We start from the raw sequence: 72,089 nt of genomic DNA on the forward strand, positions 1-72,089 counted from the left end.
TATGAATGACATACATTGACTAATACATATTGTATTAATATCGATAAATTACATGGTTTAGTTGATTATTATTATATATCAACATTTTAAAAAATTCTTCCTCCTCCCTGTATAGAAGTTATGCTGACATCAAAATTGACAAGTTCAAAGTGTAGAGCTGTGAGCAATTAAGCAAAAAATCAACTATTTTAAGTACGGGGAAATCAATTGCAGAATTCAATGCAAAGAAATAGCTGACATTCTTCAAGTGGATTAAACTGATGAAACAACATCCAAATAAGACAAAAAAAAAATTAAAATAACCCAAACTTTTTAGAATCTATTACCCAAACAATATTGAAGTCATAGTTCAGCTGATGAGTAATCAATGCATCCTCCTGAACTGTGCATGAATTTAATGAATACAATTAAGTATTTATTTTCATTTTTTGTATTTTCCTTATAAAAATAACTGAAGCCACATAACCTGTCTGGTCCATGAAGAAGACCAGATCTCAAGGTAGAAACAAGGATATAAAAAAAGTGAGGGAATCCCATCCCCTACCAGTTTAAGGGAGGATACTAGCAACACTATAGGATTACGTTTTCAATTTGCCACTACAAGTAGAAACAGTGGTTTCCTATTACCATGTACTGTTTGAAAAGCATGCAGTCATGATAACAAGTGCTGGGTAAGAACAGTTCAACATCACTTATGTGTACTGCTGTCTGTGTATTGCACCTAGATGTCTGGCAAATATTCCCAATGCCAATATGTTAAACTTACATGACAAACACTTTATTCAAATAACCAGTTATAGCACCACCTTGTGCTATAAGTTGTGGAAAGTTATTGTGTAAAGAAGTTAGTAGGAAGTTTTTACCTGTCCTCCCTTTTGATGGAGAGATGGCTGCTTGTCAAGCTCATCTAAATTGCAGATATATGAATTGAAGATTGGGAGAGCAACAGATTTGAGTGTTTTGAGGTGAAGAACTTTAATATTTTTCCAATTCTGCAATAATTAAGAAAAGTAAATATAAACAAAGAAACACTTAAATCAAGTCCACTTCACATTCTAATTTAATCAAGTGATAGTACCTTTGGCAGCTTATTGGAAATCACCTCAGCAGCAACAGAAACATTTTCTAATAACTCATCAGCTTTCATTCCAGTGTGACCTACACGTGCTGTACTGAAAGAACAGAGAGGTGTGCTGTTTATCCTACAGTAAAACAGACCTTCTGACTGAACCACTTGCTTTTAGGCATATCAAGAAATTGACTATGAGTACTGTCTATTCACAATGATCTTAATTTATTAATGATTATTAATTAATGATCTATTAATTTTAAAAAAAGAATGCTGGACTTCACAGGGAAATAAGATCTATTGTAACTATTTTATACTAGCCTTTTCAGTATTTGTTTTGCAAGATACTATTAAATCTTTAAAGAATACCTATATTTGTAACAGGAACTAATTGTTACTAAAGAAGTTATAGAAGTCTTTAAATATAAAATAAACAAAGGTGGGGAAATCTTAAGAAAAAGATACTTCAATTGGTAAAAACAAGGAGTTGTCTCTCAAAAGTCATAAGGGTAACGTTTTCAAAATTAAGTGACTTAGTTTCCTAAGACCTGTTGACTTTCAATGGGATCTATGTTCGAGAGACCATTAGGAGCTTTTGAAAATTTTATCCATAAATCTTCATGCTACCTATGTACATCATTAGAATAGCTAAGTGTTATTCCCATCATAAAATAAAGATTTAAAATACAGAAAAGAGGATTGTGTATTAATATGGCAGTTATCACTGATTTACAGAAACAAGACCTTCTCATACAATAGAGTGTCCCAGTAAACTGATTTGTTATTAATGGTAGTAAATAACCCTATGCAATCTATTAGGCCACATAAAAATTCAGCAGGATGGGAAATTAATACTAATGTTTAATGCATTGTGATGATTAGGGCTATGATGTCATCTCATTTTTTTTTTTTAAGTTACAGTCAAGAGGTCAAAAAGAAAACTCCTTGTCAAAGTTTCTATTAAAAAAAACAACAACCCCAGTCTCTCTGTACAAACCAAAGTCCACTGCAAGTACTGTGCATTTTGGTGAACCCTTACCTCATTTTATTCAAAGCCCTACTGGAGGGAAAGTAAATAAATTAATTTAGTATTGTATCCTGACCCTACTTATTAGGAGCACAATACTGTCCTTCAAGTGAATCACAAGCCAAAAATCGATACTTACTAACAACACCCCTTGTTGGTAACTGGAAGTATAGTTCCCTGAATATGTTTGTTTAGTTCCTTAGCTAGATTCTTGGCTTTCAGGTTCACAGATAAAGGTGCCCTAAAAACAAAAAAGGAAAAGAAAAACACAATTCACTAAGAACAGTTCAGCTTCCCAGGACAATATGGTATAAATATGTATTAGCTACAGACTTACTTTTTGCTTTGATAAAAGTGTTTCCCTATATGGGAGGGCAAAAGCCTTCTAATTCGGTCATCGGCCAGGAAGAGGTCAAATCTGTTCAGGAGACGACGCTTTGCTTCAAATGGTTTGTATTCTTTTTTGAGAGTTTTATAGGAGATGATCTGTAATGTGAAAGTAATGTTAGGATTAAACTCCCTTGCATGATTATATACAACTGAGTGGCATGACTGCCAATCCATTAAGATTTCCACATTAAAATGCATTCTGTTGTCTTCTCTACTTTATTTAAAACAGTGACACATTTTTTGTATAAATACCAGCTGAAGAATGCACAATGCTTTTTTAGTTTTTAAAAAACAGGTAATAGCCTTTAAAAAAAAAAAAATCAAAATACAGATATTAGATAGCAATAAAAAAATATATATATGTAACCATCAAATGGTAGCTGAACTACATATGGTCACACATAATCAATCCAAAACCACTCATTTCGAAAACAAATTTTGACTGCTTTTAATTCCTATTAGGACATAGGAGCCAACACAGCTGAGAATGGGAGAACTGTGAATTGTTTAAGCTTGTGTAAATAAACTCTGCTTAATAATTCACATGTCAAACACTATATAATTTTGTCCAGTAAATAAACATGTTAAGGAATATTCAATTTTCCATTTATGAAAGATTATCTGATTTAAGTCATATGACAGTTAATGTTGAAACCACACTGGCAGACACTGAAAAAAGGTTTCTAAAAATGCTTTAAAAACTATTTTCAAATTATTGTAAACTAATGGCATGTTAAAAATGAAGCAAAAGGAACTATTAATTAATAAGCGTGCTCTGATATATTTTGCTTGCATAATATTGAAAGCAATGACAATTTTACTCTTTTGGGTAAATTTTGAAGTTTTGAAAGTTTGATAAGCTAGAGTAATTTGATTAGAAGTCCTAAGTTTTGAACCATCTGAATTAAGTTAATAGTTTGCATTAGAAATCACACACCTGTTTTTCTTCTTTTGAAGTTTTAAGGAAAAAGATAAGACATTATTGTCCCATCTCATATTCCAATGTCTTCCTTACCTGGCTGATACTTGTGATCCCATTCTGGATCAACAGTTTCTTGTACAAGTTTTCGGTCTGTTCTCCAGATAATTCAGGTTCATCTTTTGTGAAGAGGCAAACTTCAGATGTTTCTGGTCGAATACCATGAGGAAGTGGGCTATAAAAAGAAGGTGAGACAGGTGGAAACATTCAGAGATGGAACACAAATCTCCCTTTCCAAAATTAGGCCTACAGAGAAGTTCAAAATCACTACAGTTATGAGTACTTCAGAAAGACCCTAGGCCCCAATCCTTCAGTGACTTAGGCCTGTTCTATACTACAATTTTAGATCAGTATAGCTACATATGCCTGAGAGATGTAGCTATACCAACCTAACCCCTAGTATAGACCGCACTAGGTTGATGTATGAATTCTTACGTTGACCTAGCTACTGCCTCTCAGGGAGGTGTATTACCTACAGTGATGGGAGAATTCCTCTCATTGGTGTAGATGGTGTCTACACTGAAGCACTGCAGCTGTAGCATTTTAAGTGTAAACATACCCTCACATGCTTAAGTACTGACTAATCCCACATACCTCATTAGGACTACTTAAAAAGTGTAAAGATAAGCATATGTTGAAGTCTTTGCTGGATTGGGGCCATTAGTAGATAGATCCATAACTTCTCATGCAGCATCACTGTGGCTCAAAATAAAATTTGGGTCTCACATCTTTTAGCGATTTTTAATAGCACTGAAAAAACATTTAGTGTTATTTCCTGAACTGAGAAGAATGCTTAAAAACAGATACCAACTACTCAGAAACCAAGAGGATTGGTGCACTAGATACAGAGATTATAGGCCTAAATCGTGTTTTATTTATGTAAAAAATCTAAATGACTTCAAGTGAGTAAGGTATGAAAGATCTGATCCTTTATATATCTGACTCATATATCAAGGAAACTCCCACACATGCTCACAGTCAGTGCTCCAAACTTTTGATGCTACTAACAATTCTTGAAACCAATATATATATATTTTTTTAAACATGGTGGTCTTATGGGGATACAAGCAATGAAGTTCAATCCACTGCATGCCACAGCAGGTGAAAAGTATTTATTATAGAATACAGAAAATCAGAGCCTTTGAGGAACACCAGACGTGTAAGAATTCTTACATTTTGATAACTTGTTCTTGTGGTGGGATTTTCCATACTGTCACCATTAAGTATACATTCTCGTTCTCATTCAAAAGCAGTTCATCTGTTTTATCTTTGGTCTTTGTGTATGCCAGCAAGGCCTGCACTGCCTTTTTAACCTGGAAGAGTAGAGAAACAGCAAGATAAATTAATGTTAAGGCCAGGCCTGAGTTTTCCTATTAGTGTGAATCAAAGTGAGTTATTGGCTGACACACACTCTATGGTAGTACTGCCTGGCAGACCAGTTTTTCTCTCTCCCTTCACCAGAAGGGAGATTCAGCTTTACAGTTAAAATGTGTTCGGTTTGCCAGCACTGATGTTCCCCCTAGATATAGCACAAGTCACTGCGGAATTGCTTCTACCCCAGGGACGTAGTTCCAAGCCCTGTCGCCTCCCCCATCCCATGCATCGACCCCTAACACAGCCGAAGCCGGGCGAGCGCGGAACCCCAACCTCCGGCTCGTCCCCAGTGCCCAAGCGGAGTGCCAGGTGAGGGCTCAGGCCTGAGGCAGAGGAGCTGCCCCGCCAGCAGCCGTACAGGATCACGGCACGAATCCGCTCTGCGGCAGTGAAGGATCTCCGCAGTGATTCAGGCCTCCGCGACACGCGAGTCAAGCCCTGCTTGGCCGAGCACCGGCCGGTACCTGTGAGCGATCCAGCTTCTGGCCCGGCGCCGCCATGCTCCCGAGTCCCCGCAGCAGACCGACACGTGTGTGTGTGGGCCACGGTCCCTGCGCACACGCACGCGCAGATGTCGCGTCGTGATGACGTAAACAGCGACCGCAAGTTCCGGGCGGTGTGTTGGTTGAGTTTTCTTGCAGCGCTTTCGCTTGGCGCTCCTCGGAGAAGGGGAGGGGAGGGGAGGGGAGGGGAGGGCGGTCTGAGGGAGGGAGCTGAGGGCCCGGGGGAGAGGGCGGAGGGGGGTGGGAGCTATGGTCACAGCGGGAGGTGTGAAGGTGCGGGGGAGGAGCTGAGGACATAGGGGGAGTGGGGAGTCCAAATGGGGAGGGAGCTGTGGGTACAGGGATGGTCTGCAGGGTTGGAGCTGCTGGCATAGGAAGTGGGGGGCAGGGGGTTCCAAATGGGGCTGGAGCTCCAGGCACAGGGAGAGTAGGGATCCAGGAAGGGATGGGCTGTGGGCATAGGGAGACTGGGGATGCAAGGAAGGGAAGCCAGCTGTGAAAACAAGGGGAATGGGGGTACAGCGGGGGCATCTGTCATAACCCTGTCTTCCTACCATAATATCATCAGGGCAGCTCTACCAGTAACTGTTTAGTGATGGGAAATTTCTAAATGAAAATCTAGTATGCTGCAAGGTTCAGGTGTTTTTACTTGCAGTTTTGACTAGGTTTGCATGACACAGTAGTAGAAATACCAGAGCCCTGTCTGCATAGGTAGACAAAGCCAGACTCACCAGAGTGTCAGCTTGCCCAAAACAAATACTCAGGAATAAAATCTAGCAGACCTGACACCTAGTTTCCTACTCCAAGCACTAGATTTAAACTTTGATGTGTGTATATTCAGGCATTCTATCATGGGGGAATTCTTTCTTAATTAGTTCCCCTATTTATTATTTAGGGCTGTTGATTAATCGCAGTTAACTCACGTGATTAACTCAAAAAAAATTAATCGTGATTAACCTCAGTTTTAATCGGATTGTTAAACAATAGAATACCAATTGAAATTTATGAAATATTTTGGATGTTTTTCTACATTTTCAAATATATTGATTTCAATTACAACATAGAATACAATGTGTACAGTGCTCACTTCATATTATTTTTTATTACAAATATTTGCACTGTAAAAATTATAAACAAAAAAACAGTATTTTTCAATTCACCTCATACAAGTACTGTAGTGCAGTCTGTAGTGTAGTGAGAACAGGCATTTGCATGGCACTTTTGTAGCAAGCATTGCAAGGTATCTATGTACCAGATATGCTAAACATTCGTATGCCCCTTCATGCTTTGGTCACCGTTCCAGAAGACATCCTTCCATGCTGATGACGCTTGTTAAAAAAAAATACATTATTTAAATTTGTGACTGAACTCCTTGGGGGAGAATTGTATGTCTCCAGCTCTATTTTACCGGCATTCTGCCATATATTTCATGTTCTAGTAGTCTTGGATGATGACTCAGCACATGTTGTTCATTTTAAGAACACTTTCACTGCAGATTTGACAAAACGCAAAGAAGGTACCAATGTGAGATTTCTAAAGATAGCTACAGCACTCGGACCAAGGTTTCAGAATCTGAAGTGCCTTCCAAAATTGGAGAGGGACGAGGAGTGGAGCATGCTTGCAGAAGTCTTAAAAGAGCAACACTCAGATGTGGAAACTACAGAACCTGAGCCACCAAAAAAGGAACTCAAACTTCCGCTTGTGGCATTTGACTCAGAGGATGAAAATGAACATGAGTTGATCCTCACTGCTTTGGATGGTTATCGAGCAGAATCCGTTATCAGCATGGATGCACTTTCTCTTGAAGGTGGTTGAAGCATGAAGGGAGATATGAATCTTTAGCGCATCTGTCATGTAAATATCTTGTGACGCTGGCTACAATAGTGTCATGTGAACATCTGTTCTCACTTTCAGGTGACGTGACCAAGAAGTGGGCAGCATTATCTCCTGCAAATGTAAACAAACTTGTTCATCTGAGCGATTCATTGAACAAGAAGTAGGACTGAGTGGACTTGTAGGCTTTAAAGTTTTACATTGTTATATTTTTGAATGCAGTTGTTTTTTGTACATAATTCTACATTTGTTTTTACAGTGCAAATATTTATAATAAAAAGAAATATAAAGTGAGTACTGTACACTTTGTATTTTGTGTTATAATTGAAATCAATATATTTGAAAATTTGGAAAATATCCAAAATATTTAAATAAATGGTATTCTATTGTTAAATAGGGCGATTAATGACGATTAATTATTTTTTTAATCATTTGTCAACCGTACTATTATTGTATACTTCTCCCCATCTGCAAAAGGATACAAGGAGGACTGTCCTAGTCTATTCTAGAGGCACATTGGTTGAAATACCTATGAATACAGTAACAGAAAATGGGAAACGTGAAGAAATACAGGGAAAATCAGGGGACTATACCCATGAGAAACAGAATACCTGGCCTAAGAATACAGTAAGAGGGTGACAGGGCTAGAGCTATATGGATTTTACCTTTGGAAACCAGGATGAGAACTGATGGAGAGAAACAAATGTAACAAATCTGTATGTTGGGGGATGAAGGTTCGCCCAGCCCTAGGTAACACTGATAAAGGTTGGCATGGGTTTGTTTTTGTTTTAAAGAGTTAGTGCTGTCCAGTGCTACATGTCAATTAACAGGGGTGTGTGGCAGGTGAGAGGGGATGTCATGTGAGGGGTTTCTGAACAACATGGCCTGTAAGTTCAGGCAAGGCTCAAAATGCATTTCTGCTCTAACCTATCACTCTTTAGCTGCAGGTTCTAGCAGGTACAGAAACAAAGGCAGCAGGGAGGCCATGCTTGAATATATGGAGTTGGCAGTTCTGCTCATTTCCCCCCTTTATTTTATTCTCTCTGCCTTTCAGTCTTGCTCTCACTCCGTTCTGTGAGCTCTCCTTCCCCATTTTGTTGTTCTGTTGATGTGCCAGTACCAATAGAATACAAGGATTAAAATACTCTGGTCTCTGACACACTCCGTGCAGCCATTTCAGATAGCTGGCTCTAGCATCTACGGTAGGAGTGGGCAAACTACGGCTTGCGGGCCGGATTCAGCCCGCGAGCCCTTTTAAGCTGGCCTGCGAGCTGCCGGTGGGGAGCGAGGTCTGGGGCTTGCCCTGCTGCGGCGCTCCAGCCGGGGCGCTGGTGCGGCCCTGCTCCGGTGCTCCGACCAGGGCGCTGGATCTGGGGCCAGACCACGTGGCTTGGCCCCGTTCCTGTGCTCCTGTGATTGGGTTGGGGGGCTGCAGCACAGTTCCACTCCAGCGTCGCACCATGCGGCTCGGCCCTGCTCCGACCAGGCCGCTGGGTCGGGGGCCCCACTGCACAGCCCTGCTCTGGCTGGGGCGTTGAGTTGGATGCCCCACCACACAGCTTGGCCCTGCTCCTGCCGGGGTGCTGGGTCAGGGACAGCACCACGCAGTGCAGCCCTGCTTCAGCCGGGGCGCTGGGTCCCGCTTTGGTGCTCCAGCTGGGTCGCGGGCCACAACACATGGCTCGGCCCTGCTCCGGCACTCCAGCTGGGGCGTAGGATCAGGGCTGCACCACCTGGCCGGGCCCCGCTCCAGCCAGGGCACAGGGTCAGGGGCCGTTTCGTGCGGCTCCCGGAAGCTGCGGCATGGCCCCGGTCTGGCTCCTAAGCGCTCCAATGGGAGCTGCATGGGCAGTGCCTGCCGATGGGGCAGTGTGCAGAGCCGCCTGGCCGCGCCTCCATGTAGGAGCCAGAGAAGGAACATGCTGCTGCTTCTGGGAGCTGCTTGAGGTAAGCGCCGCTCGGAGTCTGCACCCCTGTGTCTCTCCCCATCCCCCTCCTGCTCTCCAAACCCCTCGATCCCAGCCCGGAGCACTCTCCTGCACTCAAAACCTCTTAGCCCCACCCTAGAGCCTGCACCTCCAGCCGGAACCTGCACCCCTTCCTCCACTCCTGCCCTGATCCCCCTCCCATACTCCAAACCCCTCGGTCCCAGCCCAGAGCACCCTCCTACATCCCAAACTCCTCATCCCCAGCCCCACCGCAGAGCCCGCATCCCCAACCGGAGCCCTCACCCCCTCCCATACCCCAACCCCAATTTTATGAGCATTCGTGGCCCACCATACAATTTCTATTCCCCGATGTGGCCCTCAGGCCAAAAAGTTTCCCATCCCGATCTGCTGGGTAACAAAGTGAAGTAGTTAACAGTGATTTCAAACTTTCCTCTGCCCTAGATAAGAGATTGGAGTAGACTAGCAAGGCAGCAGCTTCAAAGTTGCAGAGATCTATATATGTTACTACATGTGTCAGCCCCGCACATCTGCTAGCAGTGTGGTAGGACAGCTTGTAGATGGTGTGGCCTAAACAACATAGCTAGAACATGTTTCTTCTACCTGTTGGAGGATCTCTGGCAAAGCAGGTGTGGGACAAGGAAGCTTATGCTGAAATCAGAGAAAGCTTTTTAGAGTTTGCAGATAGAGAGCAGTGTCACAGCACAGAGTGGTGGTCCCAAAAGCACATTGCTGTGATGCATTGGGATGTGAAGAGTGAATTGATGGTCACAAAATCTAAAGTCCTATCCTCAGATCAGTAGAGGCTCTGCAAAGTGAAAACGGTAGCAAAACAGGTGACAGCAAAGAACGTGTGTGTTTTAGGGCTCTTCGGAGAGAAGGAAGATACAGAGACCTCAAGTTTTATAGTTTTATTTCTATATGGGGGGGAGGGGAGCTCCAGCCAGGCCAACAGGGCTGCACATGGGGGCAAATTACATGCCTGCCCGAGCCTTGCAGTTTGAGGGGGGCTACACCCATCATGTCCCCCCAAAACTATACCCCTTAAGACTCCTGTTTCAGATACTGGACATACACAAAGACAGAAGGCTAGAGGGAGGATAAACATGGAAGTTAGACAATTGAGGCCTGATCTAACTTACAAATTAAATCAATCTAGGTAAGTCACTCAGGGCTGTGAAAAATTTCCTCAATCTAGCTACTGCTTCTCAGGGAGGTGGAATAACTACAACAGAAAACCCCCTTCCATCGATGTAGGTGGTGTCTATGCAACAGTAGCACAGCTGAAGTAGCTGTAGCATAGACATGGCCTGAGTCAGTCTCCTCAATGGAAGGATTGTCTATGATTGTGGTTGTCAAATGAAAACTGCTCTTCTGAGTCAATGTGTGGGTAGTACATACCAAAACTAAAGCTTAGGTTTTCTGTAGTTTTAAGTCAACAAACCAGCTGTTGGAAAAAAAGTAGAATATAAAGTAGGTCACAATTTGTAATGAGTTTGGTTTATAGAGCTGGAAAGAGCCAGTTTTAATCTAGTTGATTTGGTGCCATATTCGTTCCAAGATTAGAAATAGAATAAGGAGAAGCTTCAGAATTCATCAGTTGCTGTAAAGTCTGTTTTTACTATTATTACTGAAGGATGAAAGATGTAATTACACCTCTACCCTGATATAATGCTGTCCTCGGGAGCCAAAAAATCTTACCACGTTATAACTGCGTTATATCGAACCTGCTTTGATCTGCCGGAGTGCGCAGCCCCCCCGCCCACCCCCGGAGCACTTTACCGCGTTATATCCGAATTCGTGTAATATCGGGGTAGAGGTGTATTAGAAACGGAACTCTAACCTTCTCCAGTCCCTCTGTGTGGTTTGACAGAAACAAATTAGACAGAAAGGCCAGTATTTAGTGCCACATGGCTGTAATGTAAACGCTATTGACTAGACAATCTTTGCAAGGCTGGTATAAAACTGGGCAGTTAAATTGGAGGCTAAACGACATTGGCACATAGGAATATTTTGAATTTTTTTGTTGGAATGTGGTGTGTACAATCTAATGAATAAGCCGTCACTTTATTAAAAATGTACTATCCTCCTCTGTCTGTATGCATTAGCACGTGTGTGTAGAGGTATATTTTTTCTCATTCTGTGCACACATTTGTTTTAATAAAACAGAAAAATGTCAGATGACTATGCGGGAAGCCTTTATAAAAATGAGCAGGCTGAAGTTTTTGCCAGCCAGAAGCTACATTTGAATAAATTGAAGTCATGAATGAAGGATGTTTGGACTATCCATCAGCATAGCATTAGCTATGTAATCTCATCACTAAGGTAAAAATAGGGAAACATGATTAGATTCCCCAACTCTTAAGTTATTTCTCATTTTCATTATTATACAGTCATAATTTTTGTGCCAGCTTAGAACTTGACAGAGCAATCACTTCACAAAAAATAATTTCGCTAATTTATTGATATAGTCAATTTCTGTCTTAAAACTATGTGATTATTGGGAATATCATTTGATCAAAACACCCAGTTTAGCCTTTTGACATAGGTAAATGAACAAATGTATTTTAACATTGATTATCTACAGTGGAATTAAATGTTTACATGATTAGTTTTGATTTAGAAAGTTCACACTGAATAATTGATTCCAATAACAAAATTGAACGTAATTTTCATTCATTCTAAACGTGGTGTAAAGTTAAAATTACTCTGCTATAATTTATCCTTTATCTTCACAATTTTTTTTTCTCATACACATAAGTGAAAACTTTCCATATATTTTTACCCAGCTACAATCCACACCCATAATGTGGTGATTCCTGGAATGACAAAACTGCATAATGTTCCAGCTTTTGTCATCTAAACCAATGCTTTTAGACCTCCCTTATTTTTTACTTAGTATTTCTTTGAAACGAGCATACAAGAAGAATTAAAGTTTTCTGCTATATCTAGCAGATCTTTGATTTTGCAAGTAGAGCTAGAGCTAAAAATATAAAATTAGATTTTTCTTCACTGTACTCCCTAAGGATTGTAGAAGGAAAATATGCAGAAATTTGTAAGAAAAACATTTTGAGGAGGAATTTGCAAGGAATCTATTATTGGAGACATTGGAAAATTTTGCTATTGTTCTAAAAGTTCATTCATTAGTAATATATTTTCTGTGTAATCTTCTGGAATGGTTCATCTAAAAAAAACCCCAATGTCTGAGAACATATATAGACCTCTCATGAAGGCTATATTTCTCATGACGATAATATTTAATGAGTTGGTGGCAGAGGTTATTCATTAAGCAATTTTCACTGGGCATCTTGTGCCATTGAAAAATCTGTAGCCTTAAGCCATATCACCAGCATGATTAGCAAGCCCAACGTCCTATTTTATGTGGTGTTTGTTTCCTCTTATAACTAGCAGGAAAGAATGAACTGTCATTTTTCATGTTACAGAATAATCAGGACTCTGGTACTCCACAAAGATTTTTTGCATTTAATCATTACATATATTATCAAGGCTTTCAGTTCAGTAACAAAAGATCTTAATCATGTAAAGTCAGTATAGTATATTTATCTGTTGATAAGTTAAGCCATTTCCTTACACTCAGTTCAACTCTTCATGTCTTAGTTCACATTATTTTTTCCTTTTATGGCTGGGTAAATCCTTTATTTCTTTCATCTTCAAAATAGTTTGCCATGTGTTTTGACAGAAGGAAATAAGGATTCAAAATGACAACTGTTTAAAAAAGTTTATTACATTGAGGAACTTATTAGCAAGTAGTACTTATTTCAAAACAAAGCAGCTGCACCATTCCTTTTTTCTTAATTATCTAAATTCAGCCCATCAATTGTAGTAAAAACTGCACTAACAATGTGGTGCGAAGATTTAATGGAGTACATTAAACTTACGCAATTTGAGGAAGATTCAAAAAAAGTCAATGATCAAAATAGGATAAAGGTATATAGACATATTTAGCTCTTATATCTAAAAATGAAACCAAATACCCTATACTTTTGCTTTGCATTTTGCTATTAATATGCTTAAAGGTTGTAAAATATTCAAACAGAACACCTTACAACCTTATAAAAATTTTGTATTGCTTTAACAAGATCTACAACCTACCTTTCAACATATTGTTAATGCACTTCCATCTTAATTCAGTTTCCCTTAACATACCAAGGCAGTTTTAATTGGATTTATGTAAATAGGATTCAAATATATTCCATCGTAAATCTAGTGTATTATAGAAATCCTTGACAGTTCCATGTACCTGTTACATTTCCATCCATCAGTTGATTTTCAGGTTTCAGTGATGAATCTGTTTTCAATCCATGATCAAACTAATCAATTTAAGTCCTTATAAGTTTGCTCAAAAGTGATAATTCAGATATTTAGTGCTTCAGTTGCATTTCAATGCTTTAAATAAAAAAAACAACTTTACATTAGGTCCTCCCTGAACTGTCACTCCCCAAAGACAGTTTTAATAAAGGAGAAAATTTCAAAAGCATAAACATTTTGGGAGCCAATTTATGTACTTTAGAATTTTCAGTCAAACCAGAAAAACAGAGCTTTGCAAGAATTTCCTTGACTAATTTTTATGCCAGTTTAAGATCCAAGTGTCTGTAGTTTGCTTTTGTTCACTTAGTTGTGGGAGGGAGGGGGGAAGGGAAGGTGTTTGTTTATATTTTGTCTAAAGCTCTCAGATTTCCCAGAAAAATAAAAGCTCAGAGATTTGCAGACTTAATAAAATTTATTTAAATTTCATGCATTACGGTAGCTACAAGTGTAATCATATGAAACTGAAGGACAATAACTTGCGCTGTCCATACAATGTAGCCTTAAGTGAAATGAATGGGAATTCCACAGTTACAAAGAAACAAGAAGGATAAAACTCTTTAAAATTTTGAGTTCTGTAAACTGAAACAGTCATGTGACTGTCAGCTTCTGGGGAAGGCAAGGGCTCACCACTATTTAATTTTACAATTGCAAAATATTTAATTTAAAGGAAAAGTATTCTGAAGAAGCTCTGAAGTTAACCTTTTAAACTAATAATGGAAATTTCCATTAATATGTATTTCTCTTATTTCCCATTCACCCTCTTTCACTTCATTCGAACCAGGATGGCAACAGGAGATAGTCCACTTTTACCTACAACTACGTAGGGTTTTAATATATTTAGCTCCTTCAAGTTGTATTGAGAAAGCTTAATTTTAAACTGCTTATGGCTTTACTTTCTCAAGAAAGCTCTTTACCAGTCTACACAAGCTTAAATTGGCTTGATATGCAATAATTTACAGACTGTACTTGATTCTGCACCTGCTAAATTTCAATATGTGCAAACACTTAGGGTCTTAAATAGTCCCTCCCCTCAGTTCAGACAGGTCTTTAAAACAGTAAGGATTATCCAGCCTTCTAACAGAGAATGAACTAAGTGACTTGTAGAACTGGCACTTTTTTAACTGGCCCAGTTTTCAGACAAAATCTAACTCATAAATACCAATATAGGCATTATTGCCACAATTACCATGTTTTTGCAACTTCCATTGATTTACTGGTTGTTAGCATTTTCTGAAGGTAAGAATTTGATTATGCTGTACTTTTTATAAAGACAGTATGTAATTCTAGCATTCAAAATCAACTTACTGTGTCTAAGAAATTATGTTAAGTCAACTTAGGTTTGCTGTAGATATAAACCAACATAAAGCTAATAAAGTAGTGCCACATTTGCAAAAAGGTATTTAATTTAAAGAATGCATTAAACACTATTAGGATGGGGCAAAACGAATTCCTTTTATACAAACTTGGTCAATTGTCTAAGAACCTCATTTAAAACGGGGAGGGGTGAGGAGGAGGGGAGAGGGGGAGGAAGAGAGCCGCTGAGGAGTTTAGAAAACTCCAAGTAATCAAACATTTAGAATACTTGGAAAGTTAAAAAGCTAATGCAACAGTGTTACATCCAGATAAAAAACATTATTCAAAAGCAATTCCAATACCAAAAAGGATTTCAAATTGAATAGTTTATTAACATGGTAGTTGTCTTTGTAACATGTGTACACACACTCACACACTGAGTGATCTGCCTGGAAAAAAAGATGTCTTAATATGCCAGGGGAAATTAAACATTAAAAATCCTTTGTATTTTCATAATTAAAGGCAATTATGTCCACATCACTTACAAAGCTATTGCCGAATCTTTGCAAGGAAGCAGAATTTGGGAGAAAAAAAACCTCTTTTTGGGAAATTCAACAGTGGCATAGCAGAGCTCTCAATATGAGAAAGCTGACATAATGTGGACCTTGGCTGTGAAATTTGTCTTTGCAAAATATGGGGAGAAGTTTATCAATGGGCAGAAAATAAGAAGGCGGTGTGAAGTAGGCTTTTGCAGAGTCAATCTTCCTCACAGTATTGTGCAGGGTCATCAAGAAAAATGCTTAGTCCTTCTCTGGAACCAGTTTCAGAACTTTTCCAATTGCAATGGTCTTACCTAAACCAAGGAGAAAGATGCTTGTGTTAGGTCTTTATTGGTGAACAATGCACTTATATCTAGAAGTGTCAAAGCTTCTAAAACATAGATTCCTCATGGTGTCACAGATAATTATATATTAGAGAAAATTACTTTTCATGACAAGAGTACAATAGTGTGTTGATGGGAGCAAAAGTGCCACTCTCTCACAGGAGAAATCAATGTAGATACAAAGAGTGAGATTGTTCTACATTCATCTGAATTTTTGCTTGCTAAGAGAGGCTTCATCATAAGTGCTTTAAGTTATGCTATTCCAACTTGTACAGGTTGAAGACACCATTCCTGCAAGTTCCATGTATTCCCTTGTCCTAAAATGTAAGAATTTAAGTAATCAATAAGGGACAGCTCTTAAAGAGCAAAAGCATGTTATTTCAGGAGGTAATTCCATAAGTTTTGTTATGGATGCATATAGCCAGAAGTCTAGAATGAATGGCAAAACAAAGATTGCCTCAAGTCATAATATTTTGTGACCATAAGGCATGTTTTGTCAGGTTAGTGAAAAGTTATTTGGGAATACCATTTTTTCCTTCTTGTTTGAAGTTCAACTAGCAGCTGCAGTATCAATGAGCTCCTGCTATCTGCTTCACTAGAAACACCTGCTAAATGTATTTAAATAATGTGATCATAAGTCATTTTTACTTGACGGAGATGTCATGAGAAATTTTTTGTGCAGGTGTTTGATGCACTAGTTTTTCTGTGCCAACAACTGGGTGGGGGAAAAGGGAACTACTTTTTAGTGTCTGATTCCAGCAAAGTTTGCAGAATATTATTAGGGCTGTCAAGCGCTTAAAAAAAACTAATCACACTTAACAAATTAATCGTGATTAATCACGCTTAAAAAAATTAATTGTGATTAATTGTGCTGTTAAATAATAGAATACTTTTTATATAAATATTTTTGGATATTTTCACATTTTCAAATATATTGATTTCAATTACAATACAGAATACCACGTGTACAGTACTTTTTTTTTTAATTACAAATATTTGCACTGTAAAAAAAAATAGTAATTTTCAATTCACTTAGATTTCACTACCGTACTTGTATTATCTTAAAAGTTGAACTTACAAATGTAGAATTATGTACAAAAAATAACTGCATTCAAAAATAAAAAACAATGTAAAAATTTAAGAGCCTACAAGTCTACTCAGTCCTACTTCTTATTCAGCCAATCGCTCAGACAAGTTTGTTTACATGTGCAGGAGATAATGCTGCCTGCTTCTTGTTCATAATATCACTTGAAAGTGAGAACGGGCGTTCGCATGGCACTGTTGTAGCTGGGGTTGCAAGATATTTACATGCCAGATGCGCTAAAGATTCATATGTCCCTTCATGCTTCAACCACCATTCCAGAGGACATGCGTCCATGCTAATGGGTTCTGCTCGATAACAATCCAAAGCAGTGAGGACCAACTCATGTTCACTTTCATCATCTGAGTCAAATGCCAGAAGCGGAAGTTTGATTTTCTTTTTTGGTGGTTCAGGTTCTGTAGTTTCCGCATTGGAGTGTTGCTCCTTTAAGACTTCTGAAAGCATGCTCTACACCCTGTCCCGAACAGATTTTGGAAGGCACTTCAGGTTTTTAAATCTTGGGTCGAGTGCCATAGCTATCTTTAGAAATCTTACATTGGTACCTTCTTTGTCTTTTGTCAAATTTGCAGTGAAAGTGTTCTTAAAATGAACCACATGTGCTGGGTCATCATCCAAGATTGCTATAACATGAAATATATGGCAGAATGCAGGCAAAACACAGAGCAGGAGACATACAATTCTCCCCAATAAGTTCAGTCAAATTTAATTAACATGTTTTTTTAAACGAGCATCACCAGTATGGAAGCATGTCCTTTGGAATGTGGCCAAAGCATGAAGGGGCATACAAATGTTTAGCATATCTGGCACGTAAATATCTTGTGACGCCAGTTACAACAGTGCATTGTGAATGCCTGTTCTCACTTTCAGGTGACACTGTAAATAAGATGTGGGCAACATTATGTCCTGCACATATAAACAAACTTGTTTGTCTTAGCGATTGGCTGAACAAGAGATAGGACTGAGTGAACTTGTAGGCTCTAAAGTTTTGTTTTTGAGTGCAGTTATGGAACAAAAATAATCTAAATTTTTAAGTTGCGCTTTCACAATAAAGAGATTGCATTACAATACTTGTATGAGGTGAACTGAAAAATACTATTTCTTTTATCATTTTTACAGTGCAAATATTTGTAACAAAAATAATAGAGTACTGTACACTTTGTATTCTGTGTTGTAATTGAAATCAATATATTTGAAAATGTAGAAAAACATCCAAAATATTTAATAAATTTCAATTGGTATTCTATTGTTTAACAGTGTGATTAAAACTGCAATTAATCATGATTAATTTTTTTGAATTAATCGTGTGAGTTAACTGTGATTAAATCAACAGCCCTAAATATTATGCCTCACTTACAAGACCCAGGATTCATGTTCCTCGGTTTGATTCTCTTGACTATTAGAATCTAAAGCTGTTAACTTGGGTAGCTCATCATGAAACAACAATGGATTACAAGGGATATATTGAGTAGCGATTAAGAGCCAAACAGAATCATGCTGACCGGGTTAGTGAACAGTAGGGATCTGGCATAAACTAAAGCTGAAGCTACGGGCAGTACATGGCTATTTCAACAGTTTGGGAAGATGGTGGAATCTCAGAACTCTAGTATGAACCTGCCTTTTTTGCTCACCAGTGATTAAATAGAATGGAAATCATGCTTTCAAGTCCATTTTTTGAAGTGACGCCAAGTGCTATCAGCTAGAAAGTGTTATGATTTCAGAACAGTCTGTTTTCCTTTTCAACTGAGAAAAATGTGGAAGATGAGAGAAACTCTCGGGAAACCATTTACTTTTCAACTAAGATGCAGTCAACTCCTGACAAGGGCATTATTCCAGAAAAAGCTAATACATCCAGAAATGCTGACATTTTAAGAGACCACATTTTCCTGCCTATCATTACATTTTATAAGTGGCTGCTTTTATAAAAAGCTGAGCAACAGCATATTCAACCAGTCTGATGAGAATACACGGCAAGTAAATAGGAAGAATGGGGATCTGTACTAACAGCCAACTCTTTGTATGTCCATAAGCATCTGAGACATATAGAAAATGGATGGACCCTTCGTGCTGCACACATCCTTTTCTCAGCTTTGAAAATTCAGACTTAAGGACTTGAATTAGAATTAATTTGCAAACTGGACATTAAATTAGGCTTGAATAAAGACTGGGAGGGGATGGGTCATTACACAAAGTAAAACCTATTTCCCCATGCTAATTTTTTCCCTCTCTACTGTTACACACCTTCTTGTCAACTGTTGGAAATGGGCCATCCTGATTATCACTAGAAAAGTTTTTTCTTCTCCTACTGATAACAACCCACCTTAACTGATTACTCTCGTTATAGTTAGTATGGCAACATCCATTTTTTCATGTCCTCTGTGTATATATAGATCTTCCTACTGTATTTTCCACTGCATGCATCCGATGAAGTGGGTTTTAGCCCACGAAAGCTTATGCTCAAATAAATTTGTTAGTCTCTAAGGTGCCACAAATACTCCTCGTTCTTTTTGCTGATACAGACTAACATGGCTACCACTCTGAAACCTGTCACAATATTATTAGTCTCCCAAATTGGGCCTCAGATCTTGAGAAACGTCCTGTATTCTTTAACTTTTCTGCACAGCAAGCAGGAGGCTCCCGGGAGCAGCTCTAAGGCAGAGGGCAGGAACAGCACACGGCAGTGGGAGGGAGGGACAGCTGAACTGCCCAGAAATTGATAGCCTGCTGCACAGTGAACTTAGGGGAGCTCATAGGGGGATTGCCAGTCCACCTTGGTTCCAAGCCCCCACCAGCTAGCTCCAACGGGCTGCTCTTTGCAAGCAGTGGACAAAGCAGGGGCTGCCAAACAACATTATAAGGGAGCATTGTGCAACTTTAAATGAGCATGTTTTCTAATTGATCAGCAACGTAACAACGGGACAATGTTAAGTGAGGAGTTACTGTATCTTTAGTATGCAATACTTGTGAATGCATTTCTGTTATTAGCAGCAGCCCTATTGTCTCCTCTCCATATACTGTACAATGGCATATCTATTTTGCAGCAGGAAGAATAAGGAACATTCTTCTACAGAGAATTTTCTACTAAGTACTGCAGTTAGAAAAGGGACAGCTAGTATTTCCATTTCCAATTTCTCATTTCAGTGTTTGAGATTTCTTATTCTAAGTGTAATAAGATGGTGTATATATACACAGAAACAAACTTTAATAGTTGCACAAGTACTCTTACCCTCATCTCTTAAGGTAAAACGACCCATCTGAGGGAACTCTTTGAATGTCTCAAGGCAGATGGTTCCTGCTGTCCTTAAACGGGCAATGCATACTTGATCTTGTTTCACAAAACGTGGTCGTGTCTTACTTTTTTCTCCTGATTTTTTGTCTACCAAGCAGATTAAGGCCTGCACAAGAATGAGAAGTTTTAAATGTTAGCAAAACACAGTTCATTGACAATTATATTTTCCCTTCAGAAATAAAGCATCAGTATTCACCAAGCCTCTTTAAAACTACTGTCTACTTGAAATTTAGTCAATTTTGAAAAGGTAACAGTGGTTTACCTAACACTTGCTCATGAGACACTCACCCCCACCAACTTCTATGATTTTACAATAAATTTTTTCTGCAAATACCCCTCTCCCTTGTTACTGCGGGAAAAACTACACAAATGGACTATACTTGGAATATAGTGCAACTGACATACAAAATGCTGTCAAATCCACAAGTAAACAAATTGAAAAAGGGAGAAAGATATCCCCCCCCCCCTTTTTTTTGGTAGTTTTAGGAAGATATTCAGACCAAAGTGTGATAGTGGACCATGTCCTTTTATGATATCAAGTTTGAACAAACAGTAGCATTCAGAGCTCCCAAAGTGTTCATAACATGTATACATGATGCTTATTATTTGCTATGTTGTGTTAGTGCACAAGGGTCCAATCTGGACTGGAGACCTGTTGTACTATTTTCTGTACAAACAATTGAATAAAAAGTTCCTGCTATGACCTGAATACTTTAAGTTAAACTTAAAGCATTAATATAAACTCACTGTTATCTCGACTTCTTCAATACAGGTATGAATGTGCAGCACCGCATTATAACCAGGGCAGATGATGGATTTGTGCTCAATTATCACTATCTGTAAAGTAATATAAGAAGTGTAATATAACTGCATTCCTCACATATTATATTCTAAAGAGGCAGAGACTAACCAGTTAAGGGTTAGCTATTACACATTTTTATCTAGAACTTCATATACGTGGCACGTCACATCACTGAATAAAACTTTTCAGAAGCAAAAGGCCAACCCCACACTCTTGTTAGGGGACCAGCAAAATCATAGAATATCAGGGTTGGAAGGGACCTCAGGAGGTCATCTGGTCCAACCCCCTGCTCAGAGCAGGACTAATCCCCAGACAGATTTTTGCCCCAGATCCCTAAATGGCCCCCTCAAGGATTGAACTCACAACCCTGGGTTTAGCAGGCCAATGCTCAAACCACTTAGCTAGCTCTCCCCCCAATGACTGAATGTCTTATAATACAGAAATATGCTTACTGAAAAATAACTGAGCTATAAGAAGGAAAATAGAATTTTGCTTTAAGATTAGGGATTTCTGAAACTTCAATTAGAATATTCACATTCAGAGAACATTTGTTCAAAGAACAAATGCAATTCACTCATGACTTTTTTAAGCAAGGATTTTAAATCTTGCATTAAGATTTATGAAATCACACAGTGGTCTTACAGCAGCTGTGAAATTTCTAACAAATTTCAAATGGTGTAGCCTTGTTTAGTGTCACTCACTATCATTAGATACAAGAACCAAGGAATTACAGAACTATATTTCAGCTAGTGTACCTGGGCATCAAATGTGCGTCCAGAATGACAAAGGTTATTAGGGTCACAGAGTATAAATCCTGGAAGGATCTCCTCCTCTTCAATTCCTTTCAGTCTAATCTTCAGGTTTTCACCTGGGGCTACAGCATCAGTTTCTACATCATCAGAAAGGATTCCAAGAACTTCCACGTTGTGCTTAAAGAAAGCGAGATTCAGGTTTTCTGTTTTACTTAACGCATCTCACAAAAAAAAAAAAAAAATCACTAATACAAAAGAGTATATTAGACCTATACAGTTTGTCAGCTACATCTCTGCATTAGTTTAAATATGTTGCACTAGGTGTATTATTATTAGGGCTGTCGATTAATCGCAGTTAACTCATGCAATTAACTCAAAAAAATTAATCATGAATAACTAATTTTAAGTGCACTGTTAAACAATAGAATACCAATTGAAATTTATTAAATATTTGTGGATTTTTTTCTACATTTTCAAATATATGATTTCAATTACAACACTGAATACAAAATGTATAGTACTCACTATTATTTTTGTTACAAATATTTGCACTGTAAAAACAACAGTATTTTTCAATTCACCTCATACAAGTACTGTAGTACAATCATGAAAGTGCAATTTACAAATGTAGATTCTTTTTGTTACATGACTGCACTAAAAAAAAACAAAAAACAGTGCAAAACTTCAGAGCCTACAAGTCCACTCAGTCCTATTTCTCATTCAGCCAATCACTAAGACAAACAAGTTAGTTCACACTTACGGGAGATAATGCTGCCAACTTCTTATTTACAATGTCACCAGAAAGTGAGAACAGGATTCGCATGGCACTTTTGTAGCCAGCATTGCAAGTACCTATGTACCAGATATGCTAAACATTCATATGCCGCTTCATGCTTTGGCCACCATTCCAGTGGACATGCTTCCATGCTGATGATGCTTGTAAAAAAAATAATGCATTAAATTTGTGACTGAACTCTTTGGGGGAGAATTGTATGTCTCGATCTCTATTTTACCTACATTCTGCCATATATTTCATGTTATAGTAGTCTTGGATGAGGGCTCAAAACATGTTCATTTTAAGAACGCTTTCGCTGCAGATTTGACAAAACATGAAAAAGGTACAATGTGAGATTTCTAAAGACAGCTACGGCACTCAACCCAAGATTTAAGAATCTGAAGTGCCTTCCAAAATCTGATTGGGACGGGGTGTGGAGCATGCTTCCAGAAGTCTTAAAAGAGCAACACTCCGATGCGAAAACTAAAGAAGCCGAACAACCAAAGAAGAAAATCAACCTTCTGCTGGTGGCATTTGACTCAGATGATGAAAATGAACATGTGTCGGTCCACACTGCTTTGGATGGTTATTGAGCAGAACCAGTCATCAACATGGATGCATGTCCTCTGGAATGGTGGTTGAAGCACGAAGGTACATATGAATCTGGGATGTAAATACCTTGCGACACCGGCTACAACAGTGCTATGTGAACCCCTGTTCTCAGTTTCAGGCGACATTGTGAACAAGAAGCAGGCAGCATTATCTCCTGCAAACGTAAACAAAATTATTTGAGCGATTGGCTGAACATGAAGTAGGACTGAGAGGACTTGTAGGCTCTAAAGTTTTAATTTTTTTTTAATTTTTGATTGCAGTTATTTTTTGTACATAATTCTACATTTTTAAGTTCAACTTTCATGATAAATAGATTGCACCACAGTACTTGTATGAGGTGAATTGAAAAATACTATATATTTTTTTTACAGTGCAAATATTTGTAATAAAAATAAATTTAAAGTGAGCACTGTACACTTCATATTCTGTATATTGAAATCAATATATTGGAATATTTAAATAAATGATATTTTTATTTTTTAACAATGTGATTAATCGCACGCTTAAACGCTTAATTGCTTGACAGCCCTAATATTTATTATAATGCATTATAATTCACAATTGTATGAAAAACTTGAGCAGAGAAGGAAATTTCCTGGTATCACTTAGTTATTAAAATATAATCTAGCACTTTTGTTCTGTCCAATATTCCAATTTATACAACATTATCATACATTGTATTTTAAATGTTAGTCTAGAGCAAGTTTCAAAAGGCTTCCTCACAGCAAAAGGCACATACATTTATGGAGATCATAAGCAAGAGGTAAGTCTCATCCACTTTGGGGAGTGTATACTGTGGTGTTATAAATATGTATTACATTAAATATGTATTTTTTTTAAATATTAGAACCAGAACTAGTCCACGTGTCCACAACAGTCAAGTTTTAAATTGAGAACTTTATATTCAAAAGATGAAAAGCAAGTATGTGCCAAGGTTACATTTTTAAAACGTACCCTTTGAGCACTCTGATAAAAGGAATAATATGTCAGAATAAACGAGTGAAGTGATTTTGTTTACAGATCATATGAGAAGATTTTTGTAGAGCTTCCTAAGCAGATGAATATAAATCAGGATGCAGGTTTATGAATACTCTCAATCAAAACATCATATAATCTAATTTATTGACATCCCTTTACACCATAGTCTGTCCTTTGGTCTCATGACTTCACTCACCAGTAAGGACCAGTGGGGAAGAATTAGATTAATTTGAAAAAGAGTAAGGGGGGGGGGGGGGGAAGATTCATCCTACCCCTCCCGCCCCCAAAGAGTAAAAGGGTTACTACTGTTCACTTTTGTAAGGTTTTAACTCACTACTACTACTAACAGAAGTGCATGTCATCTGAAGTGTAAAAGGACTTATTGAAATATACATATTTTATGTTTATGGTAACCTGCTAAAGGCATTTGCAACTTCTCAAGCACTCCCTACTAATTCTCCTACAGAGTTACATGGGTGTCTGTCTGTCAGTAGTAGTAGTGTCAAACAGTTTTGTGATGAAAAGGAAATAGCTACTTAAGTCAAAAAGTACAAGCTCATCTGAGAATTGCATCTCAAATTAGTTCTTTAAATTGTTGAGTCTTCTTCCTTTTTCCCCCTGGGGAAATAATTGCGCAAGTTCCATGGAAGATGTATTTTAAAACAATATTTTCTAAACCACTTGCAAATAAGAAATGCCAGGTATAATTTTCACCAAAATAGACAAATTAAGTTTTAACAAGAAAAATATTCTGTTACTAATGCATTTAACCCTTATGGAACTTTCCCCCTACATGTTGATAAACTTGTCTTTTACTCAAATTTCAGGAGCAATTATTTTGTTCAGTGCTGTGATGATTCATTTCTTTAGTCACTATACCAGTAGAACAAATGCTGGTAATTTGAGCCCTAATATAGATCTAACTGGCTCTCCATACCCTAAATTAAGGTGGACTGGACATCAAATAGAGTAGAGGTTACTATGCAAGATAACTTTTGGAGACAGTGTCGGAAATTTTTTTTTTATCTTGGAATCTTAATTCAGGTATAGACAGACTGTCAAAAACAAATATGATGCAACCTTCAAGACCTTTGACACTAGATTACAGAATCTACTTTTAATCACACTACTGGATACTATTCATCAGATGGTAGCAACACAAAGCTAGCGCCTTTGTAATCTCAATTTTTAAATCTTTAATGCCCTATACTATTAACTTGCAGCTGCTAATTTTCCAGAAGAGGTGACATGGAAATCAGTCTAAGCAACAATGCATTTTGCATAAAGAAATGTCAGTTTCCAGCGTACAAGAGATTCATCTTATGTTCTGGCATGAATGCTGAGACACCCTTAATTTTCACTGACAGTCTGTTGGAACAGAAAAGGTAAAGGAATTCTCTACTTAAGCCAATAAAAATAACATATACCTCAGCTTATATCCTTAGAATTTGTTCCACTCTCACTTGAAAACGGATATAGTGTGCGAGGAAGGCGGTGACTAACTCCCAGCAGAAAAAGGATTCAACTAGGCAAACATACCTATTGCAAAGCAAACTAAGGCTCAAATCATAGAGGGAATCATAGAATACCAGGGTTGGAAGGGATCTCAGGAGGTCATCTAGTCCACACCCCTGCTTGAAGCAGGACCAATCCCCAGATAGATTTTTGCCTCAGATCCCTAAATGGCCCCCTCAAGGATTGAACTCACAACCCTGGGTTTAGCAGGCCAATGGATAAGCCAGACTGATTTGATGACCCAAGGGTTACTGGAGTTTAGCGATGAAGTGCAATTCTACTTTTGAATGCTGAGGAAATCAAAGACATACTCAACATCCAGAAAAAAAAGTTAACTGCTAAACTAAGATATTAAGCACTGATGTTTTCTCCCATACATTTTACAAGTTTCCACCAAACACCTGTCAGGGATGGTCTAGATAATACTAGGTCCTGCCAGGAGTGCAGGGGACTGATGACCTCTTGAGGTCCCTTCCAGTCCTATGATTTTAAAACATGGAATATTTTCAGAGGCAGTTATATAAAGCTGAATCCTGTTTGACACAGTGTCATATACGGAAGCTCTTAGTTCTGATCAAATTACTTACTGTAAACCAAGTTGATTATAGCCTTAGAAACTTCTTAAATATGGAAGGTGAAAACTTGCCATACCTTGTTTGGCATCATCACAAGTTGCTGTCCTTTGCAAATAGAGCCTGATTCCAGCTTTCCCAGGACCACAGTGCCCATATCCTTTGTAAAAAACAGAAATACTGTTTAAAAGCTTATTTTTCTTAAAATAATGCTGTGTTTTACTGTTTAATCATAAATGTAGTCAACGCAGATACATCAATTGATATATCAAGTGATGTTGCATTATTGCATCTAAGTTAGTATTTTCCAATGAGAAAAACATCTAAAGCATGAAATGGTGAGCATAAGAACATATTTAAAAGCAAATGTCACCCTTTTCAGTCAATCCTGTATATCAAAAGGTAAATGACACAATGCCCACCACATTTAAGACAGAACTACGGGAATCCTTTGAAAATAAAGTAAGACTGGGCCATCTATTTGAAGGTAACATAACTAATTTCAAATCCTAGTTTCATTTTGTACCTTATATTTATCCACAATTGGCAGCCTGATTGGTCCATCAACTGAACGGTTGAAGTTTGGCAAATTATCCAGATATGGAATAAATGGTAACCCGCTAAAAGGAGTAAAAATATTTATTTAAATAAACATTTCACTTAGTTTAAAGTTTAGCCGAAATGTATGGCTTATTCATTACAAATCAAGGAAAGGATTTCAGCCACACACAGCAAAGGGAAATAACTTTAACCTCTAAACAATGAAATCCTTAACAGATCAAAAGTGGTTATACTGCTTACATTCACACCATTTAATTTTAAAACCACATTACAAGCATTTTTTAGAACAGTTCATTAGTCCATTGAGACTCTTGCTAGATATGCTAAATCTGTTCCAGGCGCATGAACATAATAGGCTAGTTTTCAGAGTGGTTTTCATTAACATGGTTTAATTGCCTTGAGCCATATCAGCAAACATAGCATTAAATGGCTATGAGCCATGTTCACAATCTTATTCAGGTTCTATACAGACTATTCACATCAAACTCTTTTTCACCCTAGCCACACACCCAACGTGAAATCACTGGAAAATTCAAGTGGCAGTACAGCACTTTCAAGACCTCACAAGGCAAAGAAAATACTGTTATGGTCTGTGGTAACCTAACTCAACATACAACAGAAATAGTGCTTTTGTAGCGAATTTCTTCAACAGTGCTCAAATGCTTCTGCTTTACTTCTTGGTCATATTGTTTTCTATTGCCTTTGCAATGACAGTCTTCCCTCACGTATATGTTAGTCAATCATATTGTATCTGACTACAAGATACAAACCTATACTTCCACCTAGCTGTACTGTAGTACTGCCTATTAATGAACTATTACTATGTCCCCAACATGTTAACAACACTAAGTTACTTACATATACCAAGGACAGAAATCCGATTGCTCTTTAAGGTTTGCTCCAGTCAGTCCCGAGCAGGGCATAAAATGAATATCTTTTTTGGGATTGAAGCCAACTTTCTTCAAAAATGGCACCAGCTTCTCTTTACATTCTTCATATCTATTAAAAATTGACATGCAGCTCAATCACGCTAAATTAAGAAATTCCAGTAAAGTTCTATTTTTCTATTTGAAATCGAGTATTACAATAAAAATTCAAAAGAAAACTTGCTGATTAGATCAATATTCTGGATTTGATCAAGTTTACTGGAAGTGACTTGCCAATCAATTTGCCACATGCAGCTACTTTAGCAACGTGTGCTTAATGCCCCCCCCAAACAAGCTGAGGGATAAGAAAGAAAGTTTAACATAAATTTGCTGAATGCCCTCTTAGCTTAGTTACTGGAGTTATTCAAATTATTGTTGAAGTAGATGAAAGTCTCGCAAACTGCATTTAACTAACTAGGGAGAGGAGTGAGTGAGTGAGACAGAGAGAGATTGATTTGCTCTAAATTCCTTGAAACTTGGAAAGTTTTCCTAACTCTCAATTGATATTAGAGCTTGTGGCTTTATTAGACATACATACACAACAAACTGTTAAAATACATAATTATCTACTTTCCAGTAGCTGCTCTGCAGATTATGCTTGTATTCTTAGGCCCACCATCCTTCCAGCCAAGGATCAAATGAGGCTTTGGCAAAAAACAGCACTAACTGTAAACTACTGTAGCTTGTAGTTCAGCTATAATTAATTACATGAAAATATTTAAAAATATTTTTTACTTCATAGAAACACTCACCTTTCGTTACTCCAGTTCACAGTTGGATCATCCATTTTATTAATAAGAACTATTAAATGTTTTACACCTGCTGTTTTTGCTAACATGGCATGTTCTCTTGTTTGTCCCCCTTTTTCAAATCCAGTTTCAAACTCTCCTTTTCTTGCAGAAATAACCTAAATTTTAAAAAAGTGTTAAGTATTTAAAAAAAAACAACAACTTAAGAATTAGAATTATTCTCAGTTATTCTGCAATTAAATCAAAGGACAATACATGATTTACAGCCTTATATTCAATAATGCAATAAACCCTGAACACACAAATAACATATCACAATCTAACTCTCAAAACCATTTAACAGTGTTGACATTAGAAGCTGGGTTACAGTGTACCTATCAGAACTGAATTACATACAAATATTACTAGATTGCTACATTAAGATTTGAAAATTTCAGAGACGACAACTGACGAGATATTCTTATATATGTAATTCTGATCTAGCTATTTGTAGCAATACCATTACGTGTAGATGTCCAATTTGTTTTTCTTACCAACACAGCCAGATCAGCTTGAGAAGCCCCGCCAATCATATTTGGAACAAAGCTCTTATGCCCTGGGGCATCTAGGATTGTGAAGTGTTTCTTCTCTGTTTCAAAATAGGCACGGCCCACTTCTACTGTTTTACCTTTGTCTCGTTCTTCTTGATTTGTGTCTAAGGCCCAAGACAGGTACCTGCAAAAATACATTATTCTAGTTCTGCATTAATATTTACTACACTAATATTTTGGTTTTCTTAAAGACTGTTTTTCATATACAATGTTTTAAACTGCCTCAACAACACTGACAACTTTATAAGCATTTCTAAGAATGTGGCAGATAGACTTAAAATTTTGTACAGACAGGTGGACACCCTTATAGGGCTAAATCATTACTACATATATAGCACTAAGCTAATTCTACCTCTGCGATGGCTAAGAAGATACTGTCATTCCAAACCCTTACTTTGATAACTTAATTCCCCGAAGTTACGTTTTGAGCACATACATGCACTGCATGCTTCTGCTCAGCTTAGAGATAAATTGCTATCTGAAGAAACTCTAATAGATTAATAGTCCACTTGATAATGGAAAAAAAGTTTCAATGTTTTCTGCCTTTTATGCACAGATAACAAAACTGCTTTTGACCTGGCACATACCATCCTTCCTAGAGAATTTGTGCTTTGTTAAGTTTAAAAAAAGTTAGTTATTAACTATGACCTTATGGCATCAAAACAATTACAGGAAGAAGTTTGATGGTTTTAGTGCCTAGGTTTTCAATTTTTGCCCACTCGGGTGCTCACTGCTCTTAGGCACAATTTCAAATAGACGTGCAATTCTGTGCACTCTTTCATATACATGCTCTTCTAGGCATTCAAATGTGATTGCCAGTACAGAATCAAATAAATTTACCTTTGCTTCAACTTTCTTTCACACTCACCACCCACTCTACTTCCAAGTCCCCAAAATTGTTGTCACAATATCAAAACAGATTTCACATGACTGGAAGTTCAGTTACTCTTTCCAATGCCTCAATTAATATCTTAATCCTTTAATGCTAACACCAGGTTGGTATACAATATTCCACATGACAGACAGGAACAGAGTTAAAATTGCTATGACAACTGTAATTCTCTATTTTTTAACTTTTTCCATCATAATTTCATATTATTGATTTATTGGTAAAGGATGGAAGAGTGTGTTGACCCAAACTTGGTCATGCAATTATAAAGTCCTTGTTTCAATAAGGAATCTGATAGTTTCAAATAAAGGTCTATTTGATAAAGGTAAAGGAAGAAAACATGTTGTGTCAAAGGTTCAAGCTGTAGAGACAGTTGTTTCTTCAATAATAGTCCCTATTTACTACCTGTATTATATGTGGGTGAAACCTTGTCTTGGATATAAGGCAGATCTGATGCCTTCTAGGAAGAACAGAAACTAACACACACACCCACCCCCCCAAAAAAAACCCAAAAACCAAAAAAAAAGACCACCAGTTTTGAGACCCAAACCTGAGATGATCTGTTCACCCCAAGTAATTGGCGTGCCATAGCATGCAGCAGGACTTGCTAGGATCTCCTACTATTCCCCTTTCAATAAACAAATTGAAAGTTATTTTCTTGGCAGAAAGAGGAGACATCCTTTGCCATCTGAAAACAACATTTCATGATCTCCCAAGGAGGCATACTACAGGAAGCCAGATCATGCTTCTGAATCAGTTTTCTAGATCTCAAAGGTGAGTGTGTAAACATGGATTCAAGCTTTTTTTTTTTTTTTTTTGGGGGGGGGGGGGGGGGGGGGGGAGGGGAGAGGAAGGGAGGGAGGGATGTGGAAAAGACAGGTACTTACTTACCTGGATTGTAACTGTTTGAGATTTGGGTGCAGACATGTATTCTACTCCAGCTTTGGTACGCCAGGCATGCACAACCTGAGTAGCACACACATCTGCACCCACATCTCGAAAAACAGCAATTACAATACAAGTAAACGTTTTTCTTCTTCAAATGGTGGCAGATGTATATTCCACTCAGGTGACTCACAAGCAGTTTCACTAGGCAGTGAACAATGACTGCAGAACTTCTGTCGCAAAGTTTGCATCTGACCTAGATGATGTGGTAATAGCATAATGTTTGGTAAAAGTATGCACGGCAGACCATTGAGCATCCCTACAAATGTCCAATATTGAAGCATGACTGAGAAATGAGATCGATGTCACCTGGGCTCTCATCGAATGAGCCTGTAATGTCTGTGGGGTGTAGCCTGAGCTACTCCAAAAGCCATGGTCTGGAAACCATCGGCATGGAGATCGGCTGACTTTTCATCCAATCCGCATAGGAGACAAAAAAATATTTGAGGTGGTGAAGTAAATGGTTTAGTGCTTTCCAGATAGATGTGCAGTGGTGCTTGGCATTCTAACATATAGAGATACTGCTCATCTGCATTTGAGTGTGGCTTAGGAAAGTAAATAGTCAAATAAATAACCCGATTAAGGTGAAACTATGAAATCACCTTAGCCAAAACTTTGGATGTGGTTTTAAGGACACTATCTTTGAAAAACTGACTATAGAGAGGTTTGTAATTTGCTGGATTTCTTGCAGATGTTATAGCCACAAGAGTGTCTCCCGTCTCCCAGAAGATAGGCTATGAGTAGGTTGTCATCAGGTCAAATGGAGGAACCATTAGGGGGCTAGCACAGTATTAGAGTCCCACAATGGGTTCATTTCCTTCACAGGAAGAAACAGGGAGACTATACCTTTCAGAAATCTCACTGCCATGAAGTTTAAGAAAAGCAATTTTCCTTGGAACGGAGGATGGAACTGCCAAGTGAACCCTCGAATGAGCTAAGAGCCAGACCCAAAGGACTTTAAATGTAAAGGATAGTCCAAAATGTCCTGAACATGAGCCAACATGGGCTGAATTCCCTTAGGTATCAACCAAACCGAAAAATGCATCAACTTAGCCAAAGAAGTAGATCTAATAGATACTTTTCTACTATTAAGCAGGATCTTCTGAATATTACCCTTCTTTCTCCTCTAGCCATGTACCGGCCATGTCGTGAGGTGTAGATTACTCAGTGCCAAATGAACAACCTAGCCATGGTACTGAAATAGGTCAGAAGGAGAGGAAGAGATTTGGGTGGTTGAACAGACAAATTGAGAAAGTTGGAGAATCAACATAGTGTGCTGGCTTGGCCAAGACAAAGTATGAATTGGTCCACCTCCAGTTTGAGGATAATATGAAAGGGGTATGGAGAAAGGCATACATCAGGTGCATTCCCCAGTACAGATGGAAGGCATTGGTTAGAGATCTTGCACCAAGTCCCCTCGGGAACCAAACTGACGGCTCTTCTTGTTGTCCTTTGTTGCACCTAGGTTGATCAAAGGGATTCCTCACCATGCTGCTCTTTAGAGACCAGTCGTGATTGCTGGAGAAAGTCCCGCTGAGATGGTCAGCCAACTGGTTTTGAGAGCCCTGTAAGCACGCTACTGTGGGCACAATGTCTTCCTTGATGCAGAAATGCCAAAAATTTATTGCTTCCTGACAAAGTTGGTTGGAGTAGGCTCCTCCCTGCTTCTTCACATAACACACTGCAATGGTATTGTTGGTGAGTATGTGAACCATTGCTTCCCTCATCGGATCCCGGAAGGCACTGTAAATGACTTGAAACTCCACTACTTTGATATAACATGATGCTTTCTGCCCTGACCACAAACTCAACCTTTAACATTCCTAGATGATGTCCACAATATGTGGGGGAGCATCAGTGACTACAGTTCTGGTTGGCAGAGGATGGGCAAAATGAATAATACCCTGGTCCACATTGTTCTGTTTTTCCCACCACTGTAGAGTGTCCAGTATCTCTGGAGGCCCTCAGACAAGTCTTCCCTATGACAGGCAGCTCACGACAGACCAACTTCAACCATGACTGAAGAGGATGAAGACAACTTCACATGTTGAACCACGTAACTAACTTCAGGCATACACGGACCATGGTCAGATGAGACTGGAGATCCAGACAACGAACTGAACTATTTGCAATCGCACATGTGGGAGAAAAGCCCTCAAATTCATAGTCTAGTAGGCCCCACGGAACTCGATTTCTGAGTTGGAGTCAAAGTCAACCCCAATCAATCGAAGAGGTCCAGTGTGAACTGAGGACTTGTTCCTCAGAAAAGCCTTTCACTAGCCAATCGTCTAGGTACAGGAAGATATGAATTCCCCTTCTTCTGAGATAGGCTGCTGTTACCATAGTCATGCATTTGGTAAAGATGCACAAGGGTGACAATGGGCCAAAGGTGAGAACTGTTTACTGATAGAGTTGACTGGTGACAAAAAAGCTCATAAATTTCCTGTGGTCTGGGAAAATTGCTACATGGAAATAGGTGTCCTGAAGACCGAGAACAAGGGCTTCAATATGGGGGGAAAAAGTAGCCAGGATAACCACACAGAATCTCATAAACATGAATTGCTGAGATCGCAGAGACTGAGGATAGGTCTCACCCCTTCCTTGGACTTGGGGATCAGGAAGTACTGAGAGTAGAATCCCTTTTTCTGATGAAAAGGAGGAACTTCCTCTATAACTTCCAGAGCACACAGTCTGGACCTGCTGAAGAAGCAGTTAACACATGAGAGGGGTCCCTCAAAAGGAACAGGGCAAAGGCCCGATATATAGTAAAGCTGAAGACATACCTCTCAACTTTCAAGCCTGTTAATGTGTCACTAAAATATGTGACACTGACAAAATCTGTGTTTCACATTTCAGTTGCACATCATGCCATATTTTAAGTTTGAAACTTGTTTTTAAAAGATGTTCCCCCACTGTATGACTCAAAGCATTTCTGAAACTGGATATGGATGGGTGGGGGGAAAGGTCTCTGCTCAGAATACTCAGGATTTTGTGGAGGGACCCTATGTGGTTTTGTCATAGGATTCTAATGGAAAAGGTGGTCCCCACATAGGCTTACTTCAGTACAATTAATTCATGCCACCTTCTATCCCTCTACCTTGTCCAAATACAATTAATTCAGGTCGAAATCTACCACTTTGCATTGCTTCATAGCTATTGCCTCTAATGAAGTCCTCTTCTACTGTGCGCCGTCTCCATCCCCTCCAAGAAGCAGGAGATGCTTCTGAGAGGGTACACAGCCGCCCAGGAACTGTTGGCAGAGGAAGGAGGCAGCAGGGTGGCTCTTCACAGCCTGGGAGGCTAACAGTTCAGGGCCCTATTTCATTCACTCATCCCATTAGGTGAAAAGTTTTGTGATCCAGCCTGCTACTTCCCTCCCTATCCCCCAGAACGGTAAGCCTCTTTCTCTGACACCTCTTTCATACAGTACTTATAGGGGAAGGGCAGGAAGACAGAAGGGTTCCCTGGCTGTCTGAGGATGGTTTTCTTCCTCCATCACCCCTACCAGTCAGCTGCTACTGTGCAGCACCACAAATTAAGGCAATATTCTGTATGATATGGAAGCAAAATCTGCTCCAGCATGGAATGCACTGCATAATGTGGCACACATCAAAGCCCTGGCTGGAAAAATCTAAAGGAACCAAATACTAAAAGGAAAACTTCAAAACAATCTCCTCTCAGAAGCTAAAAAAGGATGCCATGGTATAGGTAAGATTCATACCAGGTTTCTCTGTTTTTCTCTTTAGCTTCTCTTTCATATTTCTCAAGTGTTCTTTTGTCAACCATTCCTGTTAAGTACCTGGGGCATGGGGAAGAAAAAAAAGAAGACATTTTACATTAACTACATGGCAGCTAAGTTTCTATTCTAATGGAGTATATCAACGGTTCTCAAACTGTGAGTCGGGACCCCAAAGTGGGTCACGACCTCCTTTTAATGGGGTCGCCAGAACTGGCATTAGACTTGCTGGGATCCGGGTCCGAAACCAAAGCCCAAGCTCCACTGCCTGGAGATGAAGCCGAAGCCCGAGGGCTTCAGCCCTAGATGGTGGGGCACAGGTTACAGGTCCTCCCGCCTGGGGTTGAAGCCCTTGGCCCCCAGCCTGGGGCGGTGGGGCTTGGGTGGGCTCACGCTTTGCCCCCCCCCCCCGGGTCATGTAGTAATTTTTGTTGTCAGAAGGGGGTCGTGGTGCAATGAAGTTTGAGAACCCTTGGAGTATATGATCCGATTACTCTGTAGATCTGAGGTACGGTCTGAAAAGGGTAACAATGGAATATCTGCTCTCAGAAGAGCAATTCCATAATTCAAAAAGTAAGGCATGGCTATCTGTTAAGAAAGTAAAGCGCAAACAAGGCATAAGCCTACCTACTATATGAGCTCTACAGTTTAAAAGGTATACAAATGACATAATGAAAAACAAAAAAATAAGAACGTTGTATATTGCATTTTAAAATGCTTCAATTTAATAAATTTTAAAAAAGGGTACAAAATCTAATATATTCATTTCACAGACATGACCTCCCAAGGAACTGTCTTAATTCAGAATGTCTTTTAATCAAGCAAGTACTATTTTTCTGGATTATTTTAAAACAAATGTTTAAAGGAAAATATATGCATACACAGACATCCATAGTTAGAACAGAACAGTTACAGAAGATTGGAAGTTTTGACTAGTCCAATTTGTTAATCTTAAAACAAATAAATATTAGAGACAACAATAAAACCACGTACAAGACACACAAAATATAAAAGGAGAAAAGGAAAAGAAGAGGTATCAGCAACTAAAAGCATTATATTCTAAACCAAACCAGATAAGTGACTGAGTCACTGTCCATAGAACTACAAAATGGTAATACAAATCAGAAACCTTGGCACATGATAAGTTTACATAAAAGAAAAATGCTAAATTGGGTGAAGTCTGAAGACAGATACTTTTGACCAGCGCCTTCTTAAATTGGCAAGGAAAGGAAAATTGCCGTTTTCCCACAGATCTTTTGCATATTAAAAGCCTAGAGATCTATATTAGATACTCTTTATATAAAACTAACATATCAGTTATGTTGCTTTTCCTTAAAGCATCAATCTGATCTTGTAATGGTAAAAGTGGATCTGTTTAATTTAGAAAGGAAACTAATAAGTGGGGAAATTATAGCAGCATTCAGAATAATTAATGGCTGAGAGAAGGTACAACAGACACTTTACTTTTTCTAATAAAAAGGGATATTCAACAAAATTTAAAAAGGCATAACAAAAATAAAAAAACTGCAGAACTTATGGAACTAATTGATACAAAGTATCTTCACAGAATTTTTAAAAATTAACACGTAAGTGAATTATGAGTGCTTCCAGTGACAGATATTAAAATATACTCTTGTGGCTTAAGAGAGTGACATTGTGCTGCATAGTGAAAGCCAACTTCTAAAAGGCTGGCCTTATGAAGAAACTTCTCCTATGGGAAAGTTATTCCAGATTTATTCCGTAAATGTTTAATGTATATAAAGAAAGTTGACAATTTATAATCTGGTATGATTTAAAATCAATATCTGGATTTCAATATATGAATGATAATGCTAATATCAGAGGCTGATCATATTCAAATTAAAAGTCTTAAAAATCTCACATGGGACAAAATTTAACAAGGGATGAATCAATCTGAACATGAGTTTTAAACAACAGCTCTCAGAAAAAATGGTATCTAATATTCTAAAGAATTTTTTTGTTATTTAGTAAAATATGCCTTTGAACAGTTATGCTTTCGTTAAGCAAATCCTGAGCAATAAGACTGGAACATTGAAGCTAATAAATCAAAGACAATGACTTACTAAATTCATAGACCTGGAGTGGTAGTTCATTTAAAAAAAAAGTCTATGCTCACTAAAACCAATCATACTATTTACTTCCCAAGTGTTATAAATCACAATATTAAAGATTGTAACAGTTCAAAGAAATCTTATTTTTTTAAAATTACGTACATTATTTGTCCTCCAATGGTTGATTTACCAGCATCTAACAAACATACAAAACAAAGATACTTTACAAAGTCATTTAGTTTTAAGTATTTAAAAAAAGAGAAAGTTAGGTCCATCAAACCCATTTCATGACAATATAGCATTGTTTTGTAGGACATTTTTTAAGTAATTTGTCCTGTTTAGTTTTAAAATGCCCCAATGGAGCTTCTCCCACTTCTCTTGGAAGATTATTCCCTAATTTAAGATTTTATTGTCAGTAAAATATATTCAGTCTGTATTTTCCTCTATCACCCTTAATAATTATTGTCCATCCTTCATACTTTCATCCTTCACTTTTTTTGATTGTCTAAAAACACTTAAAGTGGGACAGTGGCATATAAGTGTTTCTCAATTTCTAGTCAACTCGTCCATTTTTGTTGCTTCTCTCCGAATTCTCCAATTTGTTAACAACATTTTGGTTGTGTAGCACCAATATTTCAGGTATGGTTTTACCAGAAATGGATTAAAAGAAAACATTCTCTGGCAAAGGACTTTTTGTTTTTTTGCAGGAGAGGTTTTTGGGTAGCCTTCACCTAACCTACAACACAGCACCAGCTATGCAGTGGGCGAGAGGCCAGCCCTGGTCATTCTAAAGAATGTCATAAAATTGAACAGCAGCAGCATTTTTGTAAAAGAAAGAAAATGGTATTTCACAGATATTAACTTTTATATTAAGAAGTATCAGAATATGATACTGGAAGAGCTATCAATGATCATTCATCTATGATGGGGTTATTAATGCAACCTAATTATTCTAGGCAAGTAAAGCCTCTGCCACACAGATTCAAATCTTCAGCCAAAATTGTACACAATAACCTAGGTTATTAAATTCCAAAGAAATATTACTAATATTTGTCAATCTTATCTAAAAATTATTCTGCCAATTCTAGTAACTTGTTAACCTAGAAAGGGAGAGCAAAAGTCACAATTTGGATTCATTAAAGGACAGAGTTATACAAGAACTTATTATTCACGTTATCAGAAAGCTCTATCCCTTGCCCTGCAGTTGTTTATCTGTAACTTACCTACATGTCCAATGAATACTACATTTACATGTTCTTTTTTAGGAGCACCTGGTGGTGCTACTACAGATTTAGGTTTTGGTATTTCCTCCTCTTCCTCCATCATTTCCTGGGCACTCTCCTCAGTATGCCCTGCATCTCCTGATGGGCCACCTCCTAGCTCTGCTTCACATGTTTCTTCTTTGTGATCCCATGATTCTTCAGGGGACATTTCTGTCTCTCCATTTTCTACTAGAGTGAAACGAAGTACATTCAAATAAATTAAGAATGTAACTCAGAAAAGCTAGTCAATCTTTTTACTCCAGCAATAACTAATTAATATATAGATATTTTTAAATCAAGATGCAACTTTTCTGCTTTTCAGATATTCTGTTTGTGGATGTCCTGGTATGCAAAGCAGGTACTCTCTGCTTCATTTGAAATGGATATTACCACAAGCTTTCAAGCAAGCTTGGCTGCTGACATCAGAAAATTATGACTCTCAGGGATTTAAGAGACTTCGATTTTAACAAAGCAGCATTTTTATAGGGAAAAAGAAAACCCAAACACGGACTTAGAATAGCATAATGGTCAACTACAGACTAATATTTGTACTGGAAACTACACTGAAGACTACCACAATTTTAGCAGGAAAAGGGAAAGTTGCATACAAAAATCAGGAAAAATATGGCATCTTTACATTCAACACGTTATGACTTGTTTCACTTACTCAATAGGGAGCATGCCATGGCATGAAACATTGAGACTATTTTACAATTTGAAATAATGAATGTATTGAAGAAAAGAAGTGTAGAAAATACAGAATATTCTTCTTCAGTGTTCAAATAATCCCATTATGTCTGCCATCACAAAATTTACTGCAGTCTCTTTTCTTATTCAGGCACACAGCAGTGATACTGAGAGATTTGTACCAACCAAACTGCAAAGACCCAACTAAGGCAGCCTTCATTTTAGCTAACAATAAATCAACCCAAGTGATATTAGAAACTGTTAATGGCCATGTCTTACCAACAGGTTCTGAGACTTCCATACTAACAGCAACATTTGAACCTAAACAAAAAATTGAGGCATTATGTACATTTGCTTAACGTGAAGCCAGCAATATCAAACAAACAACTTTGGAATACCACCATGAACACTTTAATAAAGATGTTTTTTGCAATTACTAAAAATATTTATTTTTCTTAATCCCATTTATTGGCACGACAAAAGATTTTCAAACATGAAAACCCAGTACCTTCACAAGATGCTGTTTGCTCCTCTTGTGAAGACTCTGCAGATGCTCCTTAAACAAAAAAATGTTACTTTTAAAACAAGAATCAGATGTTATTAATTTCAAGATAATCCCATAAAGACCAGAGTTCTTTCAAATTTATCACGGCAACAAATAAAGCCATATCTAATAAAAATACTCCCTCCTCCCTACAGGAGGACACTAAATACAACCTTCTACTGTGAAAGAATTCTACTAAAGCTGGTATATTGTATTTTAAGAACTATGTTACATATGACAGTTTGAGGGGGAAGTCCCCGTCCTCCCTGCATTTAAGAGACTCCAAAGCAAATTTAGGGGAAGCAATTGTACATGTGCATTTTACTTCACCATTCTTTTTGTGTATTCTAGCTATTTTAGGTATTCGGGTTTTGTTAAGAGTTTAATACACTGAAATGTAACTTCACTATCTGCAATGAAGTAATCTTTTGTTTGTGAGATCTTTCTATTGTAGAGAAAAGCTATTCATCTTATAGAATTTCTATAGTGCCCATCACCACAGTATCTGGATGTCTAATAGCTTCACTGCACGATCAAATAGGAAATTAAAACAGGGTAGGAAACAAGTGAGCCCTTGTTTAAGCAAAGTCCTGCCATAATTACAAAACATGGTAAGAAATAAAAACAAGTGACTGGTAAATTCATTTTTTAAGCCTAATAAATTTTAAGAGCCTCCCTAATATCAAAGCTTCTCTCTAATGTTTTTTCCATATTGAAGAACTGAACCATTTGTAATTGGACCAGATTAAGCATAATGATTTATTGCATCCACACATGTTGAATTGGTTTAAGATATTTTCCTTAATATTCACTTTGGCATCTTAAGCCATTTTAGTTACAATACACTCTATCCTATAAACCTCAGTACAGTTCCAAGAAGAAATACATTCTAGAAGATTTCACAGGGCCATTAGTGACCTGGAGTCAAGTTCAACCAAACATTCCTTGTACTATTCCAATTGGTCTGCAGTAATGCTACCATTAAATTGGGTCACATTGAGTTGTAACTAATTAAACCCGCTCAAATAGTCCATTCCAACCAGTTATTAGACCATTTGACTCTTTGGAACATTTTTACATGCGAGTACAAAGTGTTCTGGGGGATTTAATCAGTTTAATTTTTCTAGGGTAAACCAGACCTCAAGGGTCTCTGTGACATGACATGAGCAACTACAGTATGTCAAAAACAGCATGTCCATCCACATTGTTGCTTTACCTTTGACTAGTTCCTTACCACTCCCATATCCTTTACTTGGCTGTGTTGTTAGCTCTCCTCCCTCCACACTTAGCATACAGCCCAGACTCCTGTACTACTTTAGTTATTTGAACTACATTCACAAAAGACCTGAAAATTGAAAAATTTTCTCAAAGCATTACGGAGAGCAATGAAGAGAAACTGTACCCTCAGCCACTTTGCTCTAGTTCTATAGCATGTGTTCATTGCAGGCTGTCATAGACTGGAGCAGTGCAGGAGAAAATGGCAGAATACTAGACTACAAAGCTTGCAGGAAGGGGACGGGAGGGGACATGGGTCATGCTGGTGCTGGGGGGGCCTAATGGGGCTGGCAGGCTCCCTACCCCAGCTCCCAGAAGCCAACAGCATGTCCATGTGGCCCCTAAGTGGAGGCGTGGCCAAGGGGGCTCCGCATACTGACCCCACCCCGAGCGCCTGCTCCGCAGCTCCTATTGGCCAGGAACCACAGCCAATGGAAGCTGCAGGTACGGTGCCTGAACATGGATGCAGCACGCAGAGCCGCCTGGCTGCACCTCCACCTAGGAACATGTTGCCACTTAAAGAGAGTCCTCCCCACCCCAAAGTAAGCACCAACCAAAGCCCTCACTCCCTCCCTTATCCCAACTCCTTGTCTTAGCCCTGAGCCCCCTCCCACACCTAAACTCCTGCTGGTGCTGGGGTGGGAGAGGTGCGGTGGCCGGAGACTGCCCCAGCAGCGGTTGCTGAGGCTGGCCCAGGGGCTGCCCAAACTGCTCAGGCAGCCCCCATGCCAGTCGCACCAGCTGCTGCAGAAGTCCTGGAAAGTTACAGAATCCGTGACTTCCATGACAGACTCACAGCCTTACTTATAGTACAATTCATCCGCATTGAGGACCTGAATATTCTTTATACAAGTGGTTAAGACCCCCATTTTACAGATGGGAATCCAAGAAACAAAAATTGCCTTATTCACCTAACACTGAACAGTAAGTGGCATAGCTGAAACTAGAATCTAAGTACAACTCCAAACTCCTTTTTCTAGATTACATCACTTCCGAAATTGCAACCAGCAACTTAATAATGCATTCTCTGTAGTCAAGGCTGAAAAATCATTTCCATTACAATCTCATTTACACATGCTTGTGATTTTTCAAGACATTCACCTTTAGGACTGAAGTTTTCCACATGGTCTCTTGTCTGCAAATGAAAAAAATCTATCCAATGTTTATTGTACTTTCACTTGCCTTGAAATAGAAACACTATGATAAGTAGATCAAAGAGGTTTGTTTGTTTTTCCTCTCTTATAAACCATATGCACAGCAGCACACATCATTTGAGCAGGTTGGGAATCTGACAGAACATTTTTCATAGAAAAATACCAATTCATCTAAACTAAAACTGTTAGAGTGATACCCCAGAATAGCCAATATCCCAATGGTTAGGGCACTAACTTGGGATGCGGGAGACCCAGATTCAAAGGCCCTTCTCGGTCACATCACAGATGAGCACTCTACCCACCAGGCTATTTGTTATTCTGGGGTGAGTGTCTAATTTTTTCCTGCAAAAAATTCAAAAGGTGTCTCCTTTCATCATTATGCAGAACAGGAACATGTTTGAAATCTCAAAACTTTTTGCAGGATAGGAAAAGCTATTTTCTGTTCAGCTTCTCTCATCACAGTACTAGATCAAAAGCAAGCTTGCTGAAGCTCTGCACTACGGTTTCTAAACCCATAGGCACAATGGGTTTGAGGACAACAACAAAAAAGCGACTCCTCCACAGAGAATTGAGATACTGGAAATGGGAAGTATCACACAAAGAAGTAGGGAATGTGGGTTGACCTAGTAGGAGCAGCACTTCTGCTATTATGAACTTCTGTTAAGGTAATGTGACAAAGTCAGATCTGACAGCTATAAGAGTGGTAGAAGGCAAGTAATATCAGCCTTAAAATGACGAAGGCCCTTTCCTCTCAGAGGCACCTGAATCAATTAAAGGCTAACAGTGACCTTTAAACACCCCTCTTCCCTTGAGACAGAGTGAGGAGGGATGAGAAACAAACTACAGCAGGGTTAGTGGCAGAAGGGAGAAAAGGCTTCTCTTGGGAGGAAGGCTGCTCTCCTACCCGTAGGGGAAATAGCCTACTTAACTGCCGTTTGGGGAAGGGCTGGCAACCAGAAACCAGCATAATAAGGTAAAACCCCGGAAAGTGGGCAGGGTAAAGTATCTCCTTTTGTGTGTTGAGAGTTTGTTTTTTTTGTTTTGCTTAAGAGAGCTACCCTGAGGCTCACCTTGTAAATATTAAAAAAATAAATCAGAGTGAAGAATTAAAAACCTCTGGAGAAAGACTGATTCACTCTGGGCCCCCACTGTCTGAGGGAGAAAGGCTGAGGCAACGAAGGACATACTTTGCCACAGCAGTATCAGTCAAATTAGATATAAAAGTACCATATAATATGGCAACAGCAGAAGAGCAAGTGCCACTCTGAGTTGCATCCACAGAAGTATTTCACAGAGCTAGGCGGTGGATATATACAATCTAGTATGACTGCAGCTAGATCAGGGGTAGGCAACCTATGGCATTTTAATTTAATCCGGGGGGCTCTGCATTTTAATTTAATTTTAAATTAAGCGTCTTAAAATTTTTAAAAACTTTATATACAACAATAGTTTAGTTATATATTATAGACTTCTAGAAAGAGACCTTCTAAAAAGGTTAAAATGTATTACTGGCACGCAAAACCTTAAATTAGAGTGAATAAATGAAGACTCGGCACACCACTTCTGAAAGGTTGCCGACCCCTGAGCTAGACCATCAGTTCTGGGCACCTCAGTACTAAGGAGATGAAGACAAACTGGAGGAACTGTCTTGCAATAAAAAACGGAAAGATTTTAATATATATAGCTCCACTAGAGCAGGAAAGGGATAACACAAACATCTGCAAATACATAAAAAAAACAAACATGAACACCAGAAAAATGTAATATGGTAGAAGATATAATTAGAAATAAAGGACGCTAAAAATGACATACCCTACAAAGGAAAAAGAATTGGGTTTGTGCATATTGACTTTGTGATGTAAACACCTTTCTGAAAACAGCTCCTCATTTTTAGAAATGAACTTTCTACCTACCCTGGAAGATTATGGTTCTAGGAGGTTGGTGCCAAACATATAGGAAAGCAATATCTGATTGAGGAGACAAGTCTGACAGACTTTTTGACAGACTTTCACTATATGCTCTGTGTAAAAATGAAGAGGTCTACTGAAGAAAAAAATCCTTTAAGACAGACACCTAAAAAGGTAACTGGGTAACTCAAGGAATTCATAATGGAATAGAGAGCATCTCGTTCTAAGACAATGTTACGCTTTACAAAAACACCCTGGAAAATGTCATCTCCTCTGATGAGCTCCAAACAATTCCTAGGCCTAGCTGAGGCAGACCGTCTGGATGGCTCAATGTGGGTTTAGGGTATGAAAAAAGTTGAAAGCCTCTACTGACCCACTTGGAGATATGTTCATGGCAGATTAATTCAGCTGAGGTAACCAAGTCCAGACTTCATCAGCTGGAGAGAAGGTCACAACAACACAGCACTTCTGAAGGTAAAGGGAAGCAAAGGAGGTAATGGGAAACGTCCTAAATGATATTTCCTGTATCTTGTGTTCTTCTGTTTTCTCTGACAATACTCTAGCAAATACCTAAGGTTTCTCATACTTCCTTAAGTTTTCCACAAGCCACATGAAGTGTCTAGACAACATATTATTAAGGGTTTACTCTTTTTACAACAGTTTACTAAAGCAGTCTTTAGTAGATCATGTGTAGCATCTGCTATCATATACAGCATACCTAAGTGAACAATATGAAATTTTTATCCACACTTCTAAACTCTGCTTGAAAATCTAGCTCTTTGTTATTTGTGGAAGTCATTCTGCTAAGAGTCTTTACAATCAAGGTGTCATCAGCTTACCAGGAAATCCAATTTTATCAGAATGTCAATCTTAATTCACACCAAGTGTTACAGAAAATCACATAAAACACTGCAAAATTTTGCAGTTACACATAGTTTAACGTAACAGAATTTGGTATTATGTATCATCTTTCACATTCCACCCATTCTCAAAGCACATTACAGTAGGCATTAAACATAGCGGTAATACAGTGACTGTGGAACGTGGCAGCAATAGCTAAACAGACCGTACAGTCTTCCTAGATGTTAGAGATCTGGAACATTGTTCAGCTTTATCACCACTTGATCTTTCCAACAACGGACACAGGATCGTTAAGGGTGGAAAATCAGAAAAGATATAGTGTAATGCAGTATACTGTTTGCATTAGGTAAGAGCTCAGTTTCTAGAGTGAGCTCCGACTCTGGCAAAGCGTAAGTGTACTCAGATTGAGCCTGTATGAAACTGCATTACAACAATATGGATCATGCATCCTAATGTTTTAAAGTGTTATTCTAGTGTCCCAAATAACTTTGCAAGAATGCACCATATGGCCTATATAATCCACATTATTCTACCATAGCTGACATATATCTGCTGCTTATTATTTATATTGTATTTTGTCCTTCTATATATTTCTGTTGCACAATAGTCCCAAGACCTTGGAATACTGAAGGGAGAAGAGAGGTAGCGCTCTAAAAACAAGTTATGCTCCACTTTCTGAAGTACCAACTTATTATTTTGTTTTTGTTGAGAACGATGAGCATAAGTCAGCAAGTTGATAGCATTAGCAGTTTACAGTACTAGCAAGGTAAGTTTCACTGTACAGTTTACTGCTGTATAGAAACAGCAGAAAGCTGCTTTGGATTGATATTTAAATTAAAAGGAAGTTAGATTTCTTTGTCCAGAAGAGACAGCTTGTGGAGACTGGGAAGAAAAAAAAAAAAAAAAAAAGAGAAAGAGTGGCTAAAATATAGGAATACAACTGCTAGCAGAGTATCAGAGGGGTAGCCGTGTTAGTCTGAATCTGTAAAAAGCAACAGAGGGTCCTGTGGCTGCTAGCAGAGTCAGTGTAAACTAGGATACAAGAAATAAATCTAGCTAAAAACTGCTCAGTGACTGTTAATCTTCTAATTATTTAAGCTACAAAGTCAATTTTGTTCTTGACTATATTTCATGCTCCACCTCTTTTGAACTTCTTTCTTTTATGAGGTGGTTCTGGAATTCCTATTCTTTCCCTTCATTTTATTTCCATCTGCCACTTTAAATGCCCTGGATGACAGCAACCCTTCCTTTGGCTCAGAAGGGCTTGATGCAGTTCAATAAATAGCCCCAAAACTTCCTCTTCAATAGATGGGGGAAGAGATCAATGAATTTTTCACTTCATCCAATAAATGAGAGCCCAATTCCACAGTACTCCTATTTCCTTCTGCCCCAGGGAGCAAGAGACTGATTTTGGTCCTAAAGATGATGTCACTAGTATAACTATCATACTTTTGTCTGTCTCCTCTCTATTTGCCTGAGTCATACTCATTTCTTATCCCCCCACACCCTCCTTTTATGGCCTCTGTAGATTCTCAACCTACATCTGCGCAGCCTTTGCACAAAACATATAACTGATGGGAGAAAATCTGACCTGTTCTTGGTCACTTTCCCTCTGCTGCTCCAGCAGCAGCACAAACACCATAAATTTCTTCACAGCAATTCCTGGAATACTGAGGGATGAAGAAATGTAAGATGCCCATACTGACTATAAACTGAGTAACCTTAGGACTCCATCATTGCTCCATGCTTGTGATTTGAATATCTGATTTGAGTACCATATTTACACAATAACCATATGGTCTCAGCAGTTCTCATACAATTATTACTGATGTTTATCCTTTCTTTAAAAAGGAAGTGGAGAAAAAGGAAATCAAACCAAAAAAGAGATTAAAGATCTGACTTAAAAATATAAAAGCAGGAGAATCACAGCCAACAGTAAAAATTGTGAGACTCAGTTAATATAAGCAGTATGATCTAGTTAAGGACAGTAAGCACAAGAGCTGTTCAAAATATTTCACATGAACAATATTTAAAATAATAGAGAAAGAAAAACATTTTCCGAGAGAGTTTCCGAAATTCACTTCAGGTGAATAAAGCTGTTTGTAAAAATATCACTTACACTTGGGTCCTAAATGATTTATTGAAAGTCTTGCTCTCTACCTCAAAACCTGAGGCCTTGTCTTCCCTAGGAAAATAAATATGTTCTTTACATGTGATAACAAACATGAGGTAAAATCCCAATGAAAATCAAGCAGTTGTAGTTTTAATGTGAGTTAGCAGGTTGAAGTAAAACCATAGGCTCCCCCATTAACTTTTACCCGCCAACATGTGGGAAAACGACAAACTGCCTTGTCCTCACTAGGATTTTACCTCATGTTAGTTAACTAGTTAGCATTAACTAGTATGTGTCAAGACCCCCATTTCTTGTAGTGAAGTATCTTACTTGTTTCACTAAAACCTACATGTTGGTACACAACTAGGCCTTATGAAAGCCTGACGATTTTCAAAGAATAAACCATACACCCCGCCGCCCCCAGCGATCACTTCCCGTAAGATTAAAATCAAGGCTCAATTGGTAGCACTCTTGCCTTTGAAACAGAAGATCAAGGAATCAAGCTCAGTATTAAGACGGTTAAGGGTTCCAATTCCAACCTTCAAATAAAACATCATATATCCCTGATGGATTATGAGACAGATTTAACATTCCATGGCACTTAAGATAGAATCAAACTCAGTGTCTTAACACTGACACACTCAAAGTTAGTTCTAATGTCCAAGCTATTACAAAGAATATAACATACTCTACATTTATTTGCCAATACACCTCTACCCCGATATAACCCTGTCCTCTTACTGCATTATAGGTGAAACTGCGTTATATGAACTTCTTTGATCCGCCGGAGTGCGCAGCTGTTCCCCCCCCCGCGCACTGCTTTACCGCGTTATATCCGAATTCGTGTTTTATAGGGTTGCATTATTTTGGGGTAGAGGTGTACTGCATTAACTGTGCTTAACACCTTGCTTTACACAGCTAACTGGGGTACCCAGAGTATGGAGACACTGTCTAACTTCAACATATATTCTAAGAATTACTAAAACTTGAGCAACTGCATTTTGATGTAGGCATAAAGGCCTACTTAAAAACTTCTTGCCAGAACACATCAATAAAACAGCAAAAGGTTATTGCAGACAAGTTAAACTCACTTTTTTAACCAAATATTGTTATAAGTAATAGGCAACATTACCATAAAGTTAGATTAGAGAAAAAAAATCTTCGTCTTAACTTCTTGTATTTGGCAAAACTTTGTTTACAGTGAGTTTCATTATTTCACCCTGTAAGCTGCTTCTTTTGTTTGTATTGATATTTAAACACAAGCTGGGGAGAAAAAAAAAATTAAACTAGGAAAATGAAAATGTAAAACCCCAAATGTGCAAGGGGGATTCAGGAAGTACCCAAAACCATTTCTGACTTCGTTTTGTAAAACTAGACTTCAAGTTGACAGAGTCCCATTAAGTACCAAACTTTTTACTGCTATCTAGATGAAGTTAAGTTATCACCTGATTCAAGATTCCATTTCATGCTAATTTAACATTTTTATACTCCACACAAAGAGACGAATGGTTCACACGTAATATGAAACAGATTTGCCTCCATGTGACCAATCAATAAGATCTCACAGATGTTGAAAACACGTACATGAAGTACATTAAAATTTGTGGAATCAATTCTGTCTGTAAAAGACAGCTAATACGTGGATATTTTAAATGTACACATTAATGAACGGTATATAAACTTCTGAGCCATTTTATCCGAGTACTGAGCTGTTGGTCTAGGGCAAACTCAAAATTTGTCTAAAATGCAGAGGTGTTAATCTGCAAAGGTGCAGAGCGGGAGCTAAGTTGAACAAAGACTGGTGGTGACTATGCATATTATTTTGGAAAGATGCTTAAAGAGCAGATGGCCTAATGTTCACATAAGTTATACAAAGCTGGGGAAAAAAAAAAAAAAAAAAGACATGTGACAGACTAAACTATTTTTGAGAAAGTGATGCAACAGATAATTTACCACCTTATTTCCAAAATGGTGGGCTTTGACAGAAAACAAAATGTGTTACTCTCGGTTAGTCTACACTGGGAATGCAAAAGTGCTGCCGCGGCAGCACTTTAACGTGCCTTGTGTGGTCGTGGCGTAGCGCTGGGAGAAAAACCACCTCCACGAGGGGAGTAGTTCCCAGCGCTGGTGCACTGTCTACACCAGCGCTTTACAGTGCTGAAACTTGCTGCGCTCAGCACAGTGTTTTTTCACACCCCTGAGCCAGAAAGTTGCAGCGCTGTAAATTGCCAGTGTAGACAAGCCCTTAGTGTCTGGTTGAGAGTGTGGCATGATGACCTAAGAGCTAGCTGGCTGAGGGAGGTCAACCCTCACAAGACAATTAGTGTTTTTAACTCAACATCTTGACTTGCTCTACAACTTTTGCCCTCCAGTTTTTGTTCTCATCACCTTTGTATGTAAAATTCGAAATTTTACATACCACAACCACAGCAATCTTTAAAAGCCATTTTAAAGTGAGTCACAAAATACAATACGCACAATAGAAAATATCATGACTACACTGACTAGACTCCACCTCCTGGCCAGAAGTGTCACGGATGTTCATGTAAGTAGGAGGAGGCAACTTAATGAGGTAAAATAGAACCACACAAAAGAACCACCTTGGTTCCACCAATATCTTGGTCATCAATTACTTAACGTGACTAGGTACTCCCAGCCTCAAAGGGTCACAGCAATGATGGCCTGTTCAAGGAACGAGATAAGAAGATATTGTTTGGAACTGCAAAATCCTCATAATGGAAGAAGGTTACCCCAAGATAGACAAAAGTGCTTTTAATAGACAACGGTTTAATATTATGAAAACCCAAGTAAATATTTAGTAATGTACCAATCTAAACCTTTGAAACATCTAGAAGGTATGACTATTATACAAGCTAGAAATTCCAAATCAGCCAAAGATAGTATTGCTACATAGACAGTGTGTTCAGCAGCTGGAAAGAAAGGAGTGAAGACTGTCCACTCCGCAAAACTAAGGCCATGTCTATACTATGGCTCTATGGCTGCACAGTTGCAGCGTCACTTTAACACCATAGTACAGATAATTCCTACATGGTCAGAAGAGGTTTTTCCATCAATGTAGGCAATCCACTTCCCCAACCTAGCCATATCCACACTGGGGGGTAGGTAGACTTAACTACAGCTCTGAGTGGTGTAAATTTTTCACACCCCTGAGCAACATAGCTAGGTCAATCTAAATTTTAAGTGTTGACCACACCTAGGAAGCCATATTGAATGGCTCTCAGTTAAGTCTCCGCTAGTCTCTATGTGGAAATATGGAAGCTGAGTCCGCAGGCCTCAAGAGTGGTGAGAATGCAGAAAAGGGGCAACATACAGTATAGGAAATGAGGGAAAGTATTATCCAGCCTACAAAAAAAAAAAAAAAAAAAAAAAAAAAATCCTACCAAGGAACTGCCAGCCTCATAAAAAGAGCTGGGGAAAAAAAGTTACTGCACATGCCATTATTCAAATATTGGTAACAATATTTCAAACACCACCAGGAGTCCTTGTTCATAGTACAGAACAAAACTCTGATGGTTCTCCTTTAGGAGAAGATGATGTGAGTTACAGAAGCAAAGGGGATCTAAAAGTAAACTTTTTCATTATGTTTAAATTTAAAAGATTCTGATGGATTATGTACAACATGTAAAAATATTTGTTGAATTATTTTTAAATTTTAATTCCAAGTTTCATATTGGAGTGAACTTCAAATATTTTTCAAGGGTTCATAATACAAATTCTGATACAACCTCAACTATTTGCAGCACCTTTACAATTTCCATTTACCTATGAACATGAAAGTGCATGGATTCTTTGAATAGAAATCAAGGAGTCTGTCCAAACCTTATCCAAAGAATATTTTAAATGGTACTGCACAAGGTCATGCCTACTGTCAGCTGCCCACATAATACATATCCTGAAATTTACAATATCAGAAAGTATGCAGTATAAAACTAAGTCAAACTTAAAGAACATAGAGCTTTATACTTAATTGTTTAACAGAAGAATATTACTTTTTAATATTGAATATTTTATATACTTTTCTACAAGCCAATAAGTGAAAGTTTGATTACTGATTTCAATCATCATCATATGGAAGTTAAATATTAAGGGGACTATGATATTCATTCAGATACTAAGTCAGCATGCAATAATTAATAACTCATGATCTCTTGCTGGGTATGGCTTATTAAACACTGTATAACAAATTGGTGACTATGAATTACTGCAACCCTGATATCTGAAATAGAGGGCTGTCTCACATTGTGTTAATATGAATAAAGGAAGTTTTCAAAAATCGATAGTGAGGTTTTAAATGTCACATTCAAACAAGTTTCAAAATCCTAAACCACAAGAGTAACCTTGTAATCTATGAATAAGAATTTATGAATGACAAAGTGTCAGAAAATGAATCCACGTTTTTGACATCTGGAAGGAGACTCATTCAATTTGAAACAGGTATTAATAAGTAGCTGTTGTTTAATTTCATCTATGTAAAAAGTGAACACCATACATATGCTGTTTGCAAAATACTCTGAAATCCTTGGAAATTAAAAGCAATATAGAAATTCAAGATATTAAGCTAGAACCCTGCCAGCTAGAGAGCCCTCCTCCCCAATCACCTCACAAAAAGTGTCACACTGGAAAGATTATTAAATGCTTAAAGTGATCCTCTTCATAAAGGCATAAATGATCTCCCTGAAACTGTTGGCGGCAGCTACAGGGCCAATCTCCCAACCATGTCATGTCTACTACCACCCAGATCTGTGACTTATCTCCTTTTTCTACACTCAGTTTCCCCTCCCCCCCACCATCCACTCCCATCTCTCAAAAGTATATTGATCTAAGGCACTTTTTGACCCTTCAGGATGAAAAGCAAGATAAAAAAGTAATGTAGAGAGGGTTTGGGATATAGATAGTATATGAAACACGGTACTAATTAAAACTGAATTACCCCATTCTCCATCTCTGCTTCTTGACAATAAGGATTATCTTTACTGTGCACCCTTGATCAGACTCCTAAATTGTACCCTATTGTCTCCTTCCTCAAACTGCTCAGCACATTGCTCCAGTAGCTAAACTGTGCCACAAAGTGCCCTTCTGCCCTGCTCCACTATAACTTCACCCCCATCCCTGTGGCTGTATCCTGAGTCACAAACATTTCTATGCTGTCCTAAGGCTCTTCTAGCTAGATTCTGCAATGTGATCCTCAGCCTCTCTTCCTCTCCACATACACCAAGGTTATGCTCAAGTTCCCCACGTACCACCAACCTCTCTGATATCCTCTTCTCCCTCTACAAAGTTCATTTTCAAAGCTCCCCTCCCGATTCCAAATCCAAATTCTCCTCCCAGACTCCAATCCCCTGCTCCTAAATTTCCCCTCAGCAGCCTCACAGTCCATTTCCCTTCCACAGGCCCCAGGAATATTAGCCCCCAAGTCTCTCCAACACAAGCTCCCTACATCTGCCCCACATGTTGTCCTCACACCCAGTATGGCCCCCAGCAATACCCACACATCCCACTTCCAGTGATGCCTCCCAGCGCTCCCCTTCCCTCCTGTCAATGTTATTCCCAAGCCCCGCCATCAATCTTTTCCTCAAGGCTTCACAGCCAAGTGTTACTCCCCAAGACTTCGGCTTCCACACCCCTCCTCCAACCCCATCCCCCAATATCCCCTCCCCCAGCCCTATTCCCCGGGCAGCAGCCCCTCATACCTGAATGTGCCAGGGCCCTACTCACCACCAGGCCATCCCCCTGCGTTCCCTCATTTCCTCTTCGCCCCCGGGGCTGCGTTTGCAACCCCCCCATCCGGTGCACGTGGCCGCCCCCCCGCCCCCCTTTTCCCCGCAACGTGGCCCCGGCGGCGGTTACCGTGGGGCGGGGGCGGCGGCAGGCCAGGTGGGGGGGAGGGCGGCGGTAGTCCAGGCGCCGCCCCCCCTCTCAGGAAGGACGGCACGAACTCGGCAGCGTGGACATTGGGCACGAAGGGCTTGGCGTTCACGTTGAGCTGGCGGCTGAAAGCCGCATCAAGGAGGAGCTCCGGCTGCTCGGCCTGGGCCTCTGCGGCCGGCGGGGCGGACCCAGGGTCGGCGCCGCTGCCCGGCTCGATGTCCGCCTGGTCCCAGCAGTCGGGAGCCGAATCGCTGCTACTCCCGCTGCCGTTCCCGTTCGCCTCCATTTTGTGGCTGCCCCACAAACCTCTGCGGCTCCGAAGCCGTACGGGAGAAGGCGGCGGCGGCGGCGGCAGCACCGACTCAGCACTCCCTCACTCCAGCGACTCCGCGTGTGCCCCACCGCCCTGCGCAGTGTGACCTGCCGGAGTTCCCGTGCCTCCTCCCCACAGACTCATTCGCCGCCATCTTGGTAGTTGTTTCTTCCCTGGTTCCCATTCCATAACATGAGTGTGCTGAGGTGTAGGGACTACGATTCCCATTAGGCTTTGCGCGCACATATTTGCCTTCCCACTGGGAGAGACGGGAAATGTAGTTCTCTTGGCCTGCTGGGTCACATTTCCCGGCGGGCTTTACGCCCTATTCTCTCGGCTTTGCGCCTCTTTCCCCTCCCTCCCGCCACAGAGAGACGGGAAATGTAGTTCGGGGGAGCCATGCTGAAGAAGAACACCGAATCCCTGCACGCACTGCGCGTTAATTTGCTTTGTTCAACCTTTTTTTGCCACCGCATAGAAGGATGGGAAATGTAGTTCTCCCCTCTTGATTAGGAAGAACAACCAACCCTCCCATAACTAACCTAGAAGTAGGAAAGGTGGGTGGCAGCTGGTGGTCTTCAGTGGTGATAGTATCAGAGAACTACTAAGTTGGAGGGGCTCAATTTTCCCCCTTCCAAGTTCAGGTGAGTGTGTCACATGAAGTAACCTCATATGCACAATTCTACAGATGTTCCTGGGGATGTGGGACCTCCACCTCCTAAACACAAGCCTTTTACAGTCCACATCTGCAGGCTGCGATTAATTGGAAGTGTGGAGCCCTCTGTCTCCCATTGACTTAAGTTGGACTGGTGGAGGCCCAAAACTCCTGAAAAAGGGTTAGGACCAAGGCAGTGAAGTCAACTCTGGTGATTTTTATGGCTAGTCTCATGATATTTGGTGTTTTTTTTAAAGCTCCAGCTCCTGGAGTCAAGTGATTACATGAGACTCTTTATTTATTTTTAAAAGGATAGCATAACTTAGCTCTTGGCTGCAGAGAAAGCCTGAAAAAAAAAAAAAAAAGTGATCCAAGTATATCAAAGGCTTAGAACCTGGAAGGCAAATAAAAAGAACTCAAAATATTTTTTTAAAGATTTTTATGATTTTTAAGGCAATGTCATGGTTGGTTGGTTGGTTTTTTAACACTTTGGATTGAGAATACTTATAGTGTCTCAAGTTAGGTTACCATACTGGAAGCACCAGAAATCAATGGCTCTTTTTGTAAAATGGGTATAATACTGCTTACCAACCTCACTGTGTTAACTTGCGGCTTAATTAAGGCTTGTTAAGCACTTTGAGATCTATAGAAATATGAAGTTTTAATACGCTCTATACTCTACCAGTTTAAGAAAACAGAAAAACATTAGAACCACAGAAAAAGATTATGCTATACAACGCAGACCACGCCTTTGATCTCACAGACCCCTCATATTCTTCATAACTTGCTAAGTGAAAAATTCCTCAATAATTTATCTATCAAAATTTAAACCTTGACCAGAAAAACACCCTTTTCCTTTTCAAACTGTCATCTTGATATCACCAGATTCCATATGCTCTCCTGCCATCATATTCTCCCTGCTGTTATGAACTTGTACCCACCCTAAGGGTATGTCTATGCAGCAAGTAGACACCCACTGCTGGCCCATGCCAGCCAGTGAGGCTGTTTCATTGCTGTGTAGGCTTCTGGGCTCTAGGACCCTGCAAGGTCAGAGGGTCCCAGAGCTCAGGCTCCAGCCCAAGTCTGGAAGTCTACACCGCGATGAAACAGCCCTGCAAGCCTGAGTCGGCTGGCATAGGCCAGCAGCAGGTTTATTTTTGCCATGTAGGCATATCCTCAGTGGTTAATTCCCTTGACCAAATTATTAAATATTCATTGACATTTTGTGAATAAATGGAATGGAATTTACAAGTATTTAAATTACTCTATATAACCTCTCTCTCTTTCTAGATATAACTTAGAGAATTTTTTCACTTGACCAGAGCTCGGAGAGCCAGGAATATTACTCTGTATATTCACTCACCACACAAAGGGCCAGCTTCCTCCAGGACACAGGCAACTTCCTCCAGAAACGCAATAAAATTAATAATCTCCCTCAGAACACCATCCTTACCACCATGGATATCACCTCCCTGTACATCAACATCTTTCACAATGATGGCATGCTGCCTATCTCAAATATCTATAGGACAATGGACAATACTCAGATATCCACCCCAGACATCACCAAACTCATCTGTTTTATCCTCACTCATAACAATTTTACATTCAACAACAAGCACTTTGTCCAAACCATGGGAACAGCTATGTGTACTAGGATGACTCCCCAAATTGCCAATATCTTCATGAGCCACCTTGAGGAAAAATTTCTGGGCAAATGAACCCTTAAATCAATCATATGCCTGAGATACATCAATAATATTTTTATCCTCTGGACAAAGGACCTACACGCCCTCATAAGTTTCCATCACAACTTCAACAACCACCACCCATTCATTAAACAATGTCTAGAACACTCCCACACTAGGATCAACTTCCTGGACAACACAATCAGCTCCAATAATGGAACGCCACAGACAGCTATATACAGGAAACCCCTGGATCAGCACACCCACCTTCACAGATCCAGTGACCACCCCAAACACACCAAGAAATTTGTTATCTTTAGCCACAAAAACAACAAGGAGTCCGGTAGCACCTTAAAGACTAACAGATTTATTTGGGCATAAGCTTTTGTGGGTAAAAAAACCTCATTTCTTCAGATGCATGGAGTGGAAGTTACAGATGCAGGCATATAATGACCAGGCACTCAGATACCACAGAATATGCTCTGAGGAGAAAGTCTTAACGATAGGTGGCACTGCCGGGGTGGGGGTGGGGGGGGGAGTGGGGGGGCAGTGGCAGATTACTGCACAGGGACCCATGACCAGGGGCCCTGGCCAATTTGGGACTCCCAGAAGAATCACCTCCCACTACGACCCTGGGGCTGGAAGGCTCTTGCTCAACACTTTGGCTGTGGGGCCATGGCAGGGGCACCCAGCTTTTCCAGTCTTAGGGACACAGTGGGGGTGAGGGTGGGGCCGAAAGGAGCGAGTGGGGGCAGGGCCTCAGGGGAAGAGGTGGAGTGGGGGCAGAATGGGAGCAGGGCCGCAGGGGAAGCCTCACCCGCCACCCATGATCTTAACACACTTAAAACTGCTTTCATGAAACAAGGATATTCCACCAGAGAAGTAGATTTCATCATGGAATGTGTATCCAAATACCTTGAGAAAACCTGCCTCAATACGGAAATAAAACCCCCTTCAACCTCTAGTTGTCACCTACCACCCTACACTGGAACCTATACTGGCTGTCGTTAAACAAGTACAATCCATAGTCAATGAGGTCCACAGCCTGAAATAAATCTTTCCTGAACCTCCTCTTCTGGCCTTCAAACAACCCCCCAACCTCTCTCCAACCTCATCATCAGAAGCAAGCTCCGCACAGACCAGGACACACTAACTCAAATGGCACCAGACCTTGCCAGAACAACAGATGTAAAACCTGTAGACATATTTTCACTCTGATGATGATCAATACCACCCCCATATCACACCTTTCAAGACCCATGAGTCCTACACATGCCTATCAAACATGTGGTATGCCTCATCCAGTGTGCTAAATGGCTCAATAACAATTATGTGGGTGAAACCAGGTAATCACTATGCTCTCAAATGAACTAACACAGAATAATGCTAAAAGACAAAAACAACATATCACCTGTGGGTGAACACTTTTAACATTCACTCTATAGCTGACCTTTCAGTCATCATCCTCAAAGGAAACCTCCACAACACCTTCAAAAGATGAGCCTGGAAGCTTAAATGTATAACTTTGCCAGACACTAAAAATCATGGACTGAATAGAGACACTGGATTTATAGCTTATTAAAACACTCTATATAACCAATTAACCCCTTTCCCCCAGCTTTTTTCTTTTCCTTTCCCCCTATGTCTGGAGAGATGTTAACTGGTCACTTCACCTTGAATGGTCCCTTGAAATATGTGTTTACTTATTCTAAACAATCTGTTCCATCTTGTATTTAGCTGTGACACTCGCAGTACATTTCCCAGACCTGAAGCACCTTGTCTCTCTTTATAACCTTATGAATTTATACTTATCTCTAAATGATAGTGCAAATTCTGCATTTTCCTATTTGCAGTTGTACACAAAATATTTTACAAACTGTGAGAATGAAAAACAAACTGTGCCTTTTTGCTTCTTTATAATGTACAAAGAAGCCCTCAATTTTTCCCCACTTAGAAATATTAGATCTTGATTTCCCTATTTTTCCTTTAAGGACTCTCTGGATAACTAATGAGATTATAATATGCAGGACTCAAACTGGGGGCATATATTGTGTCTCCATCTTCCACAAAGTGCCACCTCACATTTCAAAATCACAGCTTTAATTTAAAGTAAAGTTTTTTAAATGTCAGTCTCTAGCCATTTTGGTTGTGAAGAAAATAATCAGTACATGGATCAAGTGTAACTGATGCAATGATGTTTGCCTGAGTTTGCAGAGAGCCTGAAACAATAGCCTCAATTAATTTTAATCAGGTGTCCAGTGAAGATAATTTAAATGTCAGTGTTGTTACAGCCGACCAAAGCATATAGAGAAAGGAAAGGGACAATCATATTATAAAGATCTGCGCAATCTCCTGTGAGTGACATCTCATTTTGGCACCACCAATGGGAAGTGATAGAATACCACGATGTATTCCTCCTTTGAGAAGTGGCCAAGCCCAAGGCATTTAGGCATGTTCAATAGGACATCTGAGCCACACCCAGTGGGAGGCAAGCCCATGATCATATTTTGAGCATCTCCCTAACTATATGCTGTGAGTACATTTCAAAGGGTGGAGCTTCATTTGTAGGCAGAGCGTGAAGTACCACCATTGTTATTTTTCCTTCTGCATTTGATCCCATATAACATAGGAGGCAAAAGATTGAAATGTAAGTAACTGGTCATGAGTTGTTTAAAACTGAGTAAAATAGATATTACTAAAACAATAAACTTCTGAAGTATGTAGACTTAAAAATCTACTCTCCTACATTCCTCTTCCAAGTGCAAAACTCTCCCCCTATCATGCAAAGGGCCAACTCCATCAATTTCTGAAGAATCTAGACTCCCATTAAAAAAGTATTATGGTTATGAAAAAAATTCCAATTGTAACCTGATGCAGTGCTATTTTCTTGAGTATGCAGTAGGCATTTCCAGGCTTCTGTTGCTGCTCAGAGATTTCTTCAAGAGTGAAATTAAAGAGACTCAAATCTGTTTCACCACTGGACTATTCAGAACTTTGTAAAATGGATGAGTCATCTCATTTTTATTCAGCTGCCATATGGGAGGCTTATGAGCAGCAGGATACAGTCTAGGTGCTAGCCATATGAGACATGGACTTGAAAAAAAGGACCCCCCCCCCCACCTGACAACAACCAGAATTCTGAGGAAGAGCAGAGTAGTGGAGGTCACTTTCCTGCTCTTTGAAGCTGCCAAAATTAGTAGCACTCCTGAACAGTTATGGGGTCTTTGGGTTTGGAGTTGGAAAAGGGTGATCCTTCTTTCAGCATCCAAAGGAGTGTGGAGGCAAAAGCAAGATACTTAAAGCCAGAAAACAGATGAAAAATAACAAGGAGTCCAGTGGCACCTTAAAGACTAACAGATTTATTTGGACGAAAGCTTTTGCCCAAATAAATCTGTTAGTCTTTAAGGTGCCACCGGATTCCTTGTTGTTTTTTTGGATACAGACTAACACGGCTACCCCCTGATATATGAAAAATAGATCTCCTGAGCAAGGAGTTATAGGTAGGAACACCCAGAAAGAAGTCCCAACACCCTCTACCTGATGGGAAGGAAGGCTTGGCTTCTTACCAGGACTTCTCTGGTGCCCCAACTTTCCATGAATCTTTGTATTGGCTTCTGGTTAATAGGTGACATTTTCTGGCTATTTGGTATCTGGTAAATTTTTATTTTATGGTTTCCCTTTAGTTGTGGATAAGCCCCTATTTGCTCAGTTTTATAACTATCACATTACCAATTGTTAAGCCTCTTATTATGTGAGTTCTGACTCTACTGAGAAGTCAAGTGAGCTCTTACCTTCAACCAAATGCCATACATGAAAGGGATTTTCTCAGTTCTTTTGCCCCATTTAGAAAGGCTTCCACAGTCTCTCTTTTGTTAACAGCTTGGAGATGTGTCCCTTCTGCTGGCTACCTCCTTTGTGGGGAAAGGATTTTAGTTCTGCCAGTGTCTGCCTTGAGATTATTACTTGCACACAGAGCTTGTGGGCAGTACTGTCTTATTACATATGTTTTGGCATCCCTTAGAAGATTGGACTTCAAAGCATCTGAAATACAACTTGGATTTGGCATCCCTAAGTATCCCTGAACTCTGTTCTTGCCTCTTTTCCATTGTTCATGGGTTTGTGTGTGTGTATGGGGTGGGCGGGTTGGCACATAAATGCAAACAGGTTTGATAGTTTCCAGAGTACATGTTGCCAGAAGCCTCAGAGACTTTCTCTATGGAAGAAAAGTTACTTGCAGTGTCTGTCAAGCCTGACACTATTCCCTAGATACTGTGATCGTCAGACATAATTTCAGAAGCTATTGTGGCCCTCCCAGGTGTTCCTAAGGGTGTGCAAACCTGTTCTGCAGGCTTCTCCACGCATAAGAGGTGAGTAAAGCGAAACCCTTAGGTTTTAACTGAGCTGATATCTTTCAGTGTTTTCAACCTGGAGTATTAGGCAGTACTTAAAAACAAGAGCTAAGCAAATAAGTAGAATCATGATTACTTAACTGGGTAATATCTGTTGGAATATAGATAGTGATGTTTTGTTGAGGTGTCTCAGCAATATAAAGCTTTTTACTTCTTCAAATAGTCCCATTATATCATCCAGCCATTTAAACTAAAATTGTAAGAAAAAGCTCTTACGTATTTTTTTGTTGAAGAATTTTTTATTCTAGAACCACCCATGTTTGCTGCCAAAATTCTTGTAACGGACTGATGCCATTCCTTAAATTGAATTAGATTATTGATTTACATCATTCTGTCAGATTTTGTCATCATTGCAGCATGATTGCCTCATTAGGTTTTCTTCATGAATGTGAAAGGACCCATAATGCAAGGGAGATGAAAAAGTTTAAAAGGTCTTTCAGTAATAATTATCCCGTATATATCTATCATAGGTACTTATATGGCCTTCATTACCATAATATCTGAGCACCTCACAAATCTTTTAGTGTATTTATCTTTGCAATAACCTAGGAGGTAGAGAAGCACATCTCCAGTTTACAAGTGGGGAACTGAGGTACAGAGAGACTAATCTACACTGAATCTGGGAGGTGTGATCATAACAAGTGTAGATCAAAGCTAGCTCCAGTAATAATAGCAATTAACCTTTGTAGCACAGTACCCTTGGTATGTACTTGAACTGTCACACCCATGCTGCTGGGGTTTCACCGGTATTGTTATGTGAGCTAGTTACAGAAATTATAGTGGGGCAGAGAATTGACCCCTGGTTTTGTGGGTTCCCAGCTCTTGGGGATCAGAAATTCATTCTGCAGCAATCAATTAGAGGACACTATCTTTGTCATATTAGTAATAATACTTGGCACTTCTACAGTATCTTTCATTCAAGGTTCTACAAGTACTTTAAACTATTAAGCCTCACATAGACCCACCTGTGAAGTACCTCTGTTACAGTTATGTAAACTGAGACAGGATAAGGCAAAAGCATTCAACCTTAGTGCTAAAGTTAGGTACCTAAATCCACATTTAGATATTTTAAAAAGTAGCCTGATTTTTAGAGGTGCTTTCAAGTCAACGGGAGTAGTGAGTCTGAAAAGAAGACTAAGAGAACATGCCATTTACTCAGCAAAATGAAAAAGTTAAGACTTACCAGTAGGAAGAGAAAAATGTAGCAATGAGATGCAATATGACTACTTTAGGATTGCAGTTGTGTGTCTCAACCAAATGTAAAGGGCAAGACCCAGAAAGGCATGCTGGGAAAATAAGTTTACCATAAAAAGAGCCAGTGAGAATTAGTATATAGTAGGAAATTGTCAGGTGGGAGTTGCTGTTTGTTGTACATAGCCCTTCTATCTTATAGTGCCTAAATGTAGATTTAGATGTCTGCCTTTAAGCAAACATGTTCAAAAGTTTTGTTCTAGGTGATTTTCCTAAAGTTACATAGTGAGTCTGGGGCAAAACCAGAATAGAGTGGCTAACATTGATTTAACTTAATTTGGTTAAGAGTGCCTATACCAGGGGATTGTAAGCATTTAGAAATTAATCTAGTTAAATTGATGTAAAGACAGTGTTTAGCCCAGCCTTTAAAGATATCAGCTGAGAACTGGGACAACATGGATATGGTATATCGTGATACTGATTTAACTTCGGGGTATTAAGAGTTGATCCTACCCTGGAACTTTAATTGGAGTTGTTGGAAATGTAGGTATATCAACAGGAGACTTTGACATCTGTACAAGACCTGGTATGTTTGAAGCTGAAATATCTTGATCTAGAACAGTTCAATTTTAACTGAATATTTGTAACTTCAGCTCTTTTCCACTAAGTAATGTACAAGCGTAAAGTGCACCATTTGTTGTTGACATTTGCTTTTATTGAACAAATAGATGCTCAATCAGAAAATCCTACACCCAGATGAAGTAGCTGATGTTTGTAAAGGAAGCTGATAAATGCCCCTTCCCTTAAAAAAGGACCATAGTATCTAGTATGAACTTACGACTAATGTCAGCTGTCCTCTTTTTGATAAGATGAACATCCTAGACCACCCACTTGTGCTAAGATCTGTTAAGGAAATGGATGGTGAGGCCTGAAGCCACTGTGGCTGTATGAATCTCTCCCGTGAGTTCTGTTCAGAAGTCTCCCCTCCCATCAGCTTTCAAATTTCGGCAGAGTCTGTTTGGTTGACAACAGCCAGAATGGCGCTGCCTTTTAATTTAATTCAATCCATTTTGGTTTCTGTTATGCTAGGAATTTTGGCTGTATCAGTGAAGCTTTGGGGTTTATTTTATTTTATTTCCAGTGTTCAGTTCAAATACAAACAGATGGTACAAATGGACTCCTGTTATACTACAGCAATATCTACAGCACAGCACATCACATTATCACTGCTGATGAAAATATGCCTTCAGATAGTATTTGGCCTCAGGGTATAAAGCATATTGTGAGACTGGAGGTGCTTTCATTCTGCAGGCAAAATCTCAGGGGCAAAAATTGCAGTGTTTGAGATTATAGTAAGAGGAGCAATATAGATTATAAGAGAAAGTAAGACCTCTTGTTATTATGAAGGTGACAGTACAGAGCTCAGCCTAGGGTAAATCAACATTTGTGTCCTGGAAGAGACATCTTTGAAGTGTCCAGAGCAGCCTTGCTAACTAACTCACGTTAATTGGTGAGGTAAAAAACTGTAATGTAGACAAGAGCCAGCACAATTTCAGAGGTTTTAATCTGTATATACAATGCAAGGTGTTATGAGATGTTTCAAATCACGTTAGCTAACTCAGTTTTTAAAAGCACCTGTCTTTCTAGTCTGGATATGTCCTAGAAGTGTTCTGAGGTCTGGGAGCAAAGGCATAGATGGTGGGGAGCTAATGGCTGCATGATTCCTGAATGAGCCTTGCTGCAAGGTATAAATTAATTTCTGGGGAGTAGTATGGGATGGAGACCTCTCTAGGTTTCCATGTATATCCTTAAGCTCCACAGGGGGGCTTCTAGGTGTACCTCCTGCCTGTACATGAGTGTTCAGCAGTAGTAGGCGCCTTATAGACTGAAAACTCTTCCCCCTGAGGAGGTGATGCAACACTAATTCCATGCAGACATATAGGAGCACATTCCTCTCCCTTTCTCCCCTCCCAGAATTTTCAGTAGGAGGGAGCATTTTGCCCATTAGGTATGGAGATCTATTAGGTCTTTAATATATGCTACTGCAGGATTGTTTCCTACTGTACATTGTCTAGTGTTTTGTGCTGTTTAAGGTAGAGATTTCAGTTCAAAATCTGATTATTTTACAAAGAAGATAGCAACAATTTCCCAGAACAACAATAGTTCAGGCAACAAACATTTTAGAGGTGTGTAGGTTTTTGGAGATGACAGAACCAAAAATACAAGAAAGCGAGATTAATTATGCAAATATCACATGTTCATCATCTGCAGTTAGTTTAGTAGGATTAACAGCTATTGTGACTCTTTATTCATTATTGACCCAATCCAAATTTCTTTGGATTTAGTAGGCATTTCTATTTTATGCAGCTAAATATTCTGTCTGGGGACTGTCTGATAATATATATTTATATGGTCCTTCCCCATGTCTGTAGTATCTGAGCATCTCACAAACATCAATTGTTTTAGCCTCACAACACTACTGTAAGGTCGGAAAGTATTATTATCCCAATTTTACATTTACAGATTGAGAACTGAGGTGTCGGGAAGGGAAGGATTTTCAGAAGCAGTTAGGCACCAAACTCCTATCGACTTCCAAATATTTTCTTTTGTAAATAGAGCGTTTGGTGCATAATTACTCTTCGTACCTTTGAAAATCTTCCCCTGAGAGACCAGGTGGTCAACAAGACAGGGTCACAAGGGCTGTGCTCCAGGGAGACGGTGGCAGAGCTGGAAATTGAACGCAGGTCTCCATCGTCCTAATTTGATGCCTTATACACAAGACAATGTTTTTGAGAAGGACAGTACCTTTCCAGCAGGATTAATTGATGAAGAGGATTAATCAAATTCCCTTATAGAACTCATCAGGAAAGTAGTTTTGCTAGTTCACAAATGAGATCATAGTAAGTAATAGCTTACATTTAAGTAGTGTTTTACATCCCCCAATGCCTTACAAACTGATACACAAATTATAATAATTTAGGAACGTTTTATCCACCCTTCAAATACAACTTCTTGGGTGAAATGCAGCAGCTGATTAACACTACAGAGCAAGACTACATAACACTTTAGGAAAGAAACAGGAGAAGAATTCGATATTCAATTGTCAAAGAGAAAGGGAGTTTAGGGAGCCAGAATGTCTCAAATTAGATTTGGCCAGAAGACTTTTCTGATAAGTGCTATAAACAATCAGGACCTTGGTTTTGTGTCTTATCTGAAAGATAGAATCCTACAATTTTTATTTATTTAGTGGTGGCAGTGGTTGGGAGAGGATGCATTCTCAATTACATGGAATTAAAAATACAGAGTGGCAGTTTTTCACAGCATAATATGTAGACTTCTGTATGAGGAAAATAAGTTTGAAAGGAGTAAACATTTATTTGGTTCTCAGAAAAACCTCACTTACCAAGTGTTCAAAGTAGAAATGACCAGTTTGTTTTAGGATACTATAGTGATGAGGACCCATACTTATACAAATAGATAGCTCCACATACAGACAGAAAACACACTCAAGTGAAGCAAAGGTGGGATAGGTCAATTTAAGGAGAGTTAAATTGCAGTATCTGTCTATGTAAGATGACACTAAGATAAAACACAGTTGCTTTAATATACATTAGGCTTTGTTCTGCAATTGTCGTCACTAATTGCTGTGGAAAAGTTATAAGACATGATCAGACAACACACTTAAGCAAGTGACAGAGATTGAACTGATGCCAGAGCCTCCAACTGAAAGGATGGCAGTTAAAAATTGGAGAGACTTGAGAGAACTAAGTGAAATTAATTGTAAAACCTCTCTGATAAGCCAGAGAAACTGTTTTTTACCTTTGAAAGAATAGCAGATGCACAAAATGCTATTGAAGGTTCAATTATGGAGCCCTAAGAGCAGAAAGAATTTGTTGCTTGGCTATTTCTAATTGAACCTTTGAACAGAAAATCCTGTCTACTCAAAGGGACAGTTATCAATACTTAATGCACCAAAAATCTGTCCTCATGCATCCGACGAAGTGGGCATTCACCCACGAAAGCTTATGCTCCAATACATCTGTTAGTCTTAAAGGTGCCACGGGACTCTCTGTTGCTTTTTACAGATCCAGACTAACCCGGGTACCCCTCTGATACTTGTCCTGAGTTTGTTAGTTTTCTCTTCCTTTAAGCAGAGGCACATACATGTCTCCGAGTGAAAGTAATTGGATTAGTAGAATAGAATGTTAAAAAGGAACTAGTTAAAACAAACCAGCACAAGAATGTTTATGCTAACAACTGTACTGGCGCTTCTTCTTTTAAAATGTAGCTGTATTTCTCTTGCAGGAAGGAGGTAGGCAGCTGTGTTCAAGTCTGTGCACAGGGGTCTGGCTGAAAGTCAGTATTGGAGTGATGCCCAGGTCTATCAGGGCTGAGCCCCAATAGTTTAAGGAAAATCCCATGACAGATTAAGTGAAGTCTGTTAGAAATCAAATTAAGTGAAATTGAAGCTAAATTTTAGCATCTCAAAAAGATGTTTAGCATGTAGAAGGCATAGGATTAATTTTTTTAGTATATAATGGAGCAGCTCAAATATTAATTCACAATGCAAGACAATAGTCTTCTACAAAAATGACTGTAAAAGCACATAAACTGCCTGGATTAACTAGAAATGGGTCATCTCAGTCTTTTCATGCTAGTGTTCATGATGATGATGCCACTCATAATATCTGTCCAGCTGTCTCTTCATCATCATCTGGAAGCAATGCATGGACGATTATCTTTGAAACCACAAGGCCCAATAATTTTTTTTTTCAAATGAAAGTGTATATTCTGCAGACACTATTGTAACCATCAGAAAAAATGAGGTTTTATAGCATTCTACAAAGTACAATTCAATCCAAACTTATTTGGCACAACTACTGTATTATTCATTGTTCTGATAAAGTATAATACTATTGGTGTACTTGGCTCTTTACAGATAAATGAAAAGATGGTCTGTGACCCATAGAGTTTACAATCTATGAACCCTGCTTTTTCCATACCATACACTATTGTTTTCTGTAATTCAATTCCTAGTTAAATAAGCTTTCAATGTGATGATTGCAAGAAGTTTTCTGATGTTTAGCTAACAAGTGTTTGCACCATTGGTATTTTAATTACTATGTTTAAAGAGCATTTCTGTGTCTAGTTGTTTTGGTCTTTAATCTTTTTTGAAATACCAGATGTAGCAACATTGTAAACCACAGCATCACTCTCTTGGAAGCAGTGATCTAAGGCCTGGTCTACACTAAAAAGTTAGGTCGACCCAGCTACTTCATTCTGAGGTATGAAAAATTCACAGCCCCAAGCAACATAGTTAAGCTGATCTAGCCCCGTAGTCAGCGCTAGGTCGAGGGAATTATTCTTCCTTCGACCTAAGCACTGCCTCTTGGGGAGTTGGATTATCTACGCCAGTGGGAGAACTCCTCCCGTCAGCATACATAGTGTCTACACCGAAGCACTACAGCGGAGCAGCTGAGGCATTGCAGCTGTGCCAGTGTAATGTTTCAAGTGTAGACAAGCACTAATTAAAATGTTCTGAGCCAAACAGATGAAATCCTGTTGCTCTTGATCCCACTGAATGCCTGCATGACATATTATACAGTGCTGTGCTTAAGGAAGGGCATTGTTCTTTCTTGTACGTAAAAGTTAATTAACATGCAACATTCTTTACAGTCTTCTTTCCTTGTTTATAACCAAAGTGTGCCCCCTCTCTCCACAAGATACAATTCACCTCTCTACTCCAAACCACAGAATTAAGAAACACATGGTTGTTGATAAAGGAAGCGAGATTTCTAAAAAACACTTATTTAATCAAGACAGTTTTAAGGCTTTTCATGATATTACTTGTATGTAGCATCTCCTGTCTTCCACAAAGCTTTGCTAAAAAGGCCACAGAAAATGTGGTAATCATTAGGGAGAAGGAGAAACACTGAAGATTTTACTGTTTGTATGCCAAACTTACCTAGCTTTTAGGAATGCTATAATGATGGGAATTACATGGGGCTGTATTCCTGGGTACCACAGTTAGATTTACAGACTCTAATGCTGGTATAGTATGGGTGAAGTTCACCCTCATATAGAGGGCTAGCACAAGGCCCTATTTTTGAGGGCCTACGTGTTGCATAGGCCTTGAGTTTTTTCTCTGTGCAGGGGTGAATTTCAGCCTGCATGTTTAACTGCTGATATAATATGCTGTTATTCTTTTGGATTGTCCATTCAAGTTTATATGGCAGAAATACATTCCTATTATCTCAGTGTTGAAACTCTCAATACTTCTTTTTACACTTTAAAGACTAAATTCTCCTCAGTCTTGTCATATGACTAAGTTCTTTCAACATCTGTGGAACTGCAGCCACAACAACATGAACTGGATTTGGAACCAAGATTCTGGACTGAGGGTGGAATCAGTGGATAAATACAGAAAAAATATTCCAGTTTCATCCTACCCAATGTATTAAAATGGGCACTAACACTGGGATTTTTGCTAGTGCTAACCTTTTGCAGATGTCAAAACAGACCAATGATCATAGAATGAGATCAAGGCTTGCAAATGTGGGCACTAAGAAGAAATGTCATATGCAGTACATTCATGTTACTACAGTACTTATGTTCCGCCAATGAAATGTGCCATTCCAGGACCTCTGTCCATACTTTAGAATGAAGTATGAAGATGGGCATCCTCATAGTTCATTACAGAAAAAATGACAAAACATCTGAATGCATTTTATACATTTGAGAACTATAAATCTGTAAAGGCTTTTTTCATGTCTAACTGTAGAAAATATGTTCTCAAAATGGTAGCATGCTAGTACACAATAGTTTGTTAGCATTGTTGTAACTCAGTACATTTGCAAAGTCACTGACAACAGGAAAAGCCTTTTTAAAAGCTCTACAATGTCTTCTCTTAATTTTTATATTTTCTTTTTACAGACATAGGGTATTCTTCTTAAACACTTTTCTATGGGCCTAGTCCAGCATCCATAGAAGTCAATGGAATAATTCCCATTAACTCTAGGAGCTATTGGTTCAGGTCCCAAAGCAGCACCTTGCAGCCGGTGCATTAGAAAGATTTTTGGATAAAAAGTGAATAATGAATCAGTAGGAACAATTGAGCAAACCCAGAATAAAGACTCTTTGTAAACAAACAGGTGCAATAAATGAGCAGGTTATTTAGCAAATCAAGGCGGAACCCACGCTTTTTGCCAGATAAAACTCTACAACAATGAACCCCTGAAAATCCTACTATTGATACAAATATTGACATATGTTAGTGTATTTATAATACAAGTCAATATAAAGCCTAACACCAACCCCATCTCTTGTGTGTGCATGTGTTAAAAGAAGAAATCAGCTGGCGAAAGCTGAGGACATACTGAATGGGGTATGGATGGGATAAAGATTATGGGCTAATAGTTTAGCACAGGACTAGGACTCATTGTTCTGGAGTATATTCCTAGCTCTGTGTAGAGACTGTCTGGTTTGGCCAATGTACATGGCAGAGGGGTATTGCTGGCACATGATGGCATATATCACATTGATAGATGCGCAGGTGAATGAGCCCTTGATGGTGTGGCTGATGTGGTTGGGTCCTATGACGGTGTCCCTTGAATAGGTATGCGGACAGAGTTGACAATGGGGTTTGTTGCAGGGGTTGGTTCCTGGGTTAGTGTTTCTGTTGTGTGGTTTGTAGTTGCTGGTGAGTATTTGCTTCAGGTTGGGAGGCTGTCTGTAAGTGAGGACTGGCCTATCTCCCAAGGTTTGTGAGAGTGAGGAATAGGTTGTAGATCCTTAATGATACATGCGCTGGAGATGTTTTAGTTGGGGGCTGTAGGTGATGGCTAGTGGCATTCTGTTACTTTCTTTGTTGGGCCTGTCCTGTAGTAGGGGACTTTTGGGTACCCTTCTGGCTCTGTTAATTTGTTTCTTTACTTCCCCAGGTGGCTATTGTAGTTTTAAGAATGCCTGATAGAGATCCTGTAGGTGTTTGTCTCTGTCTGAGGGATTGGAGCAAATGCAGTTGTATCTGAGGCAGTGGCGGATTAATGATTTTGCCGCCCCTAGGCCCTGAAATAATTGCCGCCCCCAGCGGCTGGCCCCATATGAACTTGTTTTTTTAGTTTTAGTCTGTATAGCGCAATTTCGGTTATAGCGCGGGACCGCGCATGGATCCAAAACGCCGCGTTCAAGCAGGGGGCCGGTTTTATATCAAATATTTATTTTTTATTTTATGTAGATACAATGAAAGAAATAAAAGTATTTGAGTAGTAAGTAATTATATTTGTTTACGCCTACACCTTTGAGTGGCAAACTTATTCATTAATTCTGTATAATCCAGAGAAGTTGTTAGATCCTTTTCAATTGTCAGGAGAGAAAGGGAGTTTAATTTTTCCTCACTGAGATTAGTCCTCAAATAGTTTTTTACCCTTTTTAATGCCAAAAATGATTGTTCCGCTGAACAGTTTGTAGCAGGTGTGCAAACGAACATTCGGAAGGCAATATCAAGATTTGGATATACTGAATGAATGTTTCGATTTCGAAGAAGGCTGCAATATCTTATAATTGACTTCTTTTCATTTTCAGGAATTTCAACACCTTCCAAATACTATCAAAAAAGTAGACATTCACGAATGATTCTTCTAAATCTCCTTGGTAGCATAGCTGTAATTTTTTAGCATGAACTGTTATATCTGCTGTTGAAGTATTGGTAATGTTAGAGAGAAACTGAAATCTGCCATACATTTCTTGATACGCATTACTTCTGCGTTTCAATTAATTATTTGTTTCTTGAAATGCTGTTAATTAAATTGCCATTACACTTGACACCATAGTAAAATTTCCACCATGCCTGATTTTTTTAAGCAAGTGACATATCGTTTGCCAATTCTAGGAAGGGTAAATGGTTCAGAGGTCAAATGTAACAACTTCCTAACAAGATGAAAGAAACAATTTCATAAAGTATAATAAATTGTCACTGGGTGTCACTCTTGCGTCAGCCTACAACAGTTTCAGAAATATTTTAGTATAAGTTTTATTCTTTACAAAAAAGGTGATTGCTTTGCTTCTTTCCTTTTTTGGTATATTTATTTATGATACTTTTCTGACTAACAATATTAAATATTTCCTCCATAGCAAAGCTGAATATTAATATTAAATATTTCCTTCACTTAGCTTCACTGAAAGATCACACCATATCAGCATGACTTCACAGAATTGTATTGTTCACAGAAGCTGAATTAGGAGATTTCAAAGTTGGTTACAACGTTGCTTCAGTGAAACCTCACTGACTTCAATTTCAAACACCTACACTTTGATTTGCAGGTGAAGATTTTTTGTAATATATTGGCCCAAATTCATTCTTCAATCTTTTGTGTAACTCTATTGACTTCACTATCATCTCATACCATAACTAAAGAATGAAATCAGATGTGTTAGAGATATTGTTTGTTAGGAGTGAAATTCACCCCTTTGCAGAAGGCCCGTACATGGCCTATGCACCATTTAAACCCTCAGAACAAGCTTAAGTAGCTCTTCAGTAATGCATAAGCCTTGTGCTGGTGGTCTGCACAGGCCTGAATTTACCCATAGGAGAAGAATCAAAGAGTCCCAACACTTACTAACTGATAACGCTAATAATGTAAAATAGATACAATAGTTAATACTAAACTGATTTATCTGGCAAATAAATACGATCCCCAAAGGAATAGTTATCCCACAGCAGTACTACTAATACTGACTGCAGCAATCTGATGTGCAGAGGGTGAAAGCAAGCACGTTTTTGCTGTGTTGGCCAGTTTCATTTGTTCACTCTAGAATCTTTTTTAACCCTACTTCTGGAGGGGAGCACACAGTAACCACATCTCCTTCTTGGAAGGCAACTTCCACTTTCCTCACATAGTAGCTAGGACATGAACAAATACTGTCCCTCATTCCTCACCACACATACATTATATCCCCAGTGTTCACAATGGTACAAACAAGGTAAGGCCAGTATTTTCAAAATAAAGCTACTTCCACTGAAAATCTCTGCTGAATCAGAGCCTGATGTTGTATACCACCTCATGTGCATTTTGTTTTATTGCTGTTTCCAAGAGGCACTTATAAAGTTAATTATAACTAATGACTTCTGGCGCGTGTATACTTGATTGCTGGAACTCAGACCTAAGGTTAGAATTTGAATGAGTGTATATGCATAAGTTATATGTGCACCTCTGCTTCCATCAAAGTCTTCTGAAGATTTTTGTTTTAAATGACATGTTAGGTGTTTTCTTTAATATTATTCATCAGCAGCCGGTGTGCTTTGAGCCTATTTCTTTCTTCATGATAAGCACTTAATATTTTGCAGAATGTATTAAATATTGTATATAAATTCAAACATAACACTATTTTCTACATTGCCTATTTTTGATTTCCAGTTATCATGTGATACCATTAGGTTACATTCTTCCACCAAAAACCTTCACTAGTATTGACAATCTGAACCTAACTCTTACTTTTTTCTACATAATGTTAGAGATGTATAATGACTGAATATCAGACAGATATCATCTGTGTATTTAGTGAAATCTTTTTGAAGATAGTTAAAGAGCTTAATGCTCAATCAGAGTAATTGTATACACCCTCTTCAGTCTTGAAAGGAAAGCCATTGACGTTGTACTTAACTGTTGGGGTATGTGTGAAAACTATAAGAAAAGCAGCTAAAACAAAGAAAAATACATTCACAATTGCTACTTCCCTACCCCCTCCAAAGTATGAACGAAAATGTGAAACTGTGGTTAAGGATCTGTGCTCATTCATCTATTATGCTAAATTTTATGTGGTTTCCTTGGACCACATTTGCTAAAATATGTAAAAAAGCACGTGGAGGTGTGAATACAATTTAAGAGTTTGCCATTTGAGGGCTAATGATTTCACAGGAATTTTGCCAGAGTAAAGACTGCAGGATGTGGTCCTGTTAAAGCCCTCTTCACGTATGTGTGTAATACTATGTTAGAACATGCTGCAAAGAGCTATTGCAGAAAGGAACTAATTACTAATATTTAGTGGTACCAGAAGTGCTGATGTAAGTAAAGCCAAAAACAATTGTAAAAAGGAAGCTACAAAAAAGTCACCGTCCCACACATCTCACCATTGAATTCAGGAAAGCACTAAAACACATGCTTAAGTCCAGTCATATTCAAGACAACATTTAAGAACTTGCTTACATTTAAGCAGACACTTCAGTCCCATTGTCCTTTCTTGAACCAGGGTTCCTATTTATTTACAAAACAAGTACATCTTAGGCTCTTGCAACTGCAAGTTTCCCACACCGCTTTGTCAATGCTCTGCACTTTGTTCTGGAGGGATCATCTTTACTGGTGAGAGATTTCAGGGTATGCATCCGAAGAAGTGGGTTGTAGCCCACGAAAGCTTATGCTCTAATAAATTTGTTAGTCTCTAAGGTGCCACAAGTACTTCTGTTCTTTTTATTGGTGAGAGACTAGTTCAGTCTCCATGCCCATTCAGCCACTGACCTTTTCCCTGACATTACTAATCAGGGTGCCAACTAATATACTATGGTAGGGATGTTTGTGATAAACACATCCACCCCCTTGGAACTGGACTGAGATTCACCAGCTTATTTCACACAGGTCATTGAAGAGCCATCCGCAGA

At 39.0% G+C, this 72,089-nt stretch overlaps 2 protein-coding genes across 5 annotated transcripts in view; both read right to left on the bottom strand.

The window, feature by feature from the left end:
- The window catches only part of RSL1D1 (ribosomal L1 domain containing 1), an 8,381-nt gene extending 2,940 nt beyond the window's left edge, over positions 1 to 5,441 (bottom strand). Inside the window, exons 1-7 of the mRNA XM_034784691.1 lie at positions 5,304 to 5,441; positions 4,639 to 4,778; positions 3,502 to 3,640; positions 2,434 to 2,582; positions 2,236 to 2,337; positions 1,079 to 1,172; positions 864 to 992 (exon numbers count right to left, since the gene is read on the bottom strand). Of these exons, the coding sequence (XP_034640582.1) occupies positions 864 to 992; positions 1,079 to 1,172; positions 2,236 to 2,337; positions 2,434 to 2,582; positions 3,502 to 3,640; positions 4,639 to 4,778; positions 5,304 to 5,339 (789 nt within the window). The 5' untranslated portion in view covers positions 5,340 to 5,441. The remainder of the gene's footprint in view (positions 1 to 863; positions 993 to 1,078; positions 1,173 to 2,235; positions 2,338 to 2,433; positions 2,583 to 3,501; positions 3,641 to 4,638; positions 4,779 to 5,303) is intronic.
- A 7,537-nt stretch (positions 5,442 to 12,978) lies between these two features.
- GSPT1 (G1 to S phase transition 1) lies at positions 12,979 to 52,598 on the bottom strand. 4 transcript variants are annotated; one of them, XM_034783020.1, is made up of 15 exons: positions 52,160 to 52,596; positions 38,946 to 38,993; positions 38,717 to 38,758; positions 37,712 to 37,936; positions 36,651 to 36,684; positions 34,402 to 34,479; positions 28,790 to 28,970; positions 28,260 to 28,414; positions 27,440 to 27,580; positions 26,547 to 26,640; positions 26,100 to 26,180; positions 21,572 to 21,745; positions 20,762 to 20,851; positions 19,952 to 20,120; positions 12,979 to 15,596 (listed from the first exon to the last, which is right to left on the bottom strand). In XM_034783020.1, exons 1-15 carry the CDS (start codon positions 52,464 to 52,466, stop codon positions 15,544 to 15,546), a joined length of 1,872 nt encoding a protein of 623 aa, XP_034638911.1. In that variant the 5' UTR covers positions 52,467 to 52,596; the 3' UTR covers positions 12,979 to 15,543. The 4 variants fall into 4 exon arrangements, with proteins under 4 accessions (XP_034638911.1, XP_034638910.1, XP_034638913.1 ...); XM_034783019.1 differs by having other exon boundaries at positions 37,712 to 37,939; positions 52,160 to 52,595; XM_034783022.1 differs by lacking the exon at positions 52,160 to 52,596 and adding an exon at positions 52,003 to 52,021 and having other exon boundaries at positions 37,712 to 37,939.
- Positions 52,599 to 72,089: the final 19,491 nt, after the last annotated feature.

This window comes from Trachemys scripta, chromosome 10 (assembly GCF_013100865.1).
Source record: "Trachemys scripta elegans isolate TJP31775 chromosome 10, CAS_Tse_1.0, whole genome shotgun sequence".
NCBI lineage: Eukaryota > Metazoa > Chordata > Testudines > Emydidae > Trachemys > Trachemys scripta.

What these genes read in the sequence shown, in the direction of transcription:
- GSPT1 (XM_034783019.1), bottom strand. Translation starts at nt 52,466, where the DNA reads ATGGAGGCGAACGGGAACGGCAGCGGGAGTAGCAGCGATTCGGCTCCC. An exon ending in GCCGCCGCCCCCGCCCCACG is followed by an intron (nt 38,994 to 52,159) that starts GTAACCGCCGCC and finishes TTTTTGTTTAAG; the next exon opens with GAGCATCTGCAGAGTCTTCA. An exon ending in GTGAACTGGAGTAACGAAAG is followed by an intron (nt 27,581 to 28,259) that starts GTGAGTGTTTCT and finishes AATTTTTAATAG; the next exon opens with ATATGAAGAATGTAAAGAGA.